The sequence below is a fragment of the Lepidochelys olivacea genome, assembly GCF_965140295.1.
Source record: "Lepidochelys olivacea isolate rLepOli2 genome assembly, chromosome: 6".
NCBI classification, from domain to species: Eukaryota; Metazoa; Chordata; order Testudines; family Cheloniidae; genus Lepidochelys; species Lepidochelys olivacea.
This window is the reverse complement of record NC_140416.1, coordinates 79,235,880-79,292,330: the sequence shown is the minus strand read 5'-3', so window position 1 is coordinate 79,292,330 and position 56,451 is coordinate 79,235,880. Positions and strand designations below refer to the sequence as shown.

At 40.9% G+C, this 56,451-nt stretch overlaps 1 protein-coding gene across 1 annotated transcript; it reads right to left on the bottom strand.

Moving 5' to 3' along the window:
- Positions 1–4,557: 4,557 nt before the first annotated feature.
- Positions 4,558–47,181, bottom strand: COCH (cochlin). The gene is made up of 11 exons (XM_084632803.1): positions 47,053–47,181; positions 46,857–46,901; positions 32,969–33,125; positions 21,598–21,731; positions 20,139–20,201; positions 17,491–17,535; positions 17,258–17,405; positions 14,394–14,497; positions 9,401–9,627; positions 7,788–8,304; positions 4,558–6,278 (listed from the first exon to the last, which is right to left on the bottom strand). The coding sequence occupies exons 1-11, from the start codon at positions 47,075–47,077 to the stop codon at positions 6,103–6,105; spliced, it is 1,641 nt and encodes a 546-aa protein (XP_084488929.1). The 5' UTR covers positions 47,078–47,181; the 3' UTR covers positions 4,558–6,102.
- Positions 47,182–56,451: the final 9,270 nt, after the last annotated feature.

The window sequence follows — 56,451 nt, the reverse complement described above, 5'->3', positions numbered from 1 at the left end:
GTGGAACTACCATTTTGCTGCTAAAGTTTGTTCACTTTGAAATCTCCATGAGTTTAGAGTAGTAACTGATTAACAGTAAGTTTCTTTGCCTCAGTCAAATTTAGTTCTTTCCTACCTTTTGCCACAGTCTTCACTGAATTTCTCAACCCTGTTCTCTTTTCGTTTGTGATCTTTGGAAGAAATTGCACATCACTCAGGTTATCAACCCACTGCAGAACAAAATACTTTACCCTTGGCTTACATTTTTCAATACTCAGATTACTGATATATATTAGAGGCCAGCTCTGGCTTCACTGGGAGTTGTGTACTTCCCTAAGGGAGCAGTCTCTAAAAATACTATCTGGGCAGGATTCTCATGCCTGAGTCTCAGCCTCTTTTTGTGAAATTGGCAGAGATCTCCTAGTTTTCATGGTATGATCAAGGGTTTGAACCCTCCTCTCCCTCTTTAACCTTTCAGCTACAACAGTTTGCCCTCCTCTCCTCCCCCCATCTCCCCACCCCACCCCCCCATCTGAGGACTGGCTCTCCCATTTCCAGCAAGTACGGGAGCATATCACCTTGGACAAATGGATGCTGGAAATAGTATCATTAAGCTATGCCATCCATTTGACCTCCCTCTCTTCTCATTCCCCTTCCTATCCCTCTTCAGGGACCCTTCTCACAAGTTCCTACTAAGACAGGAGCTAAACTCCCTTCTTCCTTTAGGAGCGATAGAGCTGGTCCATGCTCAGCACAGGGAAGAGGCTTCCTCATGCTGAAGAAAAGCAGAGGGTGGAAACCTATCTTAGATTGAAGACTCCTAAACAAATCTGTGAGGTCTCAAATGTTCAGGATGTTGATTGACAGCTATAATTCCTTCTCTAGATTCAGGGGATTGTTTTTTGATCCTTGACCTTCAAGATTCGTACTTCCATATAGCAATACCTGTCCCACAGAATGTTCCAGTGTTGTATCATAGGCTGGGATCATTTTCAGTATCAGGTACTCCTGTTTGACCTCTCCTTGGCTCCAAGAGTGTTTTCAAAGGTTCTATTGGTGGTGGCTGCATACATGCATCGTCAGGTGATCATAGTGTTCCCGTGCTTCAGTGACAACTGAACAATCGCTCATCTCAAGAAGTGTTGTCCGCCGCACAGAAAGTGCTTTCTCTGTTCTTGGACTTGGGTCTCCAGGTGAAGGTGAGAACATCCACACTGACTCCCATTCAGAACATACAGTTTCTGAGATCCAGGACCTTCCTCCCCATGGACAGATTCATGACACTATCAAACCTTGTCAGAGCCCTTAAAACTGTGTTCAAATTCTAGGTCACATGGTGGCTTGCACTTCTGTGACAGAACTTGCAAGGTTATTCCTTCACTGTTTCCAGAGGTGCCTCAGATCAGTTTACTTGCCAAACAATCACAGCCTAGACAAACAGGTGTCAGTTCCTCAACAGGTCAGATGCTCCTTAGTATTGTAGAAGGTTCACCACAATATAGGGGAGAGGGTACCCTTCCTCCAACCAACACCAATGGTAGCCATAACCACAATGCATCTCTGTCTGCTAGGTTGTGGGGTGCACCTCAATGGGCAGGGCAGGGCAGATGGCCACCTCAAGAATCCAATCTTCATATCAACCTGTTGGAGCTCAGAGTGGAAGGAAGCCAAGGGTTGGAATGCCTAAAGGGGACGGTTTGGCTTCTTGTTAACCAGCGGGGTGCTACAGAAGCTCTCTTGATACTGGTTTGGTAGCTCTCTTATAGAATATAAACCACTAATTTTGGGGATTGTCTGCCCAATTTCTTGCAGTCTACGTGGAGTGTGACATTCTCAGTGTGGTCCATCCAGGCACCTGGTCAGAATGGCTACTACATCAGCCCACAGAGTCTGAGAGATTGGGCCCTTAATAACAGACCCTCCTTTCACAATGTTCTAGAAGGATAAAGTGTCTCACACAACATGGGCAAATGAATACTGCAAATGAAAATCTCTGATCAAAGGTATCTGGGGCGTTCACGCACCTAAAGTGGAGCACCCATAGGGGGACACATCTTGAAGAACTACAGTTACTGCCCGGGGTGAGTAACCTTCTCTTTTTGTGTCTTAGTCACAGTAGGACAATTACTTAGGATTATTTTGCTCCTTGCCAGTTCAGTATGGAATAGTTTCACTAACCATAACAACACATGGGTATGATGCTGGGGTCTGGCCTTATTATGCTCAGGTCGTGGTTGGGATAGTTTTAAGCTACATTTGCTGTTCCCAGATCCTGAGTGCATCACTATGAAGACTGCTGTACATTATGGTGACTGCCTTTGCCATTTCCCTAGACCCTGCCCTTGTACCAGCAAGGAGGGGGGAAGCAGACCTCCATTGTAACCACTTCGCACCATCCAAAGATGCCCCCGTGCAGGTGGGACTTCTCTCAGGAGGCTAGGGGGACCCAGGATCTGGCCTCTATGTACATCCCAACTGTTCTTTTCTTTGAAATTAACACAGGTGTGCACCATAGGAAACAAAATGTAACAGAAAGGGAAGAGGGAAATCTGGCAGCAATAACCATCTATCTACAGCTGTAAAACTGGGGAAATTGAGTACTTTTCTGTCCTGCCTCCTACTCATGTGACTGAGAACCAGATTGTTCATAGGGAGAAAAACGTGGGGAATGGGAAGTCTTAATTGTCCCTAATTTTGTCTGACTCTTAGGAGCTGTAAGGGACTGCATAGGGTGTAAACGTTTCAAATGTGCCTAAGTGAGTTAGGAGCCCACATCCCCTTTTCCAAAGTCACTTATGTACCTTGGTTCCATTGACTTTGAATGAGCGTTAAGCTCCCATGGACTGTATTCTAAAGGTATTGAGGCACCTAAAGCTACAGAGACCGAGGCACCTAATTCTCATATGGGAATTAGGCACTTAGCTGATTTAGAACATTCTACTAGTGCCTAAATATCTTTAAAAAGCTGGTCTTAAAGGCTTACATCACTTTAGGAAACAGGGCCTAGACTCCTAAGTCACTTTGATGCTTTTGAAAATTTTACCCTGTGTGCTTAATGTTTCGAGTCCTGGTCAGCACAGGCTACTGCATTGTCTGCAGCTCCTGGGATATGTTGTCTACCTTCTGTCCTTCAGGTAGATATTGAAACACCTGATCTTGAAAAACTGCCACTGCTAACTGGGCATAGTCTCCATGGGGGGAACAGTTTGTATGTCCTATGACCAGGAGTTGCATAGGAACAGATCTAACAGTAGTTACATGCACACGTACTATGATAGAGGCTTTTAGAGCAGAAGAAGACCCCAAACTGTGTGAGCAACATCTTCAGCTAATTCACTATACTATTCTGCCTCCCCAGTGTTCACAGTTCAAATACGGTGCCTTCTCTGTGTGTCTGCTATTGCTGCAACATGCTCTTCTTATGACCGAGCCTCTTATACCAAGAAAGAGCACCCTTTCCCCCTGATATTTCCCCTTTGACCTCACACCTGGTCAAGCAGTAATTCTGCCCACATTTTGCACCTACAGCATATAGTAGTTGTGCTCACAACTTTTGCCCTACATGTACATTTTAGTGAGGTGGGGTTAAGAATTTTTGTGCACACTCGTTCCTGAGCTTACAGTAATTGGGGTTGTACTAAGAGTGCAATCTGTCCTCATTGGCTGCATCAACACTTAAATGTTTAGCAACTCCCCCACTGCTGGCTAGCACCAGTCTACAAGCATTTTTGGCACCATGTCTTCTTGTTTTGACTTGTTCAGTGCAAGCATAGACAACAGCGATAAACACACTTCCAGTAGGAGCCCTAGTGTAGACAATTGCTAGCATTTGTGGAATTTCACAAGCATTAGAACAATGGCTAAGTTTTTTTCTAGGGTGGAGAAGGTCATATGCATGACTGGCCACATTTCGTACCTTTTTAGACATTTACAGTTAAATATTTCATTGTTTTAAAGATCCAAACTTGACCTGTTTTTGTGTTCAAGGGCTGTGTCTGTGAAAAGCTTTGTGGTTGTCCCTTCAACAACAATAAACAGAAAAAAATTGTGCACCACAGAACTTGTGAATTCACTAACTGGTGAGTGTGCTTGTATTCAGTTATTTACATTTACCATCATATTTAGCATGGAATATTGTTATAATTTTGCTATTAGTAGACTCAACAGTCATGGACAGATGTTACTAGTAGCCTTTCACTTTGGGGTTTTTTAATGCAATTCAATAATTTAAAACAATACTGATGTTTGGATTCTTTATGATTGCTTTATTGATGTATTCAAAATGTATTATGGGGGTTCAACATAGAATGCTTTTTGCATTACTGAATATTAAAATATCTAGCTGCAATCTCAGTCTAAAAGTTTACTTGCAGTATGTGTATTTTCATATCAAAAGAGAGCTAAAATGTTTATAGTCTTCACAATGTTGATATTTTACTTTGAATACCTGGCTGATTCATACAGGAATACCTGAATACTGTATATCTATAAACATATACAAAATTAAGGATAACAATTAATAGAAAAATACAAGGCATCCTTGCCATTCATGTTTAGTGTAATATATAGCCAGTCATAAGTTATTAAAAATATACACTACAAAAAGCCTGATAAATAGGATCCCTTCTGTATCATTCGTAACTGCTTAGCATTTTACAACCAAGAGCACAAAATGAGAAAAATGAAAGAAATCCCAGCCTGATAGTTGAACAGGAAAGTGCTCTGGTTTGGTAACAAAAGCTTACTACCTAGGAACCAGCTTAGAAAAAAATATTTGGGCCAAAACGTATTGTCCACTTCAGATACTTGACAGATGCCTTACAATGAATTTTTAAATAATTTTAACCACATGTATGGATGCAAATATAGACACAATCAAATGGAAGAGATTTTCAAAAGCTATTTTTCATATTTTAAAAACAATGAGGGTTTAAATCTGTTTCAAGTGGCTTCATAAAGAATTACTCTGAAAGTTATCACCTGCTGGCTATGATATCCTCTATCTTTCTTCCTACTTACCTCCCCTCCACATGGTTGAGTAACTTACTATAGACAAGTTAAGGTTAGTGATCTGAGCTCATTTTGGATGTCAGTCTGTATGCCCTCAATTCCAACTGAAGTCTCTAAGGCCCTGCCTGGAACTTTGTCTCGTCATTTGCACTTGTAAAATGTCAATGTAAAACACTATTGAATAAGTATGGTAGCATTTTACTTCCACGTGTAAATGACTACCCAACATGCAAGTTAGTGGAGAAAATCAGGCCCATCAAATTTACTGGGAATTTTGCCATCGACTTTAATAGGAGTGGGAAGACAGATGTGTAATAGCTTTGACCATCTGTGCCTTGGGCAAAACTATCTCCCATTGAAATTGATGGGAATTAGGTGTCTAAATACCTTTGAGGATCTAGGCCTAAACATCTGATAGGATTACTCCTTGGGAGCTGATGAAAGTGACCAGGTATTCTTTTGAAACCAGATCTACCAGCCAAATTAGTGTCATTGCTGTAGAAAGCTCTCATCCAATAGATTGCTTTAATCTGACACACAACCTCTTACAAACCATCCATTGTAATAGTAGCTGAAGTAGCTGTTGCACAAATGGAACACTGAAAACATTTCTGTGAAAACTACATGTTCCCAGTCTTGTCTTTTCATCACAATAGTGAGAGAGCCTTTTGGAATAATTCAAGAAACTTCAACTGTATATATTGTATACAAGGTGTTAGATACCTAAAAGTATATTAATTTTCGTTTGTGAGGAGACATTCAGCAAATGACAGCCCACAAATGTCAGAGCTAAGTTACCTTGTATTTTCTCTATATACATACAGCTGATATCTGGTACCTTAAATGTAACGTATGCTTAACAGCCCTTGATTTATATTTCAAGTTAATATACATTTAAAATTGCTTTTGGCAAAATCCTGCAGTCCCTAATCAAGCAAAACTTGCAATGATGTCACTGGAAGCTTTTATTTGAGTTTAGAAAGCAGAGTGTGATTCTTTGTATCTTATCCCAAGACTTTGACTGAATATTAAAAGAATGGGATGTTTGCACTGTAGAAAGACCTTCCCAGCTTTCTTGATTTAGTTTCAACGAAGTGACCAACAGCCTTTCCTCTACTGTTTAGAGTTCAAGAAATCTCTACAAATGCCTCTAATAACATCAGGAACAATCTGCTCCAATCCTGTGAACTCTCTTGTGAAGAAATTGTGTGACTCTCTTGGTTCAGAGGCCATGTCTTTCAGATCATCCAATGGTGCCCAAGCAATACCAACAGAGAAGACTGTAATATCTATAGTGTTATAATAAAAAGAGACCACATGTAAGCCCAACTTCAAGGATACAAGGTACAAGGAAAATAGCTCTCCAGCTTTACATTTGCTGGATTAATTTCGACCCCCCCCTCTGGAAAAAAAAAAAGCGTGTTTCAGTACATGCAGCTGGCCAGAGACAATGGGACTCTTTCCACTAGACTTCAGCAGGAGCAACATTGGGTCCTAAATGTTTGGAACCAGAAGTTTTTTGCTTAAACTTAAACAAGTTTATAGTAAGAAGCATGGGGCAACTTATAAGGCTAGCATTTTAGATATTTTATAATACTGCCTATGAAAGAAGTAATGATATCATTAAACTTTGATTAGACACAGGGAATGGAAGTCTGATCTACTGTGTACTAGACACCAATTTAATCACTTGAAAGATTTTCTGAACAATAAGACTGAATCATTATTGTGCTCAGTCAGTTCTCTCAAGTGACAGTAGTTCAGGGAGGCTCTTTAGCCAAACCACTTTCCTCCCCAGTAAATGATGGTAGTAGTCTAGTTTAATACCATACAGGCCTTGAGTTTGAGCTGACGGTATTTTCTTCTTTCGGATTCTGAATTTGTAATAACCTGCTTTTACTTACTTATGTAAATTTACAACATTTATACCGTACATAATGAGACAGGAAAATAGCTAGAGCAATGACTAGAAAAGGACCAATACATTGCATCTGTAGTTTTGGTGAGTAGAGTGCAAGAAATTTTCCAGTCTGAAAACAGGCTATTTGGTTCAAATACCGTAATGTCAACTGATTCAGATAATTTTCTTTAGAAGTGTCGTATAAAATTATTTAAAATGGGTTGGGTTGTTTGGTGTTTAGAGCAGAGGACAGGGAATGGGGAAATCTAGTTTCTATTTCTAGCTCTGTGACCTATAGGAAAACATTTAACCTCAGCTAGCATCTTTGTACAATGGAGTTAATATATTATGCTGAAAAGTGCTAGTAATGGCTGCCATCAGGGAGCTCTTGGATCCAAAGAGAGTCAGTGGGTGTGCCAGGTATTCTTTCAGGTTCTACAGAAGGAGCAATAAAACTCCTTCATGTATTGAAAACAGCTGTAGACAGTGGAGGTGATGGCCCAAGGCAATAGGTTGTGTGGCCGGCCAGAGCTAATGCAGATAGCTTGCGGATTTCTGAGTAAGGAAGTTGTCTGCTGCTGTTTGTTGCGACTATGTTTAGAGAAACAAGCCTTTGTGTGCCTATTTTATAAATAAACAAGATTGCACAAGAATACACCCAACTCATATCACTGATTTCTCACCCTAACAACCAACCTTTGCAAGGTCCTGAATTGTGGCTAACTGGGCCAAAGGGGCAACAACACTTCACTAGCTCACGGGGGCAAAATGAGATTGAATTAATGCCTACAAACTTCTTTGTCATCCACCCCCCCACACACACCCTGGCCAGTGAAAGATACTACAGGAGTGTGAATTATTGACCTCCAGTTTCTTTTGTTGTGTTTCAGTCATTTACCTGCTTTGTGTGCCGCAGCAGCAGGACCTCTAACTTCGTCATACGACTGACCGTCAGTCAAAACAACAAGGAAATTTTTGTTGGGTCCATCTTTCACAGGTCCAAACACGTTTCTGGTTGTGAAAGAAATGGCATCACCAGTAGCCGTACCACCACTCATGTAACGAATGCCCCGCACAGCAGAGAGAACCTTCTCCTTTGTGGCATAATCAGTGAGGCTGAACTCCATGCGTTGATCATAGGTGAACTGCACAGCTGCAATTTTGGAACCAGTATCGGAGATCTCAAAGGCTTTGGCAACATTACTGATGAATTCAAGCATGAGGCGGAAGTTGCTGTCTCCAACACTGCTAGAGCCATCTATCAGAAAAGCTATATTGACAGAGTTGTAGCAAGTTTTGCTACACAGCATCTGCTCATGAGAACACAATTTTTGGACAAGAGGTTTTACGTATTTGGTAGTACCAAACCAGGTGGGTATATGGTAAGAGAAGAAGCCATTATTTCGACAGACAGCCTGTTTAAAAACAAAACATGCATACAGAGATTTCTGTTGAATGTACTATTAAAGGTGTATATAAATAATTTAATTTAATAGTTTGATAGGAAAGTAGGGTCTGATTTCCCCCCACCAGCCTCCCTGAAATGCTGACCACCTGGAACTCCAGTTGAAATTAATGGGAGCTGTAGATCATAGAATCATAGAATATCAGGGTTGGAAGGGACCCCAGAAGGTCATCTAGTCCAACCCCCTGCTCAAAGCAGGACCAATTCCCAGTTAAATAATCAATTCCCAGTTAAATAATCAATTCCCAGTTAAATAATCAATTCCCAGTTAAATCATCAATTCCCAGTTAAATCATCATTAAATCAGATGCTGATCTTCATCTTTTTATGAATACTGCTAATTCTTAGAGAAGGATAAAAGCTGGAAGTTCTAATTATACATTTCAAATGTTGAACAAAGAGACAATTAATGGGCATACAAGTATGTAAAGCATGGAGGGATCTAGATTTTGCTTCAAAGTATAATTACCTAATTTTCTGTGATTGATTCTGATTTTGCAAAAACAATTTTGTATGTACTGTTAATTGTAGATACCAACAAATATAGTCAGATGTCTATATGAAATCAAAAATCAGGTAAGTATCTAGTTACTATTATTTTTGTTAGCAAGCAAGGATGGGCATAAAATTGTGGGAGGCAAAACAGTGTCCACAAAAATGAGTAGAAAACCTGGCTCTAAATAACTTTTTTTTAAATGGCCTTTTCAACATTTATGGAGGAGTCTCATATAATTTAATGGTATAAAACCATTAAAGGGCTATACAAAATTATACAAAAAGAGGGCTATACAAAAATTATAGCAAAAACCTTTTAGAATTTAATAGTGACATTTTTCCTACAGAGTGCTAACCATCCTTTAGAATTTTATACTGGGGCTATAATTCACTTATTCTACAAGACGGTTGACAAACTCTTTTTAAACTCTATTACATATGTATGACTTTTTCATTTGGAGTTCAGGCTGGAGGAAACTTAGTCATTTGAAGTATGTAATACCCATGAGTGAAGAGTAAATTACAAATACATTGAGGACATTCTCTCATACCTTGTCAACAAAACCAACATCTTGAACCATTCCCTGTTCCTCAGTTGTGGGTCTTGCTACAGACACAATGAATACATTAATGCCAAATTCTCTGGCCACTATTCCAGCTTCTTCTATATCATCTGAAGGCCAGCCATCTATGAAAACTACGACGATCTTAGGAATCCCTCTGCGTACTCCATTTTCCAGAGAGAAGAATCTCTGAGCTGTGTGTTTCAAGGCTTTTCCTAGTTTTGAACAGGAAAAGGAGAATTTGAGGAAGCTATTTCACAATTGGGAAATTGGGTTTCTGTACCAGAGACAAAATTTCTCGATATTTTAAGTGACTGCTTCTTGGAGCAGCTGGTACAGGAACCCACAAGGAGAGAGGCAACTCTCGATCTAGTCCTGAATGGAGCACAGGATCTGGTCCAAAGGTAACTATAACAGGACTGCTTGGAAATAGTGACCATAATATAATAAAAAGAGTACTTGTGGCACCTTAGAGACTACCAATTTATTTGAGCATAAGCTTTCATGAGCTACAGCTCAGCTTATGCTCAAATAAATTTGTTAGCCTCTAAGGTGCCACAAGTACTCCTTTTCTTTTTGCGAATACAGACTAACCCGGCTGCTATTCTGAAATCTGCCATCATATAATAACATTTAACATTCCTGTGGTGGGAAGAACACCTCAACAGCCCAACACTGTGGCATTTAATTTCAGAAAGGAGAACTATGCAAAAATGAGGAAGTTAGTTAAACAGAAATTAAAAGGTATAGTGACTAGAGTGAAAACCATAACAGAGGCTCAACTTACATGTATACACCTAATTAAAAAACACAGTAAAAGAACTAAAAAAGAGCCACTGTGGCTTAACAACCATGTAAAATAAGCAGCGAGAGATAAAAAGGCATCTTTTAACAGATGGAAGTCAAATCCTAGTGAGGTAAATAGAAAGGAGCGTAAACACTGCCAGATTAAATGTAAAAATGGAATAAGAAAAGCCAAAAAGGAGTTTGAAGAACAGCTAGCCAAAAACTCAAAATGTAATAACAAAACAAATTTTTTTAAGTACATCAAAAGCAGGAAGCCTGCTAAACAACCAGTGGGGCCCCTGGACGATTGAGATACATAAGGAGCACATAAAGATGATAAAGTCATTGCAGAGAAACTAAATGAATTCTTTGCTTCAGTCTTCACGGCTGAGTATGTTAGTGAGATTCCCAAACCTGAGCCGTCTTTTGTAGGTGACAAATCTGAGGAAGTGTCACAGATTGAAGTGTCACTAGAGGAAGTTTTGGAATTAATTGAGAAACTTAACAGTAACAAGTCACCGGGACCAGATGGCATTCACCAAAGAGTTCTGAAAGAACTCAAATGTGAAATTGTGGAACTATTAACTATGGTTTGTAACCTGTCCTTTAAATCAGCTACTGTACCCAATGACTGGAAGATAGCTAATGTAATGCCAATATTTAAGAAGGGCTCTAGAGGTGATCCTGGCAATTACAGACCGGTAAGTCTAACATCAGTACCGGGCAAAATAGTTGAAACAATAGTAAAGAATAAAATTGTCAGACACATAGAAGAACATAAATTCTTGCGCAAAAGCCAGCATGGTTTCTGTAAAGGGAGATCATGTCTTACTAATCTATTTGAGTTCTTTGAGGGGGTCAACAAACATATGGACAAGGGGGATCCAATGGACATAGTGTACTTAGATTTCCAGAAAGCCTTTGACAAGGTCCCTCACCAAAGGCTCTTATGTAAATTAAGTTGTCATGGGATAAAAGGGAAGATCCTTTCATGGATTGAGAATTGGTTAAAAGACAGGGATCAAAGGGTAGGAATAAATGGTAAATTTTCAGAATGGAGAAGGGTAACTAGTGGTGTTCCCCAAGGGTCAGTCCTAGGACCAATCCTATTCAACCTATTCATAAATGATCTGGAGAAAGGGGTAAACAGTGAGGTGGCAAAGTTAGCAGATGATACTCAACTGTTCAAGATAGTTAAGACCAAAGCAGACTGTGAAGAGCTTCAAAAAGATCTCCCAAAACTAAGTGGGCAACAAAATGGCAAATGAAATTTAATGTGGATAAATGTAAAGTAATGCATATTGGAAAAAATAACCTCAGTTATACATACAATATGATGTGGGCTAATTTAGCTACAACTAATCAGGAGAAAGATCTTGGAGTCATCGTGAATAGTTCTCTGAAGATGTCCATGCAGTGTGCAGCAGCAGTTAAAAAAGCAAACAGTATTTTAGGAACCATTAAAAAGGGGATAGAGAATAAGACGGAGAATATCTTATTGCCCTTATATAAATCCATGGTACGCCTACATCTTGAATACTGCATACAGATGTGGTCCCCTCATCTCAAAAAACATATACTGGCATTAGAAAAGGTTCCGAAAAGGCAACTAAAATGATTAGGGGTTTGGAACGGGTCCCATATGAGGAGAGATTAAAGAGGCTCGGACTTTTCAGCTTGGAAAAAAGGAGACTAAGGGGGGATTTGATAGAGGTCTATAAAATCATGAGTGGTGTGGAGAAAGTGAATAAGGAAAAGTTATTTACTTGTTCCCATAATATAAGAACTAGGGGCCACCAAATGAAATTAATGGGTAGCAGGTTTAAAACAAATAAAAGAGAGTTCTTCTTCACTCCAGTGCACAGTCAACCTGTGGAACTCCTTGCCTGAAGAGGTTGTGAAAGCTAAGACTGTAACAGGGTTTAAAAAAAACTGGACAAATTCATGGAGGTTAAGTCCATTAATGGCTATTAGCCAGGATGGGTAAGGAATGGTGTCCCTAGCTTCTGTTTGTCAGAGGGTGGAGACGGATGGCAGGAGAGAGATCACTTGATCATTACCTGTTAGGTTCACTCCCTCTGGGGCACCTGGCATTGGCCACTGTTGGTAGACAGGCTACTGGGCTGGATTGACCTTTGGTCTGACCCAGTATGGCCATTCTTATGTTCTTATGTACCAGTTGAGTAGTACTGGACTTAACTCTTTCTATAGCGGGTAAAGTCTGTTCAAACTGAGGGGAACACCAGACACTGGGCATGCCACCTCTCTACAGAGAAATTTAAAAACATCTCGTGGAAAGATTTAATAGACCTCTAGGATTCGTAATTTTAGTTAATCAGACAGAACTTTCCTGGCAGTACTGCCAGGATTATAAATTAAAGGATTTTTTAAAACATTTTGAATTGTTTTTCACACTAACTTGACTGGGAGAGTAACACACAAACATGAGTACACTGACCTTCAAAACAATAAACCGACCTAGAAACATCCCTATTCTTGCTCCAGAATAATTTCCATTACTCTGGTTGGAGGTAAGGTTGCCAACTTTGTAATATTTTAAAAAACGGACACGCCAGCAGGAGTGCCGGATCTCCCATTCCCCCTGAGGACCTGCCCCTGCCCTCTTCTTCCCCCACCCTCCTCCCACCCCAGGCCTCACCGCTGGCCCAAACTCTTCTCTGGAGGCCCTGCTCCTGCCCTGCCCCTTCCCCCTGAGGTCCTTCCCCCCCGTTAGCTCCTATTTCCTCCTCCGTCTGTCACTCGCTGCTTTTCCCCTCTCCCTGTGTGGTTCAGATCTGACTGGACACTATCAGGTCCCCTTTTTGACTGAACTTTCTGGTCGTAAACCGGACACCTGGCCACCCTAGTTGGAGGACTTAGATCTTTCTAAAATGTAGAATTTTCAAAAGGACCTTAGAAGACTGAGACACAAATTCCTCTCTGTTGGTATGGTGTAAATCTGGAGTTACTCCACTGCCATGTATGAAGTTACTGTGGATTTATCCCAGTGTAATAGCAAAATTTTCTTCTGGGAATTCCAGGTAACACTGAAGTTTGAGTGGCCTGTGACTCACAAATCAATAGAAAGTGCAATAATTTCCAACTGACCAAAAGTAAGTGGAACTTTACGTGTAGGTCTAGTCAGCCCTGTGGAAATAGATACTCCAAGGAAGCTCACTTGAAGTGGAAGGGTGAAACTCAGGCAGTGGTGGAAGTAGATTTTAACTCTTACCAGTACGGTTCCTACCCCGCCCCCTCTCACAAAAAATGTTCTGTGACTAGAGCCCTGCGCGGATATAAATTTATATCTGTGGATAGAAATTGGTATCCGCTGAACCACAGGGCTCTCCCGGGAACTGCAGTGGTGAAAGGAGCAGAACTTGGGGCCGACGCTCCCAAGAGCCAACACCCCACACTGGCAGCTCTTCCAGCATGGCTGTACCACCCCTAGCCCTGTACTCTGGCAGGGCTGTACAGACCCGAGACAGGAGATGCAGCTGTGTAGAAGGGCTGGAGGTGGGGCTGGGAGGCAGTACAGCCGTGCCAAAGGAGCTGCTAATGAAGGGCGTTGGCTCCTGGGAGTGGCAGCCCCATGTTCTGCTCTTTTCACCGCTGCAGTTCCCAGGAGTGCCCTGCGGTTCAGCGGATACCAATTTGTATCTGTGGATATCCGCAGCCACGAGTATAAGTTTGTATCTGCGCAGGGCTCTACAATTCATTCTTGAAAATATCTTTCTGGTATGGCGTACCAGCAATAAATGTCTTAATGGTACGGTGTACCTGACTGTATCCGGTTACTACCACCACTGAACTGAGGGCACTGTTCCACTTTGCTTCATGACTTAATGTGTATATATCTGAGAGATTCTCCTTTCTTCTTCTCCTATTTCATTTCCCTTCAGAAACTCTTTTTTGATATGCTCTGATTACCCCAAACAGTCTGAAAATCATTCTACTATAAATGATACATATTTGTTTCAGGAAACAAAGCTGTTCCCTGTGAAGAAATCCGTGACTGTTTAAACAGTGGAAATTACTATCACTTTTGTATTGTGGGGCAATGTTATGTGGAACTTCATCTTCTAAAAACTGAATTTAGGACAGGCCAACATTTTAATACAAAACAAAATGACAACAATAACATTCCTTGGGTACAATTAGTTCTTATCCAGTCTCTGATCAGCTTTGTACCTACCCGTATTGGAGTTGCCGCCTCTGAAGCCAATTTCCTTTATGGCAAACAAAACATCTTTTGCCGCAGTAAAATTTTTCAGATAAAATTCAGTTTTTGGATGCTCACTATGTGAAAAATAAAGTAACCAGTTAAAAAACAGACATACATGACAAATCTTAAAATAGAAATGAAATGCCTTTTAGCCTGCTTAAGAGCAGAATCCAGGGTTCTGAGTTTTGTCAGCTACATTTAATGATATTAATTCTTAAAACAAAGTAGGAACCCTCACTCTTTGCAGTATCTGTGATTATCTCAAAGACAGCAGAAGGAATCAAATTCAGAACAGAGGTCTTAGCAGGTAAGAAGGGAATGATTTTCATTCATTTTAAAGTGTATTCATTTGCTGTTTTTGTATACTGTTATAGGAACAAATTTTGCTCTCAGTTATACCTCTGTAAATGGAACTACTTTTTGAGTCACATTGGAGTAAGTGAGAAATGAATTTGGCCACTTTTTTTATTGTTGAATTTGGATCTTAAACATTTGCTAAATATATATATATATATTTTAAATTTCTTTTAAATGAAAATAGTTTCAGAGTAATTTAATTTGTATGCTAGCTAATTACTCTTTATTTAAAATAAGGAAAATTTTAGCTGCAATGAATTTCACCCTCTGACTCCTAATCTAGGGGGAACAAAACACTAAATTAAAAACTAGTTGTCATGTGAACTGTAAGAAGTACATTTGGTCTCACTTGCAGTTGAAAAGGACAAGTGTTATGAAGTCAAGGTCTTGATGCAGCATCAGATGGACCCCTATGCCTATGCAGAGTGGGATCTGCATAAGAGGATCCCAGTGCAGGACGAGGACCTAATGCTGCTTTTTTTTTTTTTTTTTTTTAAAGATATGAGGATCATTGGAGGGCAGTTGCCATGATCCATTACCATTAAAGGCTTGATTCATCAAGGTACTCAACTCCAGCTGACATTAGTTGCTCAGCACTCTAGGGGATGTAGCCCCAAGACAGCCATGTTTGCCCATTAGATAATTACTCTACTTTTTGGGACTGATTCTCCTCTCATCCCATTTTGCAGTGATGTAACTCCATTGAGTCCAGGAGAGTTCCTGTTTTAAGTGAAGGACTCAAGCCCTGTGTCTTAATCTCTCTTCAGTATTCCATACACCCATTACATAAGACTTTCTCCAAGCCTTTCAGTTCAAACAGTTGTTTTGGCTATTTATAAATTTCCTGACAAATCCCATGGTTTGGAAGGTAAATTATTACAAATAAATGAAGTCAAACAATAATAATTCTCCAGGAAGCAAAGTTGTCTTTGCTAATGTGACCAGCAAGTAATGTTGCAACAATTTTCTTTTCAACTGAACTGGAAAAGCTGACATGGTAGTTGATCATCATCCTGATAAAAAGAAATTCAATTCCCTCCCCCCCCCCGAAATTTTTGGATCCTTTTGTTCAGTGTCTATTTTAATAATGTTTAGTATCTTTTTTGCACAACATTCACACAATATCTATCATTGTTTCTTGTTGACTGTATTGGTACCTATAATTTAATACAGGCTTGTTGAAGGATGTGGGAGAGACCTCACTTGTTAATCCACAAGCTATTTCCGTGTTTAGAAGAAACTTCCTTTAGACCAGAAGCAATTGCCAAAGTGGTTGGGCTTTGGAAAATAGTCACCTCATATAACCAGCTGCCCAGGACTTAAATCCTGATAATAGGGAAACAAAATTGTGAGAGGTGTTTTTAAAGTGGGGGGTGAGAGCATTAGGCTATTGGGTTGGCCGTTGCGGTACCTGACAGTTTTATGCTATAAGCCAAAATACAACCCAATGTTAAGTCTTTTTTTTTTCAGTTTTCATTAACACGTTTGGAAGTATCAGTTGCTATAAGCTGATCAAGGATACTCCATTTTGTGTGGTATTAAAAATTACTGACCATAATATCAAAAATGGCCAAGTTTTAGAATCCCCACTTTGCTGAGATCTTCATCTTTTTTTTTTTTTAAAAGATGAACTACATGACCGTGAATGGTGCTGGCAGCCCTGGAGGCCCAAGTCCTCTCCCCTCAGATCAAGGACAGGGCAGGCAGCAAGACAAACTTCTCTCACCCTTCCACATCAACTCACCTCAAAACTAACATAAAGGAATGCTTGCTGGAGATCAGAGGATAGTTTGCTCTCTATGCCCAGTCTCTCATTGTGGTTGTCAATTAGTCCCAGTTGTGCTTTTGTGTACTGGACACCAGTCCAATCAGAACTGGACTGAAACCACAAACACACTTCATATAGATGAAACTACCATGAAGTGGTTCAAACTGTCATTCACTATGTACCATTATTGGGGTTGGGTATGAACTAGGGACTTGGAAAAGAAAGGCTCTGTGTCCCACTACTATTATCCTAGCCCAAGTAGTACCCAACCTGAGGTCTGTGGACCAAGAGCGGTCCAGAGAGAACATGCTGGTAGTATGTATAGGCCTGTCTGGTAGCATGGTGCTGGCTCTTCTTGTTTTCCACTGCTAACTCATATTAAAAAAAAGTAATACTTCCTTAATATTGCTCCTGTTGTCATGGGGATACTACTGGATCATCGGTAGAAAGGGAGGTGTCTGTAAGACTTGCTGTCTCTTAACAATATTGTTCACATTAGGAAAATCTTTAGAAACCTCTGTCCTAAACCATCCAGTCCCCCCAAATAAACTGATTTTATTTGGATGTCTCAACTACAACAGTTCCTAAGCAGAATGTTATAACTTATACTACTCAAGTAGAGGTCTGCTGAATAGGATATTTTTATATGCTTCAGCTTTCTCATTTTAATAACTCAGTTTCTAGAGTTTTCTTATAACATTGCAGATACCTGGCTTGTACAACTCCCACATGTGGTCCTTCGGTTCCAATTCCCAGCATCACAGCTACTTTCCCAACAAAGTTCTTCTGCAAATTAAATCTACGCTGCCCAATATTGTAGCTTCCATCAATCAGAAAAGCAATATCCGTTTTACAGTCTGTGAACACCCAAGATAATTAGATTAATTGAAAGGCAAATGAACAGGAATTTTCTTTGCATGAGTTGGCTATGTGGGTTCCTACCTTTGTTCCCAACCTTTTTCTCAAGAAGTTTCTTCAGTCGTTTATCTAGAATGTAGGAAACAGCAGGGTTATTTAGGGAACAAGAGGCTGAATTGCTTAAACTGAAGCTAGAAGAGGTCAGGACGTTAAAAGCTAGGTTCTAACCTTGCCATCTGTCCTGTGTGAGAGGTGGCACGTATGTGAGCCTTACAATTTTCTGAATGCTCTTTGGGATTCCAGCCCTGATTTCCCCTCACTTGGGGTGGAGAGAAGTTCCTCCATCCTTTTTTCATGTATCAGGGGGTAGCCGTGTTAGTCTGGATCTGTAAATGCGGCAAAGAGTCCTGTGGCACCTTATAGACTAACAGACCTATTGGAGCATAAGCTTTCGTGGATGAATACATGTTGACATTCATCCGATGAAGTGGGTATTCACCCACGAAAGCTTATGCTCTAATACGTCTGTTAGTCTATAAGGTGCCACAGGACTCTTTGCCCCTTTTTTCATGGTGTATCTCAACTCCCCTTTATGCACCAGCTACTTGGCTAGGGGTTGAGGTGGACAGTGGGAAGAGGAGTCAGGGCTACTCCCAATGGAGAGTAGCAAGTGAATAACCTGCTCTCCTCCCCACAACCAGACTGTCTCTCTTGCACAACTAAATGCTGTGACACTCTACCTCCGAAGGAGTTTAGGAGAAAGGTCTTAACACAGAGTAATATGTAGGACAGATTCTGCCAGAGGTGGCAACTGTAACTGTGAACATAGTTTAAAAAAGAATGTTAAGCTCTCAGAAGAAAGAAACTTTGCAGGGCATGAATGTTAGACAGGTTGGTGGCCCACAGTGGCATTCCATCACCCAAATGTTAATATGGGGCCAGTTGTAACTTTGCCCCAGATATGGAAGAGTACGTACCTATACTGCCCCAGGAGCAAAACAGGACTCAAACTCAGAGTCCTGTGCTTCCTAGTTTTCCCTGCCTTCAGGAAAGATATACCTTGCCTCAGATCTATAGTGGTGCAGCACACTTCCCCCAGGATGCTGGCGCAATTACACTAGTTAGTTTGTCTGGGGGGCAGGAAAGAGGAGGCAAGACTCTGTCCATTCCCCCATCCCTTCTTGCCGACTGGTGCAGGAGGGGTGTAGTGCCCCTGTAGCAGCTGCTCCTCCCTTTGTGCTTCCATCCACAGCACAGGTAGCTGGTGCGCTGGAGTAAGGTATACCTCATACTGTCTTACCCTCCTGTATGGTCCTGAAGGACCAGCTACAATCTGGCCCTATGTTATTTACTCGTCACACACTATGACAGAGAAAAATATTGTTACTGCTTCATCTCTTCAAAAAACAATTTAAAGCAAGGTCCTTTGTCTTTGCCACTCTGTGAATATAAGACTCAAGTTATGACAACATGAAGTAACAATATTTAGTTGCAGCACAACAGAAAATTGATACTGCTGCTTCCACGAAGGAAGAAGTGAAGAGAAAGGAGTTGCTCCAGGAGCCAGGAGGGATTCATGGTTGCTAGAAACTCAGCTTGGTAAAGAGTTTACTTTGTTTTGATCTGTAGATTGAGTTTCATCAAACCCTTTATGTATATGGGCTTCTAACAATTATCATGAGGGGCAAGATGGACTGGGGATTAGACGTCTTCACAGCAAGGATTGATTCTTTGACCAGTGAAAATCCTGACAAGGAATTACACCCTCTAGCTACACCCAAGAGTGCATTCATACAAGACTGTCCATCTTTTTTCTGGCTCTGTCCATTGCCAATGTATCCATTCCAACTCCAATATTGTGCCAGAATTTTTCCATACTTTCCTGACTTTGACCAAAATCGTGGCTGCTGCTGTTGGTTCTTTGAAGTGCAGTAGCTGAACTACAAACACATGGCTGAGTGTAAAATTTGGTGGGGGGAAAAGCAGGCACTTAATTTTTTTATATTCATCTTTGTTTTTCAGAAATACACAGGCTCAAATACTGGTAAAGTTATGGCAACCTTAAACCTGTGGTAGTGAGTATCAGTCATTCCTCCTCACAGGCAAACCTGGGAGAATGCTTTCTATAGCTTTGTCTACTGTCATCTGAGCAGTTATGGGATCATCTTGACTTTGAATACAATGTGTAATAACGATGACTTGGTACTGACTTATTTCCTTTTCAATGTTTCTATGTCTGATCTAATCAAGACTGAGTACAACTGCATGAATGACAAGAATTCTCCAGTCTATCCTTGACAGTGCACCCGTCACCATGGTATGAGGATCTAAACTTCACCAGTACACTGAATCAGACAGACAACTCTCTCTCAAATTCCCTCTCTAAAAAGGAATGCATTCTCTTCATTTTCATATCAATCACTTGATGGAAATGAAAAAGCCTCTGAGCATACAACAGGTTTCCTCCTTGAGTTATCTGTATGACGCCACTGTGTTCACTCAAGTTTCTACCAGTTTACACCAGCATAACTGAGACTGGAATCAGCCTCATAGATTACAAATGCTACCTCATATTGCCTGTTAAGTATATTGGGTAAAAAGTAACTTTATTCAAAAGATGAGTTGATTCTGAGTCTTTCCCTATCAGGCAGCCATTCACACATGAGGGTACATTTCTCATATAGTGTGGAAGCCTTCCCTTGGGAAGATCATCTATTAGAAATGTTTCCAACCTCTAGAGGGGCGTGCTGTTGATAGTGGTCGTCCAGCTGCTTCAAGTGCTCCACTCTTGGTCCCTGTATAATATTGAAAAGATGAATTCATTGCATCTCACTGCAGTCAAATTACATTGCAGGTGTTTAAAAAGTAATCAAATTTGAAAAATGTACAATTGATAAATAATTACAGCACATCTAGTTTATAATGGCCTGTGAGCTAAGGCAGGTACGTTTTATAATTTGTAAAAGACTCAAACAGCTATGGCTCCCACTGAAGCCATCTGGATTTGATGTCAGCACCACTCAGAATCAAGGCCTTCATTTGTAGTGGCCACCTTATGGGAATTACTAGTGTCTCATAGACTTGGCAGGTAGAATTTATGTAAACAGTTTGGAAGCACTACAGAAAATTTTAATTCTCCTGTAAAATAATAGTCCAGAAACTACAGAAGCTTTCTTCTGTCGATGTATATTTCTGAAACCAAAGCCCCACTGAACAACCACAGTTTTGCTAAGGGTCATCCTCAGATATATTCCATCTGATCCTGTGATACCTGTGACCCTGCTTGCCAAAAATCCCTTTTATAAAATTCCTTGTCCCAATACTCTTTAGAGAATGAAAGCCCTAGGCATGATAAAATAGACACATAGCTGAGTCTCTCCTTACAGGTAGATTTACTGGATATACTGAAATCCTGACAAGGAACAAGTTTCACAGAAGACCAGGTTTTATCTGTCTGTGTGATGGAAGGTAAAGGAGGAAAAAACTTGATTGTCCATCCTTTAAGATTAAGGTAGATCACCAAATGCCAGTTAACTGATTGTACAGACAAAATTTTCTTTAAGGATATGTGAACCTGCAGTGTAGAGGTTCAAAGGAGACACTTAAGCACATTATACCTAACTAAGGCCCTGATCCTGTGAGGTACTGAATCCCTATGGGAGTTAAGCACTGGACAAGACAGGGCCCTAAATGAAAAAACATACAATGTGGTGTTACTGACCTACATAATCCCCTATCTTTATTCAGTTTCTCACAAAATGAGGATAGGAATTTTCCTGGAGGCCTTTGGTAAGGTTGCTTTTTGTGCCATTTTCCTAGGATGAAGGCTGTAGCATTTGGTACACTCAGAACAGTAACAGACTGGTCAATGGGTACTGGTGCCCAGATCCTCAATGGGAATTGAATTCAGTGGGAGTTAGGTGCCTACATACCTTTTGAGGATCTGGGTCTGAGTAACTCAAGTTTGCTTTATGTATGAGAGTCAGCAGCAATCATTGACTGAATAGTCCAAATGGAATAGTAAGGTAAGGTGATTATAAGAAAATGGAGGATAAAACAACGAGAAAAGGAGAAAGTTGGTCATTGTTTCTACAGCATACTGTATAGTCACAGGCCACTGAAAGGCCTGGACAAATTTCTGTTAACATTGCAAATATACGTTACTAAATAATAAATACTTGATCCACCTACCAGCCACTGAGAAAGATGAAGCCCATCTAGTGAGCACCTGAGACTGGATCCCATTGGCATATATGGCAGAGTAGTTCTCTTGTCCTGGCAGGGTCTGTACTCTTACAATTCCTCCCGCACTGGTGATCACGCCTCTGGGATAAAAGAGGATGGTCTTACCACAAGGCCAACTAAATACTTCACAAGTATAAAGTAACATTTTTTAAGAGGCATTAAAAAAAACCCAGAAAGGACAAGGTCCTTAATTTTTTTAAATTATTTTACTATTACAACCAACTAAGCTAAGTAAAACTATGGAAAAAAAACCCTACAGCTGAGATAAGCAAGGATGGATACTGCTGAGACTCCATCTCAGGCCGAGGTGTTTGAGAAGGAACTGAGGCTGTTTCACCCATGCAGCTCTATATAGCCATGGTGCAAAGCACAAGGCAGAGTAGAGCACATGTGCAGGCCCACTGGACACTGCTACCTAAAAATCTCAGACGGAAGGTGCCTGGGACGCATGCACACCTGACATGGAGCACCCATAGGGACACAACTTGAAGAAGAATCAATGGCTCTGGTCAAAAGAGCTAAAGAAGAAAACTATAAGGGGGATGGGGTGAAGGTAAGCTCCCAGAATTTCTACTGAACCTGTTCCAGCACAGTGCTGTATTCTTAAATAGGGAACCATAGAATAGTTTAAGAGACTTCTGGTTAGGAATCATGAGTTGTTCTCCCGGTCCAACAAAGGTATAGGTTGTACTGCACTGATCTAGCACTAGATTGATACTAGGAGAAACCAACCAATTAAACAGCTACTTCACTGGTTACCAGTTTAAAAAAAAAAAAGGAAAGAGGCACTACAGGACATTGAGGAAATGTACCAGGAAGACATTTTTGAACCTTTGACTATGGGTTCACCCATATTTCTGATTAAGAAAAAGGAAGACAGCACCAGATTCTGGGTGGACTATAGAAAATTAAATGAAGTCACTTTAAAGGATTCTTATCCATTACCATGAATAGATAGTACCATGCATGCTATAGCAGGTTCAGCCTGGGTTTCCACACTGGATCTTAACAGTGAGTATTGGTGAGTAGAAATGGATCCAAAAGAGTGGGGAGGGAATTGCTTTCACAGGAGAACAAGACTTGTGGCAATATAAAGTGATGGCTTTCGTCTTGTGCAGTGCACCAGACAGATTTGAAATGCTAATGGAGAGGGTAGTACATGGCATGTCCCTCACAGTCTGTCTGTTATCCCTATATGATATCCTGGTGCATGATAAAACCTTTGAACAGGAACCAAACCATTTACAAAAGGTCTGTGAGATGCTGAATCACCCAGTTTGAAACTGAAGCCAAAGAAATGTGAGATGTTCCAATAAAGGTAATCTACTTGGGCACACAATTAGTGGGGAGGGAATTTTCACTGACAAAAGAGAATTGAGGTGGTACAGAGCTGGCCAACTCCCAGACACTTATAGATGTACACAGTTTTGCACGGCTCTGCTATTACAGAAGGTTCAGTATTGCAAAAATGATGGCATAAGTTGGGTGAGAAAGGGAAACAATTTCAGTGGTCAGCAGAGCATAAGTGTTTTTCAGAGTGTGTTTTCAGAGTTGAAAAAGGCTCCACTTACTGCTCCTGTCTTGGCCTACTTGTGTTTCAAAACTTGTTGGACAGAAAGGCTGGTGCTTATGGTTTGACGGAAGTATTGACACAAGAACTCCAGGGACTTGAGAGCTTACCGTAGCAAAAGTCTACGTTCTCCTGAGAGAAATTATTGTCCCACCTGAAAAGGAACTCCTAGCAGTGGTTAAATCTATAGAATGTTTTTATCCCTATTTGTGTGGGAGGAAGTTTATGATCAGGATAGACCAAGCTTTTCTGCAATGGCTCTTTAGGTTCAGAAATCCTGAAGGACAGCTTGCCAGATGGTTGGAGAAACTGCAGTGCTATGATTTCAAAATAGCACACAGCCCTGGCCATATGCATGTTAATGACGATGCCTTGTTAATGCAGCCTTGCTGCAAACCCTGTCCTAAGAAGAAGAGCAAGGAATTAGTTGCTCAAAGGAATGGGTGTGACTCCCTTCCTCTAATTCACAGAAGTGCTCATGTTTCTGATTCATCCACTGAACCATGGGGTGAGGTTGCAGGAATGGACCAAGAGCAATTCAAAACTTCCTAAAGAGAGGATCCTGATTGTAGAGTAGTGTGTGACTGGAGAATCACCTTGCAAACGCAGCGACCGTGGAATGTAGTGAACACCACAGTCAAAGCTTTCTAGTCACCGTGGGAAAGCTTGGAATTTAAGGATTAAATATTGTATAGGAGCAGGGTGAAACTAGTGGGTGATGGATCCAGATACCAGTTGGTTGTACCAGATACATTGGAAAAGGGGGTTCTGAGGTTATGTCATGCTCTCAAAACTCCTGGACATTTTGGGGTTACAAAAACTTTAGCTAAGCTAAGGGAGAATTTCTATTAGATAACACAAGCAGGATGTAGGAAGTTGGTGCAGGAAATCTGATCCTTGTGTTACAAAGAAGGGTTCCTCTAAAACTGGGAGTACCCTCTTGTAGCAATATCTTGTGAGGGCATTAATGTAGTGCATTGCCATTGATGTTCTTGGGCCCTTGTCCTGTGATAGAGGCTGGCAATTGATATTTGCCGGTAGCTATGGGACCACTATACAAAATTGCCTGAGGCTTACTCAATAAGAAATCAAAAGGTTGTGACAGTAGCAGAGGTCCTTGTGAATGATTTCCTCACCAGATTTGGGATCCTGGGTGAGTTACACATAAATCAGGGTGAAACTTTAAACCAAAAGAATTTCAACAAAGTTGTGAGATTCTAGGGGTCCACAAAACTCGCACCAGCCCGGCACATCCAGTCTGATGAGATGGTCAAAAGGTTCAACAGGACTTTGGGGGTTCAGCTAGCTACCATTGTAGAAGAGCACCAAGTGGACTGGGACTAGCATATCCCATTCCTTTTGATGGCTTATAGAACAGCAGTCAATGAGGGTACAAAGTATACTACAGCACTCCTCAGATTTGGGCCCCCTCCCAGCAAACATTTTGTATGGAGCTTCTGAAGAGGAACAAAAGGGTTTCAACTATTTGGATGATGCAGAAACCCTACAATCCAAAACTGAAAAAGTTCACATCTTTGCTAGGAAAAATTTGAGAACAGCTGCTGATAAAAATGAAAAGACTGTGACCTGAAGTCAGATGGGGAAACTTTTAAAAGAGGGGAAGCTAATCTGGTTCCACAATCCTAGGAGAAAAGGGGGTAGGAGCTCTCAGCTGGATAAAACTTGGGCAGAACCCTCACAATAGTAACTCAAATAAGCAAAGTGGTGTGTAGGATACAGTTTGGTCCCAGGACTAAACCCAACGTTATCCATAAGGACTACCTAAAGCAGTATCAAGGGGTATAGTGTTTCAGCATGGCTACTGTCCACATCTGAGACTGTAACTGGATGCTGAAGCTGGAAAAGTTGTGACAGTGATGAGTCCCCCACTCAAACAGAATGGGCAGGAATTTTGTTCCAGCCAGGAAGTTCCACAGAAACAACAAATGTGTCTCAAAAGTGCACTGAAACGAAATCCAGGGAGAGAAAAGCCTCAAAGAGATTTAGGTGGGAATAAAATTATTTTATGTTGGGGATGTGAAATTGTCCTGACAGAAGACACCATGCATATGTAAATAGTTAATTTGTAATTTGTTAAATTAGTTCTTTCTTTTTGTTTGGGATGTATTAGTGGGTATTACCATTTTGGACCTCATTGAGACTATTGACAAAGCTGAGGTTGATGTTGTATAAGCAGAATGCACACTTAATATTAGCTGAAATGAAATAACCATATTTCTGGTCTCTATTTTTGTTCCTTTCTTAATGAATTTGGAAAGTTCATTTTCATGATAGCTCAGGATTTCCTTTAAAGGTGAAATTCACCTTATACAGAAGGTCCATGTGGGAGCTAATCAGTGAAAAAGGGCTTGTGAATTTCTGCCTAAATGAAAAAAACAACTTTTGCTATCAAAACCTGATTTTTATTTTTACAGAACCACTGTATTTTACTCTGGGGCCAATGCCTTGCATGCCAAGGCTGTTTTGGTTATACTGGAACTTTATACATTTTCCAGGAATGCCTTTCATTCTATTAGAATCACAGAACTGGAAGGGACCTCGAGAGGTCATCTAGTCCAGTCCCCCGCACTCAGGGCGGGACTAAGTATTATCTAGACCATCCCTGACAGGTGTTTGTCCAACCTGCTCTTAAAAATCCCCAGTAATTAAGATTCCACAACCTCCCAAGGCAATATATTCCAGTGCTTAACCACTCTGACAGTTAGGAAGTTTTTCCTAATGTCCAACCTAAACCCCCTTGCTGCAATTTAAGCCCATTGCTTCTTGTCCTATCCTCAGAAGTTAAGAACAACAATTTTTCTCCCTCCTCCTTGTAACAACCATTTATGTACTTGAAAACTTATCATGTCCCCTCTCAGTCTTCTTTTCTCCAAACTAAACAAACCCAATTTTTCTATCTTCCCTCATAGGTCATGTTTTCTAGACCTTTAATCATTTTTGTTGCTCTTCTCTGGACCTTCTCCAATTTCTCCACATCTTTCCTGAAATGTGGTTCCCAGAACTGAACACAATACTCCAGTTGAGGCCTAATCAGCGTGGAGTAAAGCGAAAGAATTACTTCTCATGCCTTGCTTACAATACTCCTGCAAATACATCCCAGAACGCTGTTTGCTTTTTTTGCAACAGTGTTACACTGTTGACTCATATTTAGCTTGTGATCCACTGTGACCCTCAGATCCCTTTCCGCAGTACTCCTTCCTAGGCAGTCATTTCCCATTTTGTATGTGTGCAACTGATTGTTCCCTCCTAAGTGGAGTACTTTGCATTTGTCCTTATTGAATTTCATCCTATGTACTTCAGACCATTTCTCCAGTTTGTCCAGAGCATTTTGAATTTTAATCCTATTCTCCAAAGGACTTGCAACCCCTCCCATCTTGGTATTGTCCGTAAACTTTATAGGTGTACTTTCTATGCCATTATCTAAATCATTGATGAAGATATTGAACAGAACCAGACCCAGAACCAATCCCTGCAGGACCCCACTCGTTATGCCCTTCCAGCATGACTGTGAACCACTGATAACTACTCTATGGGAACGATTTCCCAACCATTTATGCACCCACCTTTATAGTAGCTCCATCTAGGTTGTATTTCCCTAGTTTGTTTCTGAGATCATGTGAGACAGTAACAAAAGTCTTACTAAAGTCAAGATATACCATATTTACCGCTTCTCCTCTATCCAGAAGGCTTGTTACCCTGTCAAAGAAAGCTATCAGGTTGGTTTGACACGATTTGTTCCTGAGAAATCTATGTTGACTGTTACTTATCACCTCATTATCTTCTAGGTGTTTGCAAATTGATTTCTTAATTATTTGCTCCATAATCTTTCCAGGTACAGGAGTTAGGCTGACTGGTCTGTAATTCCCCGGGTTGTCCTTATTTCCCCTTTTATAGATGGGCGCTATATTTGCCCTTTTCCAGTCCTCTGGAATCTCTTCCATGACTTTTCAAAGATAATGGCTGATGGCTCAGATATCTCCTCAGTCAGCTCCTTGAGTATTCTAGGATGCATTTCATCAGGCGCCGGTGGTTTGACAACATCTAAGTTGTCTAAGTAATTTTTGACTATTGGTTAACTAATGGTCACGACATTTTTCTGCTATTGTCCTATCATTGCCTGACAGTGACAATCCACAGAAGTGGGCAGCCCTTTCTCTTGACCAGCTGCACTGTTAGTAGTAACCATGGTTTATATTTAGACAGTTCTTTTCATTCCAAAGCACTTTCAAACAAAACAGAATTACAGGTAAATCACTGACATGCAGACACACAGAGGGGGCCATCCAATATCTCACTGCACAGTACTGGGTGGGAGGGGGGATTTTGGTCCAGGACATCAAAACAAACTCAACAAACTTCACTATTATGAAAGGTATAACTCTAGTCCAAAATCCCCTGAAGTCTCTCAATAAGTTCAACTAGCTTTAGACCAGGCCCTGGGTAAGCAGACAGGACTCCAGGTTTTTAAAGACTCATCTTCCCCTTCAGAGGCATGGAACTCAATTTACCTATCGTATCTCAGAAGGTGATGGAGGGCCAGCTTGAACTTCTCAAATTTTTGGCATGTCTCTTTCCAGAAGGTCTTGGCATATCAAGTCAAATTATTAGATTACTAAACTATTCCCCCAGATGGTAGAAGTGGGCTTTATACATGTATCTGAGAAAAGCCATTTTCTCAGATACATGTATAAATCAAATCAAACTATTAACACCTGCTGGAGCAGCCAGAAGTAAGCAAAAACAGTTCTACAGTTCAAAGAAAAGGGAAATCACAGATTTTTGCCTCATAAAAATTGTTTTCCTCTGGATAAATGTTCAGTCACTTTGGAATTTGTGATGGTTCTGACAGGCTTTTCATGTGAAGAGGGGCCCAGCAGCTCCACACAGCTCTCCTCAGCAGCGCATAAGCTACTTACTTTAAAAAAAAATGTTATTTCAGATGATGCCAAGTGCCTGTTCTCTTGACTAGGCTTAGCACTGTCAGAGTAATGTAATGTTCAGATTGATGCAATTGTCTGGGGAAGGACAAGATGATGCCAAAACACCATCTATGCAAGTGGATAGAAATGATGTTATGCAAGGACGGGAAAAAACATGTCGAAATGAAAGCAAATTGATATTACCTTTTAACTACAGTCAATAGTCCAGTGGAAAGACACAAACATCAAGGAGTCCAGAGCTGAGGCTGCGCCCTTAACAAAAGTGTGTACTCATTTGACTCAGTCCAAAAATCTAAAGGCAAACTTCTCCTAGCATATTTCGATGCTAATAATTTTGCTCTACGGTTGATGTTTATGGGAAATCTACATGTGCTATACAGGGACAGAGCAGAATACAGAAGTCAGGATCTGGGAGGGGATAAAGAGACATCTCTGAGAAGGGAATTTTGCCCTGAAAGTTTCCATGATAAGAAGCACTTTTCACCATTTATTTGAGCATAAGCTTTCGTGAGCTACAGCTCACTTCATCAGATGCATACTGTGGAAAGTACAGAAGATGTTTTTATACACACAAACCATGAAAAAATGGGTGTTTATCACTACAAAAGGGTTTCTCTCTACCCACCCCACTCTCCTGCTGGTAATAGCTTATGTAAAGTGATCACTCTCCTTACAATGTGTATGATAATCAAGGTGGGCCATTTCCAGCACAAATCCAGGTTTTCTCCCCACCCAACCCCACCCTCCCCACACACACAAACCCACTCTCCTGTTGGTAATAGCTTATCTAAAGTGATCACTCTCCTTACAATGTGTATGATAATCAAGGTGGGTTCAAACCCTGGATTTGTGCTGGAAATGGCTCACCTTGATTATCATACACGTTGTAAGGAGAGTGATCACTTTAGATAAGCTATTACCAACAGGTTTCAGAGTAACAGCCATGTTAGTCTGTATTCGCAAAAAGGAAAGGAGTACTTGTGGCACCTTAAAGACGAACCAATTTATTTGAGCATAAGCTTTCATGAGCTACAGCTCACTTCATCGGATGCATACTGTGGAAAATACATCCGATGAAATGCATCCGATGAAGTGAGCTGTAGCTCACGAAAGCTTATGCTCAAATTGACTAGTCTCTAAGGTGCCACAAGTACTCCTTTTCTTTTTGTGAATATGGACTAACACGGCTGTTACGCTGAAACTTTTCAGCATGACTACACTGTAAAATGTGTTTGTAAGCAGTTAATTACAGATGTCATTTCTGATGGAACCCAAGGATGAAAACAGAACCCCAAGCAATGACAGCTGAATTAACTTGGCTCCTATCTTTCTCTCCCTACTCCCTGACTTCTAGCTGCTGATGCAACTCCTTCCATCTCCTTCCTCCCCTGTGCCCACAAGAAACTGCATCCTTCCCAACTGCAGCTTGTTGCTGCTGGCCTGCCTGTATTCTCCATCTTTGACCCACAGCTGTTCTGGGTTCAATGCCAGCTTCTCCCTACCCCCCACAGGTTCTGTTGTCTCTGCTTCCACTGCACTCTGTTTCTGGCATGACTTAGGAACAAGACCCAGCAGGAGCAGGCAGTGGCCCAAAGTTTCCCAACAGACCTATCTGCTCAGAAGTGCATTCCTCTGGCCAAACAAACTCTCTGCCAATTTTCTCCTAATGCACACCACAACTCAGGAAATTCTCATACCCCTTGGGATTAGCCTGTGTCCTAAAGACTAATATAGCTAACTTGTGAAAAGTGTGACATTTCTTGTGACACTGGCAGTGTGGGAGTCCAGTGTCAGACTTGAGGCATGTCCCACCTCTGACTAGGCTTTAAAAGTTAAAGTGTTTAGCATCTACCACCTAAAAATTAACATATTGGGCCAGATCTTCAGCTGGTGTAATTTGGCACATAGGCTACTATTACCCCAGCTGAGGATCTGGTCTTCAATTTTGCCTTCTGATTATTAATCCAATTAATGTCTCAAGGGTAGCTTTAACTCAGTTCCTCATGCCTAGGCATAATCATCCTCAGTAGATTCCCTTCCACTCACCATGACAAAGAGATACCTTTTATTGTCTAGTTAGGAAAAGGCTGGTGATGTTCTGTATCTTAACAGTAATTAGGCACATTAAAAAGAAAGGAAGGATTTAATACTCTAACCAAAATGGGCACAAAACCTCACATCAGTTACAGTATAGGGAATTCTGTGGGGCCATATTCTACAGTCATTAAACATGTCAAATAGTATTACTCTAGCAAGTAGTCAATTGAAGTGAAGGGGACTACTCATGTGAGGAAGGATTGGAGAATCCAGCCCTGAATTAGTGATGGGTTAATTCCAAATCCTGAATCCAGATTTGTATCTAAACTCTGTCACGTGGGCCTATTTTTTATTCAAATACAGTTTTACTGTGAAGAATTTTCTTTTTTGGTTGTGAAGTCAGTTCTTTAATAACTTGCATTAAAAGTTTTACCAGCACATTCTTGTGCTATTAACTTTTTAAAATCTAAAGTACTGTACTGTATGTATTGTATTTGTACTCACTAAAAAGCATACAAACTATTTGGGTAGCTTTCAAGAAACATACACAATATTATTGTACAGCAAATAAATGTCTCTACAAACTGGGACTTGAAAAAGAGTTCAGTGCATGGGTGGAGGGTAGTATATTGTCCATTGCCTAACCCTGGTTGGGAGTGTGGTGGGAGTTTGAATTTCTGCAGCACAACCTCCCCATGCTCATGCTTTACATAGGTGGAGCAGTTTTTACACTAAAAGAATAAGCAAAAATACCAGAGAAAAAATAATTTCTTAAAAAAAAAAAAAAGTTTAGGTGTTGGGGTTTTTTTTCTTTTTAAAGCAGAGGTTAAAGCTGGATTATTCTCCTGAAACTATGCAGTGCCATTAGTATGCAATATGAGATGTAGTGAGGAGGTTTTTTTTAAAAGTTTTACGTACATGGAATTTATAGATTGAGTTATGCAGCATTAAAGAAGGGAACTGTGCAGCAAAACCAAGAATGAACAAGTTCGGTTGTGCCTATATCTGCTCCTTTATGATGCACAGAGACAGCCGCAAATTTTTATCAAGTTTTCTGCTTATGTAATTGACACTACTGCTGCCAGCAGTGGGGTTTGAACTTGAGACCTCTAAGGCTAATAGTATGAGCCTGAGCTAAAGACTATATTGCATAGCTGGAAAAGTGGCAGACTTATTAACATATTCTATAGACCAGCTACTAGGAGGGACAAAGATCCACATGTTCATAATTCATTCTTAGGGAAGAAAGAGTATACAGATAAAAACAAATAAAATGTATTAAGCTGTGGGGGAAAAGAGTCCTATACCCACACAATATTTTTGGCCTCTGAGAACTGCTGCTTTCAAGAATCATATTACTGGAAATAGCAAAAGAACTTTACTGTTACTCTAACTTGCCTAATCATTGCAGTATGTGAGTGCATAATTGGAGTCAAGGCCCAATACATTTCTAATTAGCATTAGTCACTCCAGGTAAGAACATATTGCTGTATGGATAACCACAATAATTTGGGATCATCCGAAAAACAAGAATTTGACTCTGGAAAATTCAGAACTGTGTTCCAGCAAACTTTCTTCTGAGTGTAGTAGTTACTACTTTGAGTGCTCACACTGAAGTCAGTAAAACTCTCACTGTACTCTGTTCAGTGGTAATTGTGGGCAGGACTGGTCCCTTAGACTACAAGTGATGAATTTTACTATTCAAATACTACTTGTTGGTCTGAAGTGAGTAAGAGGCTGGTTTACCTGTAAACTTAACAAAATAAGTACTTTTTATGTACTTGCAGAATCTTTGACTGAAAATTATGCTACAAGCATTGTTAATCACATGCAGTGGGACAAATCCTTCCTCAAAAGCTTTAGAACATAGATGATCCCCCAAGTTTTAATGCCAAGAGCCACAGAGTGCACAAAAACTACACCATAATTTGAGTAATTTTGTTTTAAGGTCATAACATGCCACATTGCCGAACTTCCATAATTAATTAACCTTAAAAGAAAACACATTCTTTCTTTTAAAAATTATATTCAAAATACTTAAACGTTTCTAACCCACACTAAATACCTGATGGCCCATATAGTGACCGTAATTAAAAATATATTCAAAATCCCTTGCTTGCTATCCAAATACCTAGATTCATGGGCAAAATTTTGCAGTGACATATGTGGTGGTGTAAATTACACATCAAGTGTAAATTGTAGTCATGAAAACAAATGTAACTGGTAAATTAATGTAATATCAATTGATTAACACTGAGCTTGTATGCTGCCTGCAGTAAATTCATCCTGATCATTGTTGTGTCAGCTTACACTGGGGCTGAATTTGAATTGAGCAGTGTTTTGAATGGTGTGGCATAAGAAAGTAGGAGAGAGAGGAAGCCTGCTTTATCTTACACCTTCCAATTAGTAACTTCTCAGGCTATAGTCTCCTCACTTCTACCTCCCATACCTATAAATTATACTCATTGCGCACCAGTTGCCAGGCTAGTGCAAGTTGTTCTACTTTTAAGAGCACCTTTCGATCCTTATCATCACTATTGAATTTGTCCCAGAGATTTCATGAAAGTTACAGCCACTTACTCCAAGCTATATTTGACCTGAAGTCTTTTAATGACATTCTGTTGGTGTGTTTTGAGAATTGTCAGGAATATCTATAATTCAGATGGCAGCCAAAGGTTACAACTGAAAAATATAGTTCCTTTCTAAAATATGTTTCCTTGTCATCTTGATTAGTGGTCTTCTAGCTTACCTGTGAATGGCAGCTCCACAGATGCTGGAAAGGGAGGCATAAACTACATTCCCAAAGACATAGAACTGCCATAGCGGGCAGTCTGCTGGACAGAGGACATCTGCGCTCTCCTTTCTGAGATCAACTCCCCTTGTAAGGCATGTGATGGTAGTGGGGGCTAAAGAGGAAAAGAAAAATTTGAGCTCTGAGGCTTGAACAGCCTATTGAAATGAATCTGGAGGATCATTTTAAATCTACCCACCGTATCTCAGCTTAAAGCACACATTTTAATTTCAAATTAAGCTACAGCATTGTTTTGTACTGCAGTCTGGCTTTAAGGATTTGCTCACAGCATATTTCATGGGCAATGACAAGAAAGATTACACACGCTTGTTTCACAGTCATGTTGGAAAAAGAACCAACAAGAAATGATTGCAAGCACTGAACTACATTCAGCAGAGGACAACACAGATGATGGTGGAAAGCTGGTGGGCATTGGAGGAGAAAGGCAACAGCAGTTCAAAGCAGCAGCGGCAGCAGCTTTCTCTATTACTGCTGCTCAGAGCCAGTGAATCTTAAAAGTGGCCAGCACTGTCCGTGAAAGGAAGGGGGTCAGGAATGTGTTGACTCAGATCATCCCCTGGACAGCTCCACCAACAGAGCTCCTAAGAAGCTCTCAGCAGAAGCTGAAGCCACCATCCAAGATGGAATTTATAAGAGAAGGTGACAATGGTACCATCTTCACTTCACTTCAATCCCAGTAAGACTATCACAAAAATTGAGGCCAGTGCAGTGAGGTTAGATATTCATCTGTCTGCCCCAGCAAGAGTGAATTAGGTCTATTATTGCAATACTACCTATTTCTAGGACATGTAAACCACTGCCATGGAGAGTATAAGAGAGACAAGGTGGGTGAGGTAATATATTTTAATGGACCAACTTCTGTTTGTGGAAGGTACAAGCTTTTGAGCTTCACAGAGCTTGTCTTCATTAGGGTGACCAGATAGTAAGTGTGAAAAAATCGGGATGGGGGTAATTGGCACCTATATAAGAAAAAGCTCCAACTATCGGGACTGTCCCTATAAAATGGGGACTTTTGGTCACCCTAGTCTTCATGGACAGTATAGAAAGCTTAGTGCAAGTAACTGAAGCTGCTTTTAGTCAGTCGCTTAAAAAAAATGTCATCCTTAATGATGAAGGACTCAGTGAAAACAAGTCAACCATGTGGCCAATAGACATGGATAAAATGTAACTTGGCAAAGTGAAAACTTCATGTTTGTCTTTGGCTGGGATTTTGAAAAGCACCTCAGTGAGTCACATGCCTTTGTCCCATGGGAAGTTGCTGTCTCTTACTTCTTCTTTTTCTATTGTTAGCTCAGGCATATTATTCTCTCTTTTTAGCAACAATCACTATTTAACAGACAGTACATTACATTTTGTATAGTAGTTAAAATATACCATAAACCATCATTAAGATTAGCATTTACAAGACACTTTACTTAAATATTTAAATAATAAATAAAGTTGAAAGGAAATCACAACATCCAATATACTACTTCAGTTACTGTAGACAGTTCCCTGCATCAAATATATTCCCACTCTTGGAGATTCCCAAATACAGCTGTGCATATCACAAGTACCTAAAGCTATTTTCCAGAAAGGCTTTCTATTATGTAAGTATACTAAAGGAAAGCCAAGTTATTTTACAAGATATTTCGACATAAAGGAAATGGATAGTCAAATGACTTAACTGGATGTAGGGCGTCTGGTTGAGGCAGTATGCCATATTAGCACTTCTCTTTTATCTCCATCAATGTCTATACATTTTATTTTTTTATTAAAAACCAAAATTATTACTTGGTAAATTCTTGAACTGGTGAAGACATTTTTCAAATATGAACCTATGTCATAATTCATCTTCAGAGATAGAACCAATACTTCTGAAATGTGTGAACTGCTCTATTTCTCTCAATATGCTGTATTATGTTAATTCTGAAGTATAATGATGGTTACATAAGGGGCAAGTTTTCAAAACTGAAAATCTGAAAGCCTTGCATGTACACTGTATGAACAATTACTGTGAATGGCAATTAGTCATACAATGACTTGAGATGACTTATCATAGGCAAATATACACATGGTAACGGCACACAAATGTAGGGTCACTCCTGTGCACACATTTTTGCATGAGAACTTGGTACTAAATGTGCAACATCATTAACTATTCTATCCCCAGTCAATGTAGCACATCCAACTAGTGTGCGAGCGTGGCAAATTTGGGATTTTTTTCAAGGCTAACATCGCTTCTGCCTCACAATCTGACCCCTGACTCAATACCGTCAGTGACCTTCTAAGAACAAATCTTGCCCCTGACGTCTTCGCAACAGATTTTTTTCTTCTCTTTTAACTACTGTATCATCAGCTATTCAGCCTATAGGCCTAAAATGTAGAAATTCTACCAGCATGAAGACAAAAACATCTTAATTGGATCTGAATAGATTTCAAGGCCAGAGAGGCTATTGTGGTCATGTAGTCTGACCTCCTGTAGGCCATTGAACTTGCCCAGTAACTTCCTAGAGCGTATAAAATAGTTCTTCACCAACTTCACATACCCAGGGCTGCAGATGTTTTGGGGGATCTGGGACTAACTCTGTAACTGAGGCCCCCTCACCCTTAGAGGAGGCCCGGGTTGGGAGTCGGGGGTCCACCCTGCAGCAGCAGCAGCAGCTTGATTCATGTTCTGAGGGACTCTACTCTGAGCGTTGTGACCTGGCCATCATGACAGAGGGGCTGCTGGGCCAAATTTCAGTGAGTGTTGCTGTGACCTGGTGCACCAGGTTGCAACACTACTCACTTTTGGGGCCCTCTCAAATAGGAGGTCCTGGGGCAAACTCCCCCTTCTCCTCCTCTGGGACGACCCTGCCCATATCACTCATACTTGCAGCAGAGATCACATGTGACACTATCACTAAAAGTGTTTTACCTTGGGATCACAGCAAACAATTCTGTTTTTCATTATCATATTGAACATAATGTATGGCAGTGAGACCAACCAAAAAGTCACATTTTATCTCATTTACTATTTTATAAATGTGTTCTAGATTTTTATCAATGCACTTGCCAGTAAGGGCCTTATTTTCAAAATAGCAGAAGTGGTAGGAACAGAAATGCAGGAGTTGTGAGACAACTTTCTGAATATTTCTGTGTGCAAATACCAAATTATACATTTAATCACAGTAATTGTGTGTACCAGATAGGCATACAATTGTGCACGTGGTTTTGCAGATGAGCCTTGGCATCTGATATTTTGAAAATTAAACGCATAATATGAGAGATTTAAAATGGGAGGAAAGGAGTGAAATGAGGAACTCTAAGCTTTGTGAAATTGTTTAAAAAACACTTTTCTGTTTGGATAGTTGGACAGGGACTTTTAAAATTTGTGTCTTATACAGAACTAAGCAAATTGTTAGTGCACCCATTCTCTGGAAGTGACAGCCACAGCGCTTAAATTCTGAACTACACTCTGGGTACTACTTGCTTTCAGATATAATACTTACATTGGGTCAGAGCCTAAGCCACAGGGTATTATTATTCAGAAAGATCATGCCACATGCCTCAAAAATATTTCCAGTAAGTAAGGCAATTGTACTTGAACAAACAAGTTACGTTTCATCCAGACTGGGTTTTTTTTTAATGTAAATAGTTTTATATGATTTTCAGATTAAAAAGTAGCAGGTCCAAAAATCTTACTAAATATTTCCATGAAAACAAATGGCTAAAATAAAATCAAGAGCATACTGGCAATGAGGGTATAACTCCTCTTCTATAAATTATGTAAGGAAGTGTCTTCAGGCTAAGAGATTCCCCCTTTTTTGTTACAGTCACGACAATACTCCTACCCAATCCCATTAGTATCAATAGGAACCGTGTACACTTCCAAGAGCAGATGAGGCAGGGGGCATGGTATAATGGTTTAAGTACAAGTCTGGAAGTCCAAAGCTCTATTCCCATTTCCCTTGCTGACTGGATAATAAATCATGGGATTACCTGATTGTCAGAGGTGCTGAGCAATACATCCCCAGCTCCCACTGAAATGAAGTATCTTTGAAATTCAGGCCATTAACTTCTCATTCTCAGTTTCTACATCTATAAAATGGGGACAAATACTTACCAAGCTCAAAGGAGTGTTGTGGGGATTAAGTAGTTAGAGTCTATAAGTAACTCTGAACCCATAAGGTGCTTATAAATATCCTCTGTATTATCATTAAATAGGGTTCCCACAGTCTCCCTTCCCCAATGATCTTACTTATGTAAAGATGCCACTGTACCCATCATTACAAGCAAGCAACCTAAAGATCCTTTCCTCTGACTACCATATAGTCTACTCTCTGCTTCGTACCAGCCCATTGTGTGCAAGGCTGTAGAGCTAGTCTGTCCCTGTGGTAAGAGAAACAGATTTTCCTTTTGCTTCAAATTTGTTATTTTAAGCTCATCTCAGGGAATTAGTGACATCATCTTATTGGTTTAATCTTCATAAATTCATGGCTATGTAACAGGGCCTGTTGCCACAATGTTGATGTATCCTGACAGTCCCTTGCCTGGCTTTCCTCTTTCATTTGTCATGTGCCTTCATAATCTATGGAAAATTCAGAACTCTGATTTTAATTGACTTTCTGAAATTCACATTACTCATATTTGCAAGCAGTTAAACTGGCTCCCGGTGCACTTACTAATTCAGGAACCTCGTATTCAACCCAAATAGTGCGGTGTACACTTGGTATCTCTAAGAGATACCTCTCCACAGACTGCTGTGCAGCTACAGAGCCACTGCACAGGGTATCTCAGCTCTGGTGGCTGAGATAACATGCCACACCCCCACACGTGCATCACAGTTGTGGTTTCTGGGAACAGAAGAAGGGCCAAAGAGTCAAGAGCCTCTGGTTCCCCCCCAATCTCTCTCTCAGCCGCATGGTAGTATGCATTTCTTGCATAGCCCTTCCCCCAAACAATCCAACTCCTTTCCTAGTTCAGCAGAACTATATCAGTTCTGCTTCCAGGAAGAACTCTGCAGCCACAGACACAGGAGCTGGATTTGATTCATACTCTCACCCTCTCCATATTTGTATGGTCTAATAAGTTTTCCTCTACTTTTAAATGTTCATTTGTAGACCTCCACCAGTCTCCCCATGTTACAGTTAATATTACTGTTATGTTTGTAGTGTTCTTCTCCAGTACAGCAATTTGGTATTTGCATAATTAATAATAATTTAGAAATTAATAATCATTTTGGCTTGATGCTAAACTTTTTACCTTCTTAAGTACACATCCAAATTCAGCACGGAGGATAAAGCCTGTTCAATGCATTAAAACATTTGAAACATAGAGAGGTCATTTTAAATATTCAGTGGTTTGACTTACCTGTGCCTAGCTTAATTGCAAATAACAGATGTGGTAGATAATTATTTTCATTAGCATTTGTTACCCATAAGTTACACCCCTTAGTATTTTTCACTTGATCCTCATTCTATTTCTGAATTAACTTGATAGAACTTTCCCTTAATTTCATGAAAATATTTTGTGATGGGAATTTGAAAACCTAGACTCTAAATCTAAGTATGTTGCAAGAGAAAAGCTTATCTTGTAATTTATCATTACAGACCCATTCCTGCCCATTCTAAACTCCCATAGACTCTCAGTGGTGTTTGGCGTGCACCGTGAATGAAGGATTGGGCTTTAAAAACGCCAAGAAAATGATCACACTCCCACTCTATCGTGGCTTACACACACTCTCTATACTTCACAGAAACACAACACCTCAGAATATCATGTAGAGACACATTGTATTTCTTCCTGATTTAAACATGATTTAATGGAGGAAGTTCCATGTAGAAAGATAAGGATGGATGTCTTGCTTCAATGCTGGGCCTACAAAAGACAAGGGAGAACCTATTACAAAGGCGTTGAAGTCTGTCTTCTCTCCTATGACATCCATCAAATAACCACGCCATAGGTTTCAACATTTTGTGACCCCAGGACCTCTTAATGCCAACTGGCAAGGGAATGCAGAAGGGTTACAGGAATCTCCTGATTCTGGTATGTGCATTCTGGTTCACCAAAGAATGCCATGTGAGGTCTCAAACGAAAGCAAGTGTCACACCCAACATCAACGTCATTGTGAAATGTTTGTACAGATGCTATGTAAAGAATTATGTATATATATATATTAGGGCTGTGAAACTAATAAAAATTAATTGTGTGATTAATCACACAATTAATTGCACTGTTAAACAATAACAGAAGATCATTTATTTAAATATTTTTACATATTTTCTATATTTCAAATATATTGATTTCAATTACAACACACAACACAAAGTGTACAGTACTCACTTTATATTTATTTTTGATTACAAATATTTGTGCTATAAAAAACAGAAGTATTTTTCAATTCACCTCAGACAAGTACTGTAATATAATCTCCTCTTTATCATGAAAGTTGAACTTACAAATGTAGAATTATGTACAAAAAATAACTGCATTCAAAAATAAAACACTGTAAAACTTTAGAATGTACAAGTCCATTCAGTCCTACTTCTTGTTCAGTCAGTCACTCAGACAAGCAAGTTTGTTTACATTTGCAGGAGATAATTCTGCCCGCTTGCTGTTTACAATGTCACCTGAACGTGAGAAAAGGTGTTCACATGGCACTGTTGTAGCCGGCATCGCAAGATATTTACGTGCCAGGTGCGTTAAAGATTCATATGTCCCTTCATGTTTCAACCACCATTCTAGAGGACATGCAGCCATGCTAATGCAGGGTTCTGCTCGATAACGATTCAAAGCAGTGCAGACCGACATATGTTCACTTTCATCATCTGAGTCAGATGTCACCAGCAAAAGGTTGATTTTCTTTTTTGGTGGTTCGGGTTCTGTAGTTTCTACATCAGAGTGTTGCTCTTTTAAGACTTCTGAAAGCATGCTCCATACCTCATCCCTCTCAGATTTTGGAAGGCACTTCAGATTCTTAAACCTTGGGTTGAATGCTGTAGCTATCTTTAGAAATCTCACATTGGTACCTTCTTTGTGTTTTGTCAAATCTGCAGCGAAAGTGTTCTTAAAACGAACAACATGTGCTGGATCATCACTCGAGACTGCTATAATATGAAATATATGGCAGAATGTGGGTAAAACAGAGCAGGAGATATACAATTCTCTTCCAAGGAGTTCGGTCACAAATGTAATTCACACATTATTTTTTTAATGAGCGTCATCAGCACGGAAGCATGCCCTCTGGAATAGTGGCCGAAGCAAGAAAGGGCATATGAATGTGTAGCATATGAATGTGTAGCACGTAAATACCTTGCGATGCTGGCTAAAAAAGTGCCATGCGAAAGCATGTTCTCACAGGTGACGTAAATAAGAAGTGAGCAGAATTATCTCCTGTAAATGTAAACAAACTTGTCTGTCTTAGTGATTGGCTGAACAAGAAGTAGGACTGAGTGGACTTGTAGGCTCTAAAGTTTAACATTGTTTTGTTTTTGAGTGCAGTTATGTAACAAAAAAAATCTACATTTGTAAGCTGCACTTTCACAATAAAGAGATTGCACTAAGGTAGTGTATGAGGTGAACTGAAAAATACTATTTCTTTTCTTTATCATTTTTACAGTGCAAATATTTGTAATAAAAATATGAAGTGTGGACTGTACACTTTGTATTCTGTGTTGTAACTGAAATCAATATATTTGAAAATATAGAAAAACATGCAAAAATATGTAATACATTTTAATTGGCATTGCTTTTTTAACAGTGAGACTAAAACTGTGATTAATCACAATTAATTTTTTTGAGTTAATTGTGAGTTAACTGTGATTGACAGTCCTAATATATTTAGAATATATGTTCTTAAAGTTTGCATCAAGGTGTTAGTCACCAGCAAAGGTGAAAAACAGATGATCTTTTAGACAGGAAATGTTTATCCATCTATCTGTTTACATGTGGACTGAGTATTGTTTCATTCAGAACTGGTCCCCTATCACCAGTCTGAAATTAATACAAATGAAGGATGTAAAAAAGAACGGCCAGAAAGGGAAACACAGTGGAGAGAGAGAACTTTAACTTGAGGTCCATACAGGAGGTTTGTTTGAGTATATTGGGTGGGGCAGAGCCTGAACAGACACCCTCCCCTGAGGAAGAAAAAGGACAGCACTTTTGTTTCATAAATGAGGGGTTTAGGCCAGGCTTGGTTTAAAATGCTGTAGAATTTAGGGTGAGTTAAGTTTCTTTAGATAAAAGAGTAACTTGCTAGTTTAGTCTCTAGAAAGTGAGTTATTTTGTTTTTTTATATATGTTTTATACCATTTGTCTCCAAAATTCTTATTCGCTATTATTTGAATCTCTAATCTTTGACAATAAATGTTTTACTGTTTTCACTATAAATATATCTAGGTGCAGTGGTGCTAAGCAAAGTGCTGTCCTGAGTTACAAGATGGTGTACACTGTTCCTTTGGGAACAGGAGACCTGGTAATCCTGTGAGTGTTCAGTGGAAAAGGGGCTGGACACTGCAGGAACACTGAGTATTCGGGCATGGGTCTGTGCCTGAACAGAGGGAGTGAGGCCTGCAGGGGTCTGGAAGGCAGTACTTTTGCTGCTAGAGGCCACTGGTGTCAGAGAACTGACCCACAGCAGGCACAGACATAGCTGTTTCATGCTAAGGGCAGGCAGTCGTGAGATGCCTGGATACCCCTAGGATGCTTCACACATTCCATAGCTCTTGTACATGAAATTGCAAGCCCATTAGCAAGAATTTTTAATGAATCTCTAAACTCAGGGGTTGTACCGTATGACTGGAGAATTGCTAACATAGTTCCTATTTTTAAGAAAGGAAAAAAAAGTGATCCAGGTAACTACAGGCCTGTTAGTTTGATATCTGTAGTATGCAAGGTTCTTGGAAAAAAGTTTGAAGGAGAAAGTAGTTAAGGACATTGAGGTCAATGGTAGTTGGGACAAAATACAACATAGTTTTACAAAAGGTAGATCATGCCAAACCAACCTGATCTCCTTCTTTGAGAAAGTAACAGATTTTTTTAGACAAAGGAAATGCAGTGGATCTAATTTACCTTGATTTTAGTAAGGCGTTTGATACGGTGCCACATGCAGAATTATTAGTTAAATTGGAAAAGATGGGGATATTAAAATTGAATATGAAAATTATGAAAGGTGGATAAGGAACTGGTTAAAGGGGAGACTACAGCGGGTCATACTGAAAGGTGAACTGTCAGGCTAGAGGGAGGTTACCAGTGGAGTTCCTCAGGGATCAGTTTTGGGACCAATCTTATTTAATCTCTTTATTACTGACCTCAGCACAAAAAGTGGGAATGCGCTAATAAAGTTTGCAGACGAAACAAAGCTGGGAGGTATTGCCAATTCAGAGAAGGACTGGGATATCATACAGGAAGATCTGGATGACCTTGTAAACTGGAGTAATAGTAATAGGATGAAATTTAATAGTGAGAAGTGTACAGTCATGCATTTAGGGATGAATAAGAATTTTAGTTATAAGCTGGGGACGCATCAATTGGAAGTAACAGAGGAGGAGAAGGACCTAGGAGTATTGGATGACCACAGGATGACTATGAGCCGCCAATGTGATATGGTTGTGAAAAAAGCTAATGCGGTCTTGGGATGCATCAGACAAGGTATTTCCAGTAAAGATAAGGAGTGTTAGTACCGTTATACAAGGCACTGGTGAGACCTCACCTGGAATACTGTGTGAAGTTTCTGGTCTCCCATGTTTAAGAAGGATGAATTCATACTGGAACAGGTACAGAGAAGGGCTACTAGGATGATCCGAGGAATGGAAACCCTGTCTTACAAAAGAAGACTCAGGGAGCTTGGCTTGTTTAGCCTAACAAAAGAAGGCTGAAGGGAGATATGATTGCTCTCTATAAATATATCAGAGGGATAAATACAAGGGAGGGAGAGGAATTATTTAAGCTCAGTACCAATGTGGACACAAGAACAAATGGGTATAAACTGGCCATCAGGAAGTTTAGACTTGAAATTAGACGAAGGTTTCTAACCATCAGAGGAGTGAAGTTCTGGAACAGCCTTCCAAGGGAAGCAGTGGGGGCAATAGATCTATCTGGTTTCAAGATTAAGCTCGATAAGTTTATGGAGGAGATGGTATGATGGGATAACATGATTTTGGCAATTAATTGATCTGTAAATATTCATGGTAAATAGGCCCAATGACCTGTGATGGGATGTTAGATGGGGTGGGATCTGAATTACCACAGAGAATTCTTTCCTGGGTGTCTGGCTGGTGAATCTTGCCCACGTGCTCAGGGTTCAGCTGATCGCCATATTTGGGGTCAGGAAGGAATTTTCCTCCAGGGCAGATTGGCAGAGGCCTTGGGGATTTTTTGCCTTCCCCTGAAGCGTGGGACACAGGTCACTTGCTGGAGGATTCTCTGCACCTCGAAGTCTTTAAAGCATGATTTGAGGACTTCAATAGCTCAGACATAGGTGAGAGGTTTATTGCAGAAGTGGGTGGGTAAGATTCTGTGGCCTGCATTATGCAGGAGGTCAGACTAGATGATCATAATGGTCCCTTCTGACATTAAAGTCTATGAGTTTCTTCTATCCAATACTTTCCTAAATTACCATCTTTTCACTATACAGTTCTGCTACTTATTAGTGCAAAAAATGAACAACTTTCACACAGTTTTCGAGCAAGAGTCACTAAACATTTAAAGGGAGTCTTATCAAGGTAAAAGCCACAACCAAATGTTGGGCTATGTTGCCCTGTGTTACTTGGGTATAGGAGAGAGCAGAATCTGTCCCAATATATTTAAAGAACAGTTTCATTGTAAACTATTATAAAGCCAGGGATTATAAAGAGTAAAATAGCTTTGAGTCATGTCACTGCTTATGCTGTTTTTTTTCCTTTTGACATTTTTCTACTGCTTGGACAGTGAAACTGAAGTATTCACTTTCCTTTTCTGCCTTGAGCCTTCAAACAAGCATGTGTTTAAATTACACAGATAAATAGTCCCACCGGTTTTGTCTATACTGGGAAAATGCATCATGTTGGAAAATGTGTTAACTAACAGGTTTATACTAATACAACGTTAAACCCAATTTTGCCCTGAGCACAGACAAGGATAACTGGGTTTAAAAATGTGTTAGATGGTCATGGCTATGTTGGCTGGATTTTGTTTTGACATTTCATTTATACTGTTTTTTGTTTCCTTTTGAACAGTCTAGGGTTAACGAAGACCAGCTAACAAATTATCAACACACACAGGTGTTTCTAGGATTGGGCAGATACGGTCAGTTCCATTTGTGGCCTCTCGAGCCTAATCCAGCTCCTATTGAAGTAATCTGAAATATTCCTATGGATTTAAATGGGAGTAGGATCAAAAGTAAACATTTTTGAAAGCACTTAAGTGATTTGGGAGTCTAAATCACTTTGACTTTCAGTGAGACTTAGGTTCTTAAGTCACTTTTGAAAATGGGATGTAGGTGGTTTTGAAAATGTTGCCCCAAACTTCTGATGCGCTAATGTCATGTTGTTGAGTGAGTGTGGGTGGGGAAATATTTTTTAAATTTATTTTCATTTTTTTAAATGAATGCAAATTTCTTATGGAAAGCCATTTAAAGAAAACCTAAGGGCATAAATTAAATTGCCAGTGTCCCTTTAATATCTCTTTAGTTGCTTTGACAGATACCTTTAATTTACAGGACTTTATCCTAGTTAGGAAGGATCCTAAAGAGTTCTTCTATTGTTCCCTGCCAGTGTCACAAGCTATTCCCTCTCTTTAAATGTACCTGCAAAAGAAATGGGCAAAATTGATCCTGGTTTAGTTTCTGCATTGCTGCCTAGTTAGGAGGTCCTCAGTAAAGATTTGTGTCTAGCAATTGGACATCAGGCCATCATACTAACATTAAAGAGTTTGCCAAAAGTTAAAACAAATAAACAAAAATAGCAAATGAAATTCTTGTATTATACATACAAATTTGAAGTCACTCACCATTTGGGGTCAGGACAGAGTTCTGCTTTCAGGAATTCATTGCTGGACAGGAGGGATTCATGCTCCTTTCTTTTGCTCTCGCTTCTCTCCCATTGATGGAGGGAATGGAGAGAGTTTCATTTGGCAACATGGTCCCCAAGACCGTGGTTGCACTCCTTAGTTGCTCAACTGATTTGCCTTCTTTAGTTTTTCTACTGCCATGTGTCCACTTGGGTGTGACTCTGGCTTCATGGAGTCACCGTTCTCCCAACAGTGGAGTTGCACTCATCCGTGACACTTGTCAATATGCCACCCACGGTGTGTTGGGCACTTTCTGTATGTCTTTTCCTTTCCAGGGTAAAATCATGGCAGAACAGACTTAAAGTGCTTGCACTGATTCTTATAGTCATAACATGTTTGGGGGTTCTCTGATGTCAAATTCTTTTTAAGCTCTGTGAGTGTTTCTTACTCTCTCATATCCATACACGACTACATTTACCGTTTAATTTGTTACACTATAGAGAAGTTTGATACCTTTGCCTTCTGAAAGTTTTTGAACCTATCCTGTACTGATTTTTTTTTTTTAGAAAAAACTGGAAATACCAACCCTCTCCATCTCCTTCTATGCTTCTCACTTTTAAAAGACAAGTCTTGTCATATAGCTACAAACCTATGTTCTCCCCTCAAAGAATTATGTCAAAATAATATGGAACCAACGAAACAAATGTACGTTCTATACAACACTGCTTAATCATTTTACTTTTTGATGTATGCTATCTCCCATGTTTGATCTGTTTAGTTTATTAGCTTTTTGGACCAGGTATCTTGTCTGTTAAACACGTAGCACACTATTGGTACCAAATAATGAAAATAAAATACCAATATTTTTCTTGTGCAGCACTGTATCTGGATAATCCCATTTGCAAGATGTTTTGTTTATTTTATTTTTTGGCTAGAGGGCAGGAGGATAATGTAAGTTCACAAGGAAGTATTAGTTAACAGTTACCTATCACAAAATTCTGTTTCACAACCCGAGAGAGAGTATGCAGGGAAGGAAAGGTTGGTGCTACGTTCCATCCCCGATGGAAACAGCATTGTTTTCTTCCTTCAATTTATACATGGGGATTTCAGAGCACTTTGAAAATACAGTTTTGAACAGAAATGCTGCTGCAGCCTTAACTGGGGAGCAGCTAGCAATGGCTCAGTAACCTAAGGACAGCATGAAAGGGTAAAGAGAGGCAGCTAGCAGCTAGATTCAGCAAACAAATAGTCTTATGAGCTCTGAGATGTGATCCCATCAATGTGATTGTAGTTTGAATATTTGCGTGTTTAACGGAATCTGCTAATACTATGCAAAAAGCAACCACACATTGGTGCTAGTCTTTATATAAAAGAGAAAAGGCTACTGTGTGTTCAGTCATTTCTTACCTTAGACTCACAGCATAAACAAATTCCCTGTAACCCATACACAAAGAATTATTTCCCTATCACAGTTAAAGTAAGACATTTTCAGGTGAGATAGAAAAGGATACTACACTCGCAAGATATGCTTCTTTTGTACTTGGTTTAAGTTGCACTCGGTGTGTGACTATTAAAGCGGCTCCCGAGATGGTTGAACGCGCCACTATTAGACGCTTTAAACAAAGCTAAATACAAAAATTACTGTTCACTTGGAAAAACCAAGCACCCATTTATATTTAGCAGTTGCTGAGCTCCCTTTAGTGAAGCCCTACGCTGGAAATATACGTCCGGGGTTGCATAGGGAGATGATTGCTAATGGGTCGAACTGGCTCAGCCCTGCAGAGACCCTCTTTAGAGGCCCCATCAGTTGGAGACCCATGAAGGGTCCTATGTAAAAAACGGAGTCTTTGAGAAATAACGGAGAAGATCAACTCACCCGCGCCGTCGCTTGCCCGCACCGGGCTGGCCAGCAGGAAGCCACCTGTAATCAGAGACACAGCGGGGTTCAGGGGCGGCCCCCGGGCCGAGCACTGTAACCGGGTGCAGGGCGCGCCTGGCCGGGGGGTTCGGAGCGGGTGGCCGCGCGGGGAGGCGGGGCGCGGCGCCCGGGGGAAGGCGAAGGCGCTACCCACCTAGCAGCATCAGCACGGGAGCCATGGCGGCCGCGCACAGGGGCACCTGGGGAGAGGGAAGAGAACTTCAGCGCAAGGCTCGGCAGCGGCAGGGTTAACAAGGCGCCCCCTCCCGCCGGCGGCCCGCTGTGTGGTCAGCAGGAGCCAGGGGCGTCGGTGGCCAAGCCGCGGGGGTGTCGCTGGCGCCGGGCCGGCAGGTGGAGGGGCGGCACCGGGGGCACCTGCGCGGGGCTCGCGTGGGGAGGGCGGGCTCTCCTGCGCCCGGGCACGGACCCCTGGGGCCCAGCCCCGGGAGCTCCCGGCGGGGCCCAAGGCAGAGCCTGGGGCGGGGCGGTGGAGCCGGGGGAAGACAACCCACCCCCGGGGAGCTGCAGCGCGGGGCCTGGCTGGCGGCGCTGCTGCTGCGGCTGGTGCCTGTGACAGCGCCGCGAGCCCCGCGCGCGCTTTAAACCCTTCCGCGAGCGCGTGAGCACTGGGCAGGCCCGCGCTGCCTGGGTGGCCTGGGCGGGCGACCCTGCGGGGAGGGAGCGAGCGCCAGGCTGGCGGCCTCGCTGCTAAATTGCCAGAGGGCAGCAGCAAGCAGATGCGCGGGGCGCCGCCAGGATTCCCAGGCACCCGTGTAAACCCGGCCGCCTGTGGAGTGACTCCGGAGTCACACCGGGACAAGTGAGACCCACCGGAACTTGGCCCCGGGAGCTCTGCTCTGCACCCAGAGGGTCGATGGACACACAGGCAAACAGCCCTGCCGCCCATCCGGGCCAAACCTTGGGGGATCGGGTACAAGTTCACAGACAGTCCCTTACCGTCTGGTGGACTAGCGCAGTGAGCTGCACCTTGTGCAAGGACAGCTCATTGCCGGGCAGGAGGGAGCTCGCCTCCCCTTCTCTCCCGTTGATGGAAGGGATGGACATTTTCCTTTGGGCACAGGAGTCTCCAAGACAAAGCCGTTGGGTTACTCAGCTGATTCCCATCCTGTAGTTTTTCCGTTGCCATGTGCCCACTTGGGTGTGACTCTGGCTCCGTGGAGTCACCGTTCTCCCATCAGCAGAGTTCCACTCATGCCTGACACTTAGCAATACGCAGCCCACAGCCTGTTGGGCATTTTCTGCAGGTCTCTTCCCTTCCAGGGCAAAATCCTGGCAGAACAGGCTTAAAGTGTTTGAATTGATTCTTGTAGTCAGACCAGGTTCGGAGCTCTGCAGATGTAAAATTCTTTAATAGTCTGTGAGTGAATTGGAATCACAACACACACACACAGTCTACTGACCCTTTTCAGTTTGTTACACTGTAGAGATACCTTTGCCCTCTGCAACAGCCTCTCAAGCCTCTGTCTGTATGATTTTTAAAGGTTTAGGGGAGCTGTTGTTCCTTTTCCTTACACGTCATTTTATCTGGTTATTTAGATGTTCCAGGTAAATCTTTGGTAACATAACGTTTTAAGCAAATGTCAGTCGGCTGGGCTTTCGGTTACCTTGTCACATTTTGTTCCGAATAGGAGATATCTTAGGTGGATAAACAAATGACGGGGGCTCTTTGTCTTTTCATAGGAAAATGGCACGTTTTTTTCCTCGCTCTTTGCACAATCATTGATCCAAACTGCAAACCCTGTATATAATGGAAATAATTTCAAGCGGGGGGCGGGGGGTGCAGCAGCATCCCTAGGTCCAGCATCTATATGTACAATAGCAGCGTGGAGGGTGTAGCCTGGCGGAAAATGAACTGCTGTAGCAGGTCTCCTTAAATCCACAAGGCAAAAGCCCCGTCAGGTCTGCAAGGGAGTGGCATTCGCCCGGTTATAAGTGGCCTATTTGCGTTTTTAATAGAATCTGCCACAGATGTCTACTCATGCCAACAAATCCTGTATACCATGCCGCCACATATACTGTATTAATTTGAACCTAATTAGACTAAGTGGTCCCTAAAATTGCTGTTTGCGTTTAGATTTGTTGAAAATCGAATCCGATTTTGGTTTAAATCATTGATATACATCTAGTTACTTCATCCCCACCGATGAGCCGCTATGCTGAACCCAAGCACACATGAACCATGCGTGTTGACTGGATAGTCGTTTCCCCCCACCACTATTGAAAATATGTACAAAACCGTAAATTTTCCTTATAATCTGTTTTGCATTTGTTCTGCTCTGAGTGTTCTTTGTGAAATGCTGATGATGGTTGGGCACCACAGATACTATCGCTGTTTGGGATGATCATATTACTTATATATGGAGGAGTGAATACTAGCCTGTAAGCATATTTTCAGGGATATTTGTACGAGGTTGTTTTTTTGTAATGACTTCAGACACGTTCCTGCTCCTTTAGCGGTTGCTGTCTATAAACACCCATGTGGTTGACTGTTATTAGCGCAATTGTTCCTGGTAAGTGAAATTTAACATTGCACATGTGAGTATTCACAGAAATTAATATAGTAATTGGTTTTCCAGAGCGTTTGTAGCAGCAAATTGATTGTGTTATAACACTTATCCAGTCAGTGAACAGAAATGGCAGCATGGTTCTTTTGTGATAAATCTAATCAACACATATCGAATTTTGGATTCTGAATAACAAATTGCAAAATAATTGAGTTTTGTGAAATAGATTAAATAATTCTGAATAACAAATATATCTGAGAAAACGACAATCTGTTCACTAACATTTTGCAAATAGAAAAAAAGGAAAATGTTATCAGATAAATGATTCATCATTAATTATTTGTTCAACTCTGCTGTCAGTTGTTAAATTGAAATTGTGTGTATTGACTGTCAAAACATGGGACTGTCTCTGCCATCTGCTCTGATCACTCCATAAACATATTTCTGTGTTTCCAAGGTTGCAGTCTGGAATCAGATGGGGGGTGGGAGGAAGAGGCAGTACTCTACAAAGTTCCAACCACAAAATAAGCTCCTCCTATGTGAGTCACCAAAATCAGATACTGCTGACTAGGCTGTGTAATTGTTCAAAATGTGATCATGTGTTCATCTGAGCTCTACTGGGATCCTTGATCTTGGCTTCCCTAGATGAGGCTTCACTATGTCCATGGGCCCCGGTAGGCTCCTTCAGCTTGCATTTTTCTTAATGGGAAGGAGGGAATTGGTGGTATCTCCCAAATTTACCTGTTGAGAGGCCTGCTCAGTAAATTGTGCAGATCTGTGATCCTCCCTATCTGTTCCCACATAAGAAATGAAATATTTAACAATGTTGACATTTACACTATGGTCATCACTGGCCTCTGAGTAAAGTCCTGATTGAGATGATTAAGTCAGTTCACATCTCTCTGAGCAATTATTCCAGAATTTCTGCAGATTCACATAGACACCTGTCCCTTGGTTACACTCATGTCCACACTACAAAATTAAGTACGTCAGCATACAGCCAGTGCAGTAATTAAAGCAATGTTTCACGTCCACACTATGCTCCTTCTGTTGGGGGTGTGCATCTGCACTAGGAACGTTTCCACCAACTTAACTGTCTGGGGCATTGTGGGCACTGACAGCTGGAGCTCCTCCTCACTCTGGGGCTGTCAACTGGAGCCCCTCATCCCACCCTGGGGCTGACAGCATCTGCTCATAGAATATATCCAATTCACTGTCACCTGCTGCATTTGTGGGTGGATATATTTGAATTACTGTACACTTGACACATCTTGTTTGCAGCCTGGCTGTTGTTATTCTGTTGTTACTGGCTCCCAAGCCAGCAGGGTCTTGCTATAAGGTTATTCAAAATAATTCCTATATCTCTTCCATGTGTTCCTGCTCCTGAATATCGGATTATAGCACCATCAGACACCATCTTGCCACATCTTGGCCTTATCATCTCACTGATGCCAAGTATGTTCAGATGGTATTTTTTCATTTCTTGTGAAACCTGTGCCAGTTTTTCCATACTACACAAAGTATGTATGTGCCATGTGCCTACTCTTGTAGAGATCAGAATAGGATGTCTTGAGTTCTCAGCTTCCTTTTGGCTTTCCCTGGGCTCTGTCAAACTTGGGTTTTGAGCTCCATCTGCCTCTACTGTCCTCCAATTTTTGGTTTAACCAAACTGTTTCTATTGCATTAGGGTTTTACCTGAGTGGGGCGCAAACCCAACTGCAGAAGCATCCTCTTTTATCTGGGCTTTATCTATAAGGCCTTTATTAACTAAACTTTAATTTTTATTCCATTCAGTTTCTTTCACTCAGAAAATAAGGTCTCCCACCTCTATTCATGCACTTTGCTGCTTTTCTTTCCCATTCTCTTTTCTCTATTTTTCTCCCTCTTTCCTGACTTTGTGTCTCTCCTCTTCTCTCTGCATTTCTTTCCCTGCAGCAACTCCCAATCCTGACTCTTAGAGCTTCAGTCCCACTCACTCCCAACCAATTCCATCCACTAAAATGATCAGCAATGAAATGGTCAATGCTGACCTTTAAATGTCATCTTTAGTCTTTAGCTTTAACACATGTTTCGGGGAGTCCAGACCGTTCGGAGCCAGGAGCCAGAAGGCTGGAAGCACGAGGGAAGCAGTTAAGGCTCCAGCAGCTGCATGGTTTGTGGTCGTACCTGTGGCATGGGGCCAAAATGACTAAGAACCAGCAAGAACAGAGCTGTGTCATCACCCCAGGTTGGATCCCCAAAGAGAGGCACCTAAAGAGAGGTTATATGGACTCCCAGTGGGGCCATGATGCCCCAGCAGGGATAAGTCATTTGATGGGTCCTCTGAGGGCACTGGCAACCTGCATTGGAGCCCTCATGCGAGAAGCCACTGAATTTAGCAAAGCAATGACTGACTGCACCTTTGTCTGTGTGTTTAATACAATCTCAGCCTTTCTTCCCCATAAATCATGTCTCTTCCTGTCCTTTCTGAAATTGTGGCACCAATGTGAGCCTGTCTTTAGAAACTCTTCAAATGTTACCTTAGCAGCACTTGGAAGGAAGCTCCTGACTGCCTATTGGTAGTGCATGAAGATTGTACAGACTGATTCACTTTTGTGTTCTCTCACAATATTTAGAATAAGATGATGCACACAATTTGTCACCAGCCAGCCTAATTTGCTAACTCATATGGTTGTGCTGGTTGCTTTAATGTCTTGTTTGCAAAGCATTCATGCTGTTTTGTGCTTGAAATATTTTGGCATGTTAGTAAAATTCTAAATATAAACATGGCTACTCAGAGAAAAATGAAAATATTGATTCAGACAATATCTTGCACAGTACAACTGTTTGTAAAAACATTACTGCATATTGTCATATGATCCAATCTTCTGCGTATTCTTCAGCATTTTAATTTTATTAACCAAAACTGGCCATCAAATGCCTACAGTTCATTCTGGGTTCTATATCAATAACAAAGTATTTTGTACTATGTTGAAAGAACTATCTGAGTATCAACTATTAATTAGCAAAACAGCAGCAGGATGATACTAATACCAATGTATGTATCCTTCTATTAAAGAGAATGATAGAAGACACTGGGTATGTCGACGCCCCCCCAGCAGGTTCCCAGAGCCCGCTGTCCAGCCCGGGCCTGAAGTCTACAATGTAATTAAACAGCCTCTTAGCTCAAATCCTGTGAACACAAGTCAGGTGGCATTTAATTGTAGTGTAGACATACTCACTATGACCCAGAGAATAGGGCAGTGGTGTGAGCATTAAGAAAGCTGGGTTTTATTCCAGTCCCTGCCTCTGCTGACTCAGTGGCTTTGGGAAGTTATTTAACCTCGCTTAGTCTCAGTTTCCCTAGATAATGATATTTATCTTCCTTTAAGAGCTACAGATGAAAAGAGCTAAATATTATTATTGTATTAAGACATAATTGTATGTATTTTGCTGTAGTAACAAGGACAAACATGCAGAGAAAGGACAGATTCATAGAAAATAGACTAATCTCATTTATATAAGTGATTTTACAAGGATAAAATGAAAAATATAAAGATTTTTCAAAAGTAGGCTATTTATTTTGAGTGCCTCATTTTTTAGACGCCCAACTGGAATCACCTTGAAGGGGCCGGATTTACAGAGAATTAGTGCTTAGCACTTTTTGAAAATCAATCCTTTTAAGGCATTTTCAGGTGATCCCCCAAAAACCTGAGGCACACCAAATCACAGGTCACTTTTGACCACCGTAGTCATTGTTTATAATGAGCAACATTGCATTTTTTAGAAAATATATAGATTTTATAACAAAAGTAACACTGTAGTTTTTACAACTATTTGAAAGCATTTTTCATGCAAATATAGAGGACTGGTAAATAATTAGAAAAGACAAGGCCAGCACACTTCCTGCTGCAGCACACTTGCTTCTCTGTTTCATTTTGGATGGGAATCGTGCTGTAAGAAAGGGTGAACTGCCAACCCATGGAAGTTATTTTTTATTCATTGGTGCTGGGAGGCCAGTATTTTGGAGCACAGTTGTGCTTTGTGAAATAAATCATGATTTCCAACCATTTAAAATTCTTTTCCGGCAGCTGCCACCGATAGTCTGAGGGTCTATCTCTCCAATCAATTTTCAGGTAGTACCTCTTGTTTTAAGGGCTTAGCAAAATCTTAGGTAAGCATGTAGCTTCAGGTGATTAATATAGAATATTCCCCGCTCCTATAAATGTTGCAGAAGGATGTTTTGAATAGAGAGTGCCCTGGCAGAGCCTGCCTCCAGTCCTATTGGTGTTCTTGAATATACAGCATCTGCTATTTCTGGCTCTGCTACTGGTGAACATGTTGTTCCTTCCACTTCCTCTGCTAATGGTCATCTGCACATTCTGAGGATAATGCAGGGGACCACCCACCCACTCATGCGTATTCTGGCACAAGTTATAAAAGGACAGCTAGAATGATGGATATTTACTTAGTTTAACCTTTAGTTGTAGAGTGGGACAGTGGAAGGGAAATCCCTTATAGCAGGCACTAGATTAGAATTTGGATAGCTATCTTTTCTCTTCACTCCTGAAAAAGAGAAATATGGGGCAACCAGAACGAGTGAAGATAGCTAAGAAACAAGATGAAAAGATGGGTGACATGCTAAGATCCATAATGGCACTTCAGTAAAGTACATAGTAGTTAACACAATCATTGCTCAGGCCATCTGAGGCAAGGAGAAAGGTTTGGGATTACTATAGGCCTATGTTTTCAAAAATGACTATTGACTTTGGGTGCCTCAATTTTTTGGTGCTCAACTTGAGACATCTTGAAGGATCCAGATTTTTGGAGGGCAAGTTCTCAGCACTTCTAAAAAATCAGGCCTATTCCAGGTATCTCGAAGTTGAGCAACCCAAAGATTGAGGCAGCCCAAATCACTAGTTACTTTTGAAAATTTAGGACAGACTATTTATTGTCAATATAACAAAATAATGAAAATATTATTTGGGAACAGTTAATTCATTGAGGGATATTATTTGGGAACAGTTAATTCATTGAGGGATATTATTTGGGAACAGTTAATTCATTGAGGGGTGTGAAGGTACAAGGGATACCATCCCATTGAGGTCAGAGCTGGCTGGCTGATTAGCCTCAACTGCTGCACCTGGGTAAAGACCTGCAGCTTAACTGGCTGATGCTCATAAAAGGAGGAGCAGGAAGTGGCAAAGTGAGCTGTAATACCTGCCAGAGGCTGAAGTAACTGCTGGGAAGAACTGCTCTTAGAAACAAATGAACAGGAGGGAGACAATGGGAAATGCTGTTATCACAAAGTCTCCGAGGTAAGCACCAGGGCCTTTTGGGGTGATGAACTTACAGGTGTGAGGGGTAGACATGGGAAAGTTTTGATCTTGTTGTGTTGAGGAGACTTGGGGAAAAAAAGAAAAGAAACCATAACAACTAACTCTGCTGGAAGCTACCTTCCCTGGAATCTGTGAGAAGATTCCAGGCAGAATTCCCCCAGGGTGGGCACTGGCTTAGCAAGAGCAAGTCTGTGCTCGGCTGGAAGAGGGTGCTGTAAGACAGGTCCCATCCTTATTAAGGGGGGGAAATATCAAGAATAGTTTAAAAAATATTCAGCAAATAATCACCTAAAGAACTGCCTGATTAGGGGGGAAACTATGAATAATTTATCAATTGAAAATTTTGAATAAAATATTAGACAAATGATTTCTTTAGTTCTAATAAAGGAAAAGAATTTGGACTGCAACAGAGAATATCTTTGAATAACTTTAAGCAGGAAAAAGCTTTACAAAATTTGTTTGTATAACATTCTTATTGACTATTGGATTATGGTAGTACTCAGAAGCTCCAGTCAGGATCAGAGCCCCATTGTGCTTGATGCTGTACAATCTTATAAAAGGACACTGTCTTGGCCCAGAAGAGTTTATAATCTCACTGAGAAATGGTCAAGCATCTTTATTGTAACAGTTAGAGTACAAGATTGTGTGTCAGAAAGTATGGGTTCTGTCCCTGCCTCTGCCACTGACTACTCACTGCATAACCTTGACTATTGTGGAGCTATTTTCCAAAAGACTCATTGTATTTGTTTTCTTAGTGACTGATTTGTATGCTTGAATTTGATTTGTACCCCAAGACAGTTCAAGAGCAAATCACTTGGAGCTCAATCCAGAGCTGACTGAAATCAATAGGAGTCTTTCCATTGACTTCACTGGGCTTTGGATAAGGCCTTCAGCCTCTCTGTTCTTGAGTTGCCACCCCTCCTCAGCAAAAATGAGATGTTACACATTTTATGTGTATTTTTCTTCCTTGTTACTAATTTCTTAACCCATCTATTTCCCACATTAACAATTATTCCAATACACTTTATAGCATGAGGCATATCTGCCAGCACATTTTTTTTTCTTTTTTTAAAAAAGAAAGGAAAGGATATACTGAATAAATCCACAAATACCTGGCATCCATGCTGGAAACAATGCAAAAATCCAGCATCTACATTTCAAATATATATACATTGGCTAGTGGATAGGGATAGTTGAAGGGAAATTACTTGATCCTTGCCTCCTCTGAAGGAAATAAATCCTCTTGTTTTGGTGGATTAGGATGAGGAGCTGTGGAAAGCTGGCAGCATTCAAGAGATCTACCTTCTGCTAAGGCTTCTGCTTCGGCCCAGGGCTCCTGGCTTTATGTATAAGTGAACATGAGCACAGCACTTGATGGGGCTTCTTTAGTTCTGCTTAAATCAGCCTAAAACAAGACTTTAGCTCTCCCACAGCCATATAGATTCGGGACTCCCAGCAGGAGGCAGAGGGAAGGGTGCCCTGAAGGTGGAAGGATTCAGAAATCTATCTTTAATCTGAGTCACTGGTCAGCTCTGCTTCAATTGTGGATGCCTGTCATGGGTGCCAAACCTGTAGGTGAGTTGACAGGTCTTCTCAAAACTGCAGCAGAGAGGCCAAGGATTGAATGGTCACAGAGACCAAATGGTTAGGTGCACACCATTGAATCAGATAATTCTGCTCTGTAGGCCAAACAGGTGTTTGCCTAGAGTA

Bases quoted from the DNA above. Each gene is read 5' to 3' on its own strand.
- COCH (XM_084632803.1), bottom strand. From the start codon at position 47,077: ATGGCTCCCGTGCTGATGCTGCTAG. The intron at 21,732-32,968 runs GTAAGCTAGAAG...CTTTTATCCCAG, and splicing joins TGTGGAGCTGCCATTCACAG to AGGCGTGATCACCAGTGCGG. The intron at 17,536-20,138 runs GTTGGAAACATT...CCTACATTCTAG, and splicing joins AACAGCACGCCCCTCTAGAG to ATAAACGACTGAAGAAACTT.